A 72,089-nucleotide genomic window follows, 5' to 3' on the forward strand; every position below is an offset into this window, starting at 1 on the left:
CTTTTAGTTCGCATTGCCTCTTTTGCTATGATGGATGAATTTCTTTGTTCCATTAATGTCCAGTAGCTTTGTGCAATGTCCAGAAGTGTTAAGAATGATTATGTCACCTCTGAACATGTGAATTTTTATTATGCACTAACCCTCTAATGAGTTGTTTCAAGTTTGGTGTGGAGGAAGTTTTCAAGGATCAAGAGAGGAGGATGATACAATATGATCAAGGAGAGTGAAAGCTCTAAGCTTGGGGATGCCCCGGTGGTTCACCCCTGCATATTTTAAGAAGACTCAAGCGTCTAAGCTTGGGGATGCCCAAGGCATCCCCTTCTTCATCGACAACATTATCAGGTTCCTCCCCTGAAACTATATTTTTGTTCCATCACATCTTATGTGCTTTGCTTGGAGCGTCGGTTTGTTTTTTGTTTTTGTTTTTGTTTTTGTTTGAATAAAATGGATCCTAGCATTCATTGTGTGGGAGAGAGACACGCTCTTCTGTTGCATATGGACAAATATGTCCTTAGGCTTTACTCATAGTATTCATGGCGAAGGTTGAATCTTCTTCGTTAAATTGTTATATGGTTGGAATCGGGAAATGCTACATGTAGTAATTCTAAAATGTCTTGAATAATTTGATACTTGGCAATTGTTCTCATGTTTAAGCTCTTGCATCATATACTTTGAACCTATTAGTGAAGAAATACATAGAGCTTGCTAAAATTTGGTTTGCATATTTGGTCTCTCTAAAGTCTAGATAATTTCTAGTATTGAGTTTTGAACAACAAGGAAGACGGTGTAGAGTCTTATAATGTTTACAATATGTCTTTTATGTGAGTTTTGCTGCACCGGTTCATCCTTGTGTTTGTTTCAAATAACCTTGCTAGCCTAAAACCTTGTATCGAGAGGGAATACTTCTCATGCATCCAAAATCCTTGAGCCAACCACTATGCCATTTGTGTCCACCATACCTACCTACTACATGGTATTTCTCCGCCATTCCAAAGTAAATTGCTTGAGTGCTACCTTTAAAATTTCCATTCTTTACCTTTGCAATATATAGCTCATGGGACAAATATCTTAAAAACTATTATGGTATTGAATATGTACTTATGCACTTTATCTCTTATTAAGTTGCTTGTTGTGCGATAACCATGTTCCCTGGGGACGCCATCAACTACTCTTTGTTGAATATCATGTGAGTTGCTATGCATGTCCGTCTTGTCTGAAGTAAGGGAGATTTACCACTCATTTAATGGTTAGAGCATGCATATTGCTAGAGAAGAACATTGGGCCGCTAACTAAAGCCATGAATCATGGTGGAAGTTTCAGTTTTGGACATATATCCTCAATCTCATATGAGAACATTAATTATTGCTACATGCTTATGCATTAAAGAGGAGTCCATTATCTCGTTGTCTATGTTGTCCCGGTATAGATGTCTAAGTTGAGAATAATCAAAAGCGAGAAATCCAAATGCGAGCTTTCTCCTTAGACCTTTGTACAGGCGGCATAGAGGTACCCTTTGTGACACTTGGTTAAAACATGTGTATTGCGATAATCCCGGTAATCCGAGCTAATTAGGACAAGGTGCGGGCACTATTAGTATACTATGCATGAGGCTTGCAACTTGTAAGATATAATTTACATGATACATATGCTTTATTACTACCGTTGACAAAATTGTTTCTTGTTTTCAAAACCAAAGCTCTAGCACAAATATAGCAATCGGTGCTTCCATCTCGCGAAGGGCCTTTCTTTTACTTTTATGTTGAGTCAGCTCACCTATCTCTCTCCACCTCAAGAAGCAAACACTTGTGTGAACTGTGCATTGATTCCTACATACTTGCATATTGCACTTGTTATATTACTTTACATTGACAATATCCATGAGATATACATGTTATAAGTTGAAAGCAACCGCTGAAACTTAATCTTCCTTTGTGTTGCTTCAATACCTTTACTTTGATTTATTGCTTTATGAGTTAACTCTTATGCAAGACTTATTGATGCTTGTCTTGAAAGTACTATTCATGAAAAGTCTTTGCTTTATGATTCAGTTGTTTACTCATGTCATTACCATTGTTTTGATCGCTGCATTCATTACATATGTTTACAATAGTATGATCAAGGTTATGATGGCATGTCACTCCAGAAATTATCTTTGTTATCGTTTACTCGCTCGGGACGAGCAAGAACTAAGCTTGGGGATGCTGATACGTCTCCGACGTATCGATAATTTCTTATGTTCCATGCCACATTATTGATGATATCTACATGTTTTATGCATACTTTATGTCATATTTATGCATTTTCCGGCACTAACCTATTAACGAGATGCCGAAGAGCCAGCTTGCTATTTTCTCGCTGTTTTTGGTTTCGAAATCCTAGTAAGGAAATATTCTCGGAATTGGACGAAATCAACGCCCAGGGTCCTATTTTGCCACGAAGCTTCCATAAGACCGAGGGAGAGTCGAAGTGGGGCCACGAGGTGGCAACACACCAGGGCGGCGTGGCCCAAGCCCTGGCCGCGCCGGCCTGTTGTGTGGGCCCCTCGTGACGCCCCTTGACCTGCCCTTCCGCCTACTTAAAGCCTCCGTCGCGAAACCACCAGTACCGAGAGCCACGATACGGAAAACCTTCCAGAGACGCCGCCGCCGCCAATCCCATCTCGGGGGATTCAGGAGATCGCCTCCGGCACCTCGCCGGAGAGGGGAATCATCTCCCGGAGGACTCTTCACCGCCATGGTCGCCTCCGGAGTGATGAGTGAGTAGTTCACCCCTGGACTATGGGTCCATAGCAGTAGCTAGATGGTCGTCTTCTCCTCATGTGCTTCATTGTCGGATCTTGTGAGCTGCCTAACATGATCAAGATCATCTATCCGTAATGCTATATGTTGTGTTTGTCGGGATCCGATGGATAGAGAATACTATGTTATGTTGATTATCAATCTATTGCCTATGTGTTGTTTATGATCTTGCATGCTCTCTCGTTATTAGTAGAGGCTCGGCCAAGTTTTTGCTCTTAACTCCAAGAGGGAGTATTTATGCTCGATAGTGGGTTCATGCCTCCATTAAATGCGGGACGTGTGATAGAAAGTTCTAAGGTTGTGGATGTGTCTGTTGCCACTAGGGATAAAACATTGATGCTATGTCCGAGGATGTAGTTATTGATTACATTACGCACCATACTTAATGCAATTGTCTGTTGTTTGCAACTTAATACTCGGAAGGGGTTCGGATGATAACCTGAAGGTGAACTTTTTAGGCATAGATGCATGCTGGATAGCGGTCTATGTACTTTGTCGTAATGCCCAATTAAATCTCACAATACTCATCATATCATGTATGTGCATGGTCATGCCCTCTCTATTTGTCAATTGCCCGACTGTAATTTGTTCACCCAACATGCTATTTATCTTATGGGAGAGACACCTCTAGTGAACTGTGGACCCCGGTCCATTCTTTTACATCGAATACAATCTATCGCAATACTTGTTCTACTCGTTTTCTGCAAACAATCATCATCCACACTATACATCTAATCCTTTGTTACAGCAAGCCGGTGAGATTGACAACCTCACTGTTTCGTTCGGGCAAAGTACTTTGGTTGTGTTGTGCGGGTACCACGTTGGCGCCGGAATCCCTGGTGTTGCGCCGCACTACATCCCGCTGCCATCAACCTTCAACGTGCTTCTTGACTCCTACTGGTTCGATTAAACCTTGGTTTCTTACTGAGGGAAAACTTACTGTTGTGCGCATCACACCTTCCTCTTGGGGTTCCCAACGAACGTGTCATCTACGCGCATCACTGCCTCATCGGACAATGTCTTCGCTCCGACAGTCGCTGCTTGTCCACCGACCAGCTCTGCGTTGTATCCTAGAGTTCCAGATCCCTCTGGATGGCCTCCTGCAACAGCACGGTTCTCGGACCAGGCTTCCGCCCCTGCAACGGCGCATGCAGCGCCAGGAATACTTTTGTTGTCGGCCTCGCCTGAATCCTCGATCCCCGCCGCTGCGCCGAGGAAGGCGAGCTCGGGAGCAACGGCGATTGGCCCAAACGAGCCCACGCAGAAGCTGAAGCCTCCGCACCGAGGCGATTGAACTCCATCCTCGGCTTGCTCCCAGCGCGACGGCCTCTGCCTCGCCATTGCCGATCCAGCTTCCGCACCTGAAGCGCCTTCGCGAGGTCCCATCTCCTATTCCCCGCCTCCGGCACCGCACTCCCACCACCTCGACCGCTCCCCCGCCTCCTCTCCCTCCTCATCCGCGCAGATCGCCAACGTCAGCCTTCGATTCGCACTGGATTTCGGTAGGAACCTAGCTATCGGTGGTGAGCTCAAATTTGATGAGTTTGGTGTTGTGAAGGAGGCAAGTGGCAGAGAAGGATGCTCGCTCGACGCGTGGAGAGACGCCCTCCGCCCCCATGGCCCGCCATGCACCCGGATCGAGGTGACCCTGCCATGAACAGGACCTCGGGTCGGGCTCGGTGTGGAGTCGCCCCTGAGTCGCGAGAGCATCGCGTCCTCGCGTCATAGAGACATCGGTGGGTAGCGCTGTCATAGGGAAAAGAGCTCACCAGCCAAATTAGAGATGCCGGTCAACTTTAACTAAAAATCTTGCTCGTTTCCAAAGCATCATTAGAGCATCTCCAACAGGCGCGCTAAACCTCAGTTTTGACGCGCGGTAAACAAATAGCGCGCGTTGGGCGGTTTTTTCCCCGCCGGACGCGCCAATATGCAGCGTGTGCGCGGGCGGTAAAAATGGTCCTCCGCCTGGCGCGGCAAAATACAGCGCGCGCAGGCGCGGAAAACAATTTTCTACACTATTTTGCATCTCACAAGATCAAATACTCACACATAAATCATGAAACAAATGATGTACCATAATTTAAATGGAAACAAAGTGCAATACACATCACATAGTTCAACAACGACACACAAAACGACGTAGTTCAACAATGACACACGACATATGGTTCAAATGGACAAAGTGGAACACACAATTTGCATATCACAAATGCATATCACACTTCCGCATTTTCCAAGTCAACACCTTCTTCTTCTTTCTCATCATCTTGGGTTGAAGAAGGAATAGTAGCATTCATGGAAGACACGAAGCCTCCCGGTGGTACTCCCATACTCCCATACACACCACTCACCGAGCCTCCCATAGTCCCTCCAAACACTCCTCCATAGGTTGGTCCTCCCATGCCAGCCATGCCTCCATAGCCTCCCATGCCGGGCATGGGCATGCTTCCCATACCGGCCAAGCCTCCCATGGTGGGCATGGCCATGCTTCCCATGTCGGCCATGCCTCCCATGCCGGGCATGCCTCCCATGCCTCCTCCAATCATCGGCATGCCTCCTCCAAACATGCCGGTCGTGGAAGTGTTCATGTTGGCTACCAACAATCTCTTCTTGGCCAACACTTCATCGCGAAGAAGGTTGATGTACTCATTTTTCCTCTCATCCATATGGGAAGTATCCATCAAGAAAAGCTTCCTCTCCTCCTCCGCTAGGCGTGCATGCTCCTCGGTGGCTTGGCTCTTCTCCTCCAAAGCCAACTTCCTCTCCTCGTTGGCGGCAATCCTCTCCTCCAAAGCGGCTCTCCTAACTTCAATAGCATCCATAGCCTCTTTCTCCAAGTTTCTTTGCATCTTTCTATCTTCATTTGCTTGCAACCGTGCATTTGCAATCCTTTCCATAGCCATTGCAATGTCGTCATCTCCGGCCTTCTTTCCCTTCATATATTTGGCGGTCTTCCTACCATGCACATTCCTCCGCCCATTGTTGACGGAGTGAGGAGTGGAGCTTATCTTCTTGCCTTCATTACTTGAATCATCATCATCGATGATTGTTGCATCACCGGTAGCATTGGCCGCCATAGTTGCCGCATCCAACTTGCCGCGGGTCTTCCACTTTTCTTCATTCCCTAGAACTTCATAGCAATGATGCAAGGTGAATGGCTTGCGAAGAATCTTGTTGCCTTTCTTGTTCTTCTTTCCCACATCCCTAAACAATCCTTGAGCCATAGAGTTCTACACATATGCGGAAAAGAAAATAGATGAGCTATATGAACTAGAACCGTATTCTTCACATATGAGCCATATGGTGAACATAGTTGTAGAATGGCTTACCCTATCATTCTCATTTGTGCCACTTGGATTAAGAACATCGACCGTTGGCTTGCACGCCAGCCCATTTTTGGCAATCGGTGTTGATGTCGGACCAACGGGACCGAAGTGAGCGCATGGTTCGCCCGTTCCCACTTGTGTTGTGTGTGTTGAAGTACTCCGTCATCCTCATCCAATAGGTTTCTCTTGTTTGATCGGTACCGGTTGTTGGATCCATTCCAATTGTCAACCACGTCTTGCAAAGCAACTTGTCCTCCGCTATGGTGTAGTTGGCCGACCGACCGGGATGGCGAGGTTCAATCAACCCTTCTCCTTCCTCATCTACATCCTCATATTCCTCCTCTCCATCGGCGGCTTCATCATGCATGAACGAAGATCCAACATTCATTGTCTCCATGAATGTGTCATCATCGACTCTACATTGCAATGCAATTCATTATTATCCGGCTAGGTATGCATCTAAACTACACTTTGGACGAAAAGTAGTGTTTTTTACCTCTTGGGTATTTCATCATGCACCGTATGTGCGCCCGCGCGGTTGCCGGACGGAGGCGCCGGCTGGTTCGTCGTCGGAGGAGGTGGAGGAGTCATCTGGTTCGTCGGAGGAGGAGGAGGAGGAGGTGGCTGCGGCCGGCGGGAGGCGGGCACCTTCGCTTTCTTCGGCGGCGCGACGGACGCGGCACCGATGCACGGCCGTTTGGTCGACAGCGCCTTCCCCCTCCTCGGCGCGGGCCGCGCGTTGTCGGCGCCCTGCGCGTCTGCCATTTGCGGCGACGGCTGCACTTGCATGCAGCGCCCCGCGCAGTGGGACGAAGAGCGCGCGCGCAGCTGCCGTTGTGTTGCCGCCGTCGGCGCCGCCGCTAGGGTTTGGCGGCGGCGCGGCGGAGGGTGGGACGGAGTAGGGAGGGGTCGGTGGGTTGCCGGAGGGGCCGTCCATCGTCGGGATTGCGCCGGCGGCCGCGGGGAGACGACGGATTGGGCGCTCGGGAGGCGACGCGGAAGGGGAAGTTTCAGCGCGGGGTTTTTTCGCGCGTGGACGAGCGATGCCGCGCGCTGTAGCCGACACGTCACATATGGCGCTCCAGATTGTGCAAAACACCGCGCGCCCTAAAAAATTTGCAGCGCCGCGCCGCGCCCGTTTACCGCGCCTGCTGGAGCGCCTTCTTCCCTCCCGCGCACGGTATACCGGCCATTTTTTTTGCAGCGCGGTCTATATAGCGCGCCTGTTGGAGATGCTCTTAATCCGCGCACCGACCTCCTTGCTTGCATCGTCTATAAATAGACGCGATGGCACAGTCCGTCACCTACTTCTACCATTTTCCATAACGGCCAAGCACCTCCAATTCCCAGTTCTTTTGAATCCCGTTGCAATGGCGATAAACTGTCATCATGGAGGCACGGTCGCAAACGGCTTCGCGCCGTGGAACCTTATTGTCGACTGGGTGTGTGCCTTGTACCACAACAGGTACCTCGGGCGCACCTCTAGACATTAGGCTTCCGTTGGGCCAACGGCGGCTGCGGCGGGAAATAGTCGGAGCCACGGGCGTGGATGAGGAGGCTGAACATTTGTTCGGCAACCCTAATTTCCCAGAGGATGATGCAATCGACCGCCGCGTTGTTGGCACGGCAAGACCAAGAGGCCCCCGAGGGCCTCGAGGCGGAGCGCGTCGATGAGGACTGCATGGAGATGATCTGCTCGATATATCCACAGCATGTCGAGAAGTAGTGCCGAGCCTTTGAGCACTATAAGGCGTGGAAGAGCGACGGAGCCGGACCGGCTGGTGTGCCCGTCATCGACCTCACCTCCGATAGCAATGACTTGGCGAAGAAAGTGATAGTAACACCGACATCAAATTTAGTTCAGATTTAGGTTAGTGTAGTTTATCCGAGTAGTTTAAGCTGTCTCAGTGTACTAGTTTGAGTCAAATTTGTATGGATTTATTTTAAATTGATATGAATTCCAGTTTAAAGAATTAATTATAAGGATTCTATAAAAACAGCTTTTCTTATAGTAGCAAATATACTCATCTAAAGGATAAGGGGCTGGATACTTCTCTAAATTTTGAGGAATGGGCTTGAGATGCTCTTAGAACCCTGAGATGCTCGCATTGCAGTGAACTGTTTATATATATGCCACATGGTGTAGTTAGCAGTTAGTTTTCACAATTTCGTAAGGCTTTATAGCTGCAGAGCTTGCCCTTCGTAGGTCACGCTTCTTATCTCAGAAACTGCGGTTTCCACTGCAAAAAAAAAAGGGACTGTGATAATTTTTTGTCAATAGGGCATACGGCATTTATTACGACATTAGGTAGGTGACTTCCTCAGTTGCGGCCCAGATGAACTCTGTTTGAATCAGGAAGTACAAACTGCTGTTTCCTAATCTATCCTCACAGCCAAGATTAGAGCATCTCTAATAGCCTTTGTATAATTGATTAGGATTGTTAAAAACTACAAATATAGTAACTTGCTTTAAAATATTATTATTCCGACAACATTTGTATAGGTGGTCCCCCATGCAAAGTTATAGCAAGCTCGCTATCCTTGCACCTCCACTTTGTATATATACAATGTCTAAAAAAACTTGCTATATTTTCAAAACCTGCGTGGACCAACCACCTGCGATGGACTATTCCGCCCGTGATCCTTCCGCGCAGGCGTTGACCCGTGACCTCATCGCCGTCTTCTCCTGCCGCGCTGCAACGTCCATTGAGGGCACACCCAACCTCCCGCGCGTGTCCGCCGTACCCACGCGTTCTTCACCGCCTACGCACGTTCTCCGTCGTCCGTGCGCGTCTGCCACCCCAGGTGGCAAGCCGAGGAGGCCACCGCGCGATCCTTCCGCACTGGCTCCGTCAAAGCCTCCAGCCTGTGCCGCACGGGGTCGATTCCACCTCCATGGACGTTATGGTTGGATTGACGACCACCGGCACCAGAATCGGGCCGGATTTGACCCGTCTCATGGCCGCCAGTCTCGTTGCCATGCTCGCAGGAGGCTCATATTCATGGGGATGAAGACATATGAGAAAAGAACATGAAAAGTGATGACCATCTGATATGTGGGCCCTAATGTAGACTCATTTTAGTCTCTAGTGTTAGGATTGCTATTATCTGAAAGCTACAAAAGTAGTGTGGATACTCTTTCTTTCCTTTTTATATACTTCCTAGGATCCAGATTAATTGAACACAAGCTCACCCAAAACACACCCAGACACCACCCTAGAGAAGAGAACCCAAAAATACCATGGTAGTATAAGAATAGGCGTCGAGTGGCCATTGGCGTAATAGAATGAAGCAGCCTCTAAGGACACTTGCTTTTAGCCAGCTTTGAGGTTCAGAATAATGGCATAGATGGAATCATGGAAAGCATGACTATGCATACAAATTTCATAAGCAGTATACGATTAAATCATCTATATACAGATATATGGAACATGTAGTTGGCGGTATGTGATGTTTCTTAAGCAGTGAACACCATCCTTCGTTGTTTCTTACCAGACATTCAACTACATCGTTGAACTTTAAAAGTGTAATTTTAACTGGATGTTTCCACTAGAATGTTTATGAACTTTTCATCATGGGACCTTGGACATACTAAATTGAAAGTAGAGAGACTCGTCGTCACCTTCAAGTGGGCAACTCAAATTCAGAATTTCGAAAGTTTGAGGCTAGTCACTACGGGAAAAACAGGCGCTGCCGTGCGGCCTATCATTGCCGTGAGGCACCGCACGGCAAAGAAATCTTTGCCGTGTGCCGAAAGAGGCACTCACGGCAAACAATATACGCACGGTAAAGTTAGAGCGGGGCGCACGGCAAAGTTCATGTGCACGGCAAACTCACCAGTGCCGCACGGCAAAGTTAATGTGCACGGCAAAGTCCATCAAATGCGCACGGCAAAGAATCCTGGACGGCAAAGCCAATAAACGACGCACGGCAAAGAAAATCTGGTCGGCAAAGGGCCGGGACGTTGCCGTGGGCCACCCTTTGCCGTGCGGCCAGAGAAAGTGCACGGCAAAGCCGCCTTTGCCGTGCGACTTCTTCTTTGCCGTGCGCCATACTTCATTTTATTTGTTTTTCTTTCTATTTTATTTCATCTAATACTTTTTTTTTAGTTCTACTTTTTGATGAATATTTATTAGTGTTAATTAAGACAATGTGCAATACAAAATTACTCTCCATGTTCATCCCCCACATATATCAGGGTTTCAGAGCAATTAATACGTACGCGCTTCGGAAAATCTGCTAAGTGTTATCGCCCAAATGTGAGGAAGGTCACACACCGGGGAGCTACTTTTGCACCATTAGACCTTGCACCACACTTTGACACATATCTGTTATCACCAAGATTTGACTGAGTCAGAGGTGGGCCGCAGTCAAGATGGGCTTAAGGAAATATACGTGGAGAATTATATGAATCGGCCTGTTGGGCTTAATTGCCCGTGTATCTGTAACATATTAGACCTATTTTAGTTTAGAGATAGAATCTTACTCGTGCACGGTTTAGTGCACGCCCTCCTTAGAAAGTCCCCTGGACTATAAATATGTACCTAGGGTTTATGGAATAAACAACAACTCACGTTCAACCCCAAAAAACAAACCAATCTCGGCGCATCGCCAACTCCTTCGTCTCGAGGGTTTCTATCAGGTAAGCGACATGCTGCCTAGATCGCATCTTGCGATCTAGGCAGCACAAGCCCACGTTGTTCATGCGTTGCTCGTATCGAAGCGCTTTTGATGGCGAGCAACGTAGTTATCATTAGATGTGTTAGGGTTAGCATTGTTCTTCGTTTAAGCATGCTTACGTAGTGCAACCCTTGCATATCTAGCCGCCCTCACGCCTATCTCAGGTGTGGGGGCGGCACCCTGCTTGATCATTATTTAGTAGATCTGATCCGTTACGATTGCTCCTTGTTCTACAAGGATTAGTTTAATATCTGCAATAGTTTGGCCTTACAATGGGGGGGAGGATCCAGTGGCACGTAGGGTGGCGTTCGCAAGTCCTAAACGGGATGTTCCTAGAATCAGCTTCATGTTGGTTTTCTGGCCTTGTTTAGGATCGGCTTACGAGCACCGTGCGTGGCCGCAAGGCCCAACCTGGAGTAGGATGATCCGGTTATGCGGTGAAAACCCTAAATCGTCGTAGATCTCATTAGCTTTATCTTGATCAAGCAGGACCGCCAAGTATTCGTGCACCCCGTACGGATCATGGGTGGATCGGCTCTTTGAGCCGATTCACGGGATAACTCGAGAGCCGATCGAGGCTCGTATTTAATGTTTACATGTATGCCCTGCGAGAAACTAAGCGAGGCAACCTCATCACCTTCCCGACCGGTATAGGTCAGGTGGCACGCCCTGCACTTCGCAACGCCGCGTGTGACCGAGAAGAGCATTGCGGGCCGTCGCTCGGAGGGGTCTCGGCCAGCCGCAGCTCTAGGCTCCCCCGGCTCTACGGTGTTGACAAGGCCGCTGCCCGCCGGTGGGTTTTGGCAGTCAACACATTCACGGCACGCCGGTGGGACAATCGTCCGCATCAACCACATCGCCATCTACATCCGAGATGGCGGACGGCACGCCGATCACCTACGAGGATCCGCTCGACGACCTAAAGAAGCAATACAACGAGATCAAGGCTACCCTCGAAGCCGACCTCATCGGCTCTTTTCGGAGAACCCGTTACGGTGGCATCGGATGGAAGGGGTTCTCACCGGAAGGTGCACTCGATGGGATAGACCTCTCTTCCCCGTCGGAGGAACGCACCGGGGGTCGCGGCGAGGAGATCAACTACCCGGTGGCTCACTCGCTACACCGCCACTCGAGAACTTGGTCAACGTGCTTGGAGCGTGTCGCTCTGCGCGTGATCCGGAGATCATGAGCCACCGGTACTCGCCGTCGGGACCAGCTCTCGGGACTCATCAAGGAGAGTTGCCTTTCCGGTCCCGTCCACCGCTGCCGTTTGCGTTGGCAGCCCCGGCTGAAGTGCCGACTACACCGGCATTCCTCGTCTACGGAGTGGTGGCGACCCCGGTGACTACCGGTTCTTAATGGAGGCGCCTAAGGAGATCCCTCATGGATACGCGTGCATGTATGTGCCGGATTGTGGTGACCGGGCACTCACAAACCAGGCCACAACATCGGGGACTCCGGCGAAGACGGGAGGAACGTCGGCAACGAGCGGGCACGTGGCTAACTAAATACGCCACACCGACGAAACTCCCGAGCCCGGCTCCTGCAGGCGGCTCGGAGCTGGAAAAGCAAACATGGCAGGCCAAGTACGCCACCCCGGCAAATCTTCGGAGTACAACTCCTACGGCCAGCACGGCGGATCGGATCGAGTACCATGCGAGAGACCAGTTCGGCATGATGCCGAAAAGAAGGGCAGATCGGCTATTCCAAGCCGTGCCACGACGATTACGAGATGATCCCGCTGCCACCTAAATATCGGCTCCACGACTTCTCCAAATTCGGTGGATCGGATGGCTCCAGCTCCATCGAGCACGTCGGCCGATATTTGGCTCAACTAGGACCGGCTTCGGTGTCGGATCAGCTACGCGTGAGGCTCTTTTCACGGTCCCTCACGGGATCGGCTTTTGGGTGGTACACCTCTGCGCGGCGAATTCCATCCAATCTTGGAAGCAATTGGAAGAACAGTTCCATATGCAATACCATTCGAAGCTTCCGAGTCCGGCATTGCCGATCTAGCACAACTACGTCGAAGCGCGGGGAAACGGTGACAGAATACATCCAACGCTTCAGGAATCTTAGGAACCGATGTTATTCGGTTCGTATAACTGAAAAGGAAGCAGTCGAGTTGGCAATAGCAGGCCTTGCAACACAGCTCAAGGACATGGCCTCTCAAGCAGATTATCCCTCGCTGGCGCACATGGTTCAGAAACTATCAGCATATGAACAGCGCCACCCCGACCTGTACCAAGACAAGTTCAAACGTGCAGTAGTTATGGTCGATACGGAAGAGGATGAAGTGCCTGCGGGAGGCCAAGAGATAGCAGATGGCCGAGTGGACTCGGGGGGAACCCCGTGGCCTGCAAATGGGTAAAGCCACCAGGGCCGCCCAGGGGATTTGATTTTGACGTAACCAAGACTGAACAAATCTTCGACCTCCTGCTCAAGGAGAAACAGTTGACGATTCCTGAAGGTCTCAAGTTCCCCACGGCGAAGGAGCTAAACGGAAAGCCGTACTGCAAATTCCACAACTCGCTTTCCCATGCCACCAACGACCGCCGGGTGTGGCGTCGGCACATCCAAGCGGCGATAGAGAAGGGGCGACTAATTTTCAACCGAGTACGCCATGAAGGTCGACACCCAACCCTTCCCCGCCGTTAACATGGTAGAAATCATCTACCACGAAGGTTGCCGACCGGGTCCCTCGTTCAGCATCAACATGGTAGGACTTGGAAACCACTCGGCAAAGATGGAGATGAGGGCAGCTGCTCTCACGGCAAGGATACGGAAGAGGCCGCTCCACGCGATCGGCTCCGTCATGAAGACAAGCGCTATGTCACGGAGGGAGAGGTGAAGAATATAAGATATCGGCGACCCCTCTCTGATCACCTCCTCAACAAATATGTTAGTCAGTATGACCAACGCCGGCGACCCAATTACAATGATAGAGAAGATCGTTTGGCTAGAGAAGCCAGAAGATATCGTCGGCAGGATCGCGATGAGGAGAAGCACGAGCGCTATGCCACGGAAGCATCAAGGGAGCAAGACGACAACGCCAGGCATTGGGACTGCCCCTTCTTCAGACACTGCTGGGATTCAGGAATGAGCCGATTTCCCACAATCGGCAATTGCCCGAATGCAATCGAGAAAAGAAGGAGGCAGCCAACGTGTCTGTGTTCGAGCGCCTAGGGCCTCTCCCGTCACAAAGCAAACGCGCTGAGTCACCTCGTTGGGCAGATCTTGAGGATTCAGAAGACGAGGGAGAAGTGGAAGAAGACAGGTACCACCGGCCAAGGTGGTGCCCTGACGGACTCAGCCGTTCCCAAAAGCGCAGGGTTCAGCGATTGCGCGGCCCGGAGGAAGCCGAAAGGTTGTACCTGCATACGCTAAGGAAGGCACGGCCTGATCTGGCTGCAAAAGTTCAGCGAACCCTGGATGAAGAGGGTCGTCCACGGAAAATGGAGTGGCGCCCCAAACAGAGGAAAGCCGATGATGAGACATCGGCTGGCACAAACATGGTACTCGTCTTGCCGACGGAGCTTAGCCCTCCACGACTCTACGGAGCACTCAAGGTGGACGACAGCAAGCGCATCAAGTCAGAGGTTGGGTTGGTTTCATCCAGCCTGACCAAGTAGCAAGAATCAAACCAATGAGCAAACCAGGAGAGGCTGATCCTTGTGATCGGCCCCAAAAAAATTTACGAAGGGAACTTACAAGACCTTCAACGAGCAAGCAACGTGGAGGCCGATTCCAGCAATCGGCCAAAATTATCCTCACCTACCTTTCTGCTTGGGTTCAGCATGTTATCCAACAGAGCCGATACCATCAATTTTCTTGACAGAATCGGCTCGGGGGGGCACCCAGGTATATGAAAATACGAGGATATGCAACAGAAGCATCTCATCTTTTGTTGATGGGTATTGGAATATGGGGGCCGATGCACAGGTCGGCCGTAATAAAGTGAAAATTCGAAAATTTTCGAGCACAGCCGATGCAGCAGACATCGACTTCAGAATCAAGAAACAGCCGATGCGTAGCCATCGACTCTAGTTGTGCGAGGATTACCAAGCCTTCACCAAATCCAGGATTTCCAATCTGTGGGGCTGTCGGGAGGAAGAAAGAGGATCGGTCTGTGGCACATTCTCGCCTCGAGTAAGAGCTCGGGGGGCAGCTCACCTTGAAGGCTTTCCGCTCGGAGAAGCCGATTTATGTTCAAATCGGCTGACGCCGCATAAGGAGCTTCCCCACACACGATCGAGGCCCGAGTCTACACAGTTCATGCGCGTATCCTCGTCTCGTTTTGCGTTGGGTCGAGACTCGGGGGGCAACAGGCCTGGTAGATTGCTCTGTTGAAGGACCGGTGCGTTGTTATCGGCTCATTACGCATTGGCAAAGGGGACGAATCGGCAAGGTCAGTAGAAGAGAGAATCGGCTCAATTGAAAGGAATCGGCAAAATCAAGATTGGGGAAAAGTTCTTCATTGATTAAAAGGAGATTTCTTACATAAGGAGCTAATTGCTCTCGAAAGGGGAATACTAGGGGATCCACTGCCCCATCTACTACTACTGGCCCTATTCTAGAGGTCCTATCTATGGGCCATCACTTGCCCTCGTCGTCGGCCGGCATCGCCACTATCGGCGCTGCTCCCGGCGGGCTCGTCGTCGCTCCAATGGCCGCCGACCGGGCCCTCGTTGTCTTCATCTTCTTCGTCGGCGTCGTCCTCGTCGGCTGTCAAAGTCGCTCGGATTGCCCGGCCAAGGGCGAGACCGCTTGGCCGGCGGCTCGTCGGAGGAGCCCTCGTCGTCGTCCTCCTCCTCCTCTTCCTGCTCCTCCTCCTCCCCGGGAGAGGTGAAGTCGCAGGAGAAGCTGTCGTCGTCACTCCCCTCTTCCGTTTCCCCAACGGCGAGGAAGCGGAGGTCGCTCTCCCCATCCGTCAAGGACTGGTCGTCCTCGGACCAGACGGAGAAGTCGTGGTCTGATTCCTCCCCTGCCGCAATGGCGCGGCGGGTGTTGGCTGCATGGACCGCCGCCGCGTCGTACTCCGGCGTCGGCTCACGGGACGTGGAGGATTGGCTAGCAAGATCCGATGGAGCGAGAGGAGGAGGAAGACATGGTGGCTGGGAGGGTTTTTGGAGTGCTAATGCGGAGGAGATACAAAGGAGAACTGTTCAGAGCGGTTAAATCAAAGGAGGATATAGTGGAAATTTAATGCCACAGCAGTTTCCGAGGAAGTGGTGCCTAAAAAAAAAAAAAAAAAAAAACAACTGCCAGGTCACGCGGAGAAGTTGAGAAGGCAAGGCATCATCATGAGGGATACTGCGACGGTTACGCCACGACATGACCCGACGAAGGAAAGCGAGTGATTTTGGAATTACCAATTCCAAAACCGAGGGGGCATGTGTTATCACCAAGATTTGGCTGAGTCGAGAGGTGGGCCGCGGTCAAGATGGGCTTAAGGAAATATACGTGGAGAATTATATGAATCGGCCTGTTGGGCTTAATTGCCCGTGTATCTGTAACATATTAGACCTATTTTAGTTTAGAGATAGAATCTTACTCGTGCATGGTTTAGTGCACGCCCTCCTTAGAAAGTCCCCTGGACTATAAATATGTACCTAGGGTTTATGGAATAAACAACAACTCACGTTCAACCCCAAAAAACAAACCAATCTCGGCGCATCGCCAACTCCTTCGTCTCGAGGGTTTCTATCAGGTAAGCGACATGCTTGCCTAGATCGCATCTTGCGATCTAGGCAGCACAAGCCACGTTGTTCATGCGTTGCTCGTATCGAAGCGCTTTTGATGGCGAGCAACGTAGTTATCATTAGATGTGTTAGGGTTAGCATTGTTCTTCGTTTAAGCATGCTTACGTAGTGCAACCCTTGCATATCTAGCCGCCCTCACGCCTATCTCGGGTGTGGGGGCGGCACCCGCTTGATCATTATTTAGTAGATCCGATCCGTTACGATTGCTCCTTGTTCTACAAGGATTAGTTTAATATCTGCAATAGTTTGGCCTTACAATGGGGGGGAGGATCCAGTGGCACGTAGGGTGGCGTTCGCAAGTCCTAAACGGGATGTTCCTAGAATCGGCTTCATGTTGGTTTTCTGGCCTTGTTTAGGATCGGCTTACGAGCACCGTGCGTGGCCGCAAGGCCCAACCTGGAGTAGGATGATCCGGTTATGCGGTGAAAACCCTAAATCGTCGTAGATCTCATTAGCTTTATCTTGATCAAGCGGGACCGCCAAGTATTCGTGCACCCCGTACGGATCATGGGTGGATCGGCTCTTTGAGCCGATTCACGAGATAACTTGAGAGCCGATCGAGGCTCGTATTTAATGTTTACATGTATGCCACTGCGGGAAACTAAGCGAGGCAACCTCATCACCTTCCCGACCGGGTATAGGTCGGGTGGCACGCCCTTGCACCGCAGCGCCGCGTGTGACCGAGAAGAGCATTGCGGGCCGTCGCTCGGAGGGGTCTCAGCCAGCCGCAGCTCTAGGCTCCCCCCGGCTCTACAGTGTTGACAAGGCCGCTGCCCGCCGGTGGGTTTTGGCAGTCAACAATATCATAGGTCCACATGCAAGGTTTGGTGGGGTTCCGGTGCTCCGGCGGTCGTTATCCCCCTCCTCCCCCCCAAAACAGCGGAACGTGTGCCCCGGCGGGTCTACCCCCCTAGATTTCTCCGCGCGAGGGTGCACCAATGTAACTTTTCATTCTTTTAGGTTTGTTTAGTACATATACACATGGAGAACCAAATATTGGGAACCTTTGGCACATATACCCGCAGCTAGAGCCATTATCACACGATCGACGGTGTGCTCGATCTACTTGGTTAGGGTTAGGTGTAGGGTTAGGGCTAGGGTTTAGGGGCTAGGGCTAGGGTTTAGTTTAAAGGTAAGTATTTATGGTTAGGTATAGGTTTAGGGTTTAGGGTTAGGGTTAGGGTTTATGATGCATGGTTACGCAGCTCCGCGTCGTGGTTTAGGGATTTAGAGGGGTTTAGGGCTCGAAGCCTCCCGAGTTTAGGGTTTAGGGTTTAGGGGAGCTACTTTTGCACCATTAGACCTTGCACCACACTTTGACACATATCATAGGTCCACATGCAAGGTTTGGTGGGGTTCCGGTGCTCCGGCGGTCGTTATCCCCCTCCTCCCCCAAAACAGCGGAACGTGTGCCCGGCGGGTCTACCCCCTAGATTTCTCCGCGCGAGGTGCACCAATGTAAGTTTTCATTCTTTTAGGTTTGTTTAGTACATATACACATGGAGAACAAAGATTGGGACCCTTTGGCACATATATACCCGCAGCTAGAGCCATTATCACACGATCGACGGTGTGCCTGATCTACTGGTTAGGGTTAGGTGTAGGGTTAGGGCTAGGGTTTAGGGGCTAGGGCTAGGGTGGCCGCACGGCAAAGAATCTGCCGCACGGCAAAGAACAGCCGCACGGCAACGATGGCTCGCACGGCAAAGCGGCTGCCGCACGGCAACGCATCGCGCGCACGGAAAAGCCCTTTGCCGTGCATGTTGGTCATGCGCACGGCAATGTTGTCTTTGCCGTCGGAGACTATGCCGTGCAGACGTTGCCGTGCGTCGACGCACGGCAAAGCCTTTGCCGTGCAAAATAGGCTCTTTGCCGTGCGATCGGCCGCACGGCAGCGCCTGTCTTTCCCGTAGTGAGTGTAAGTGCACTAGGATTGCTAGCCATATTGGCATATCTGTACACCAGTGCATGCGCCGAAGTAAACCATGATTCGCATCATCCTAGAAGGTATAATCAGATTAGAAGTAGCACCCCAGCACAATGCGAGCAGCATATCATAAAATCAACCCCAGATCAACACAATTTAACAAGAAATTGAGTGATCTCAATAAGAGACCCAAGACACAGCATCGATCGAATTACATACCCTGACGACCTGGGATGCATGAGCACTTGGTCAGAGAGACAGAGATGGTGATGGTGCAGCATGAGAGGAAATGGATGTGTCCTGACTCCCGAGTGTATGCCTCCATCAATGTCAATGTCAACTAGCGACAGCGCTCCAGCTAAGGACCCGCTGCCATGGATGGGGCATGTCAAGGAGGGATGGGGATTCAGTGACTGGCTGTAGGCCACTGACGACGTAACTGGACTTCGTCTCAGCCGGACATTCTTCATCCAATGGTTCTAGTGATTCAAAAAATTTGTCAAATTTGTCTTTTTTGCTGCATCCAAAATATAAAGTATTTTTGATTGAAAAATTTTCGTACTTACAACATGATTCGTTGGCAATATGTAGTTTTATTTTGAATTTTTTGATGATTTTGAATTTTCGTTTTAAAAATCATCAAAAAATTCAAAATAAAAAATGTACATATTACCAACGAATCATGTTGTAAGTATGAAAAAATTTCAATCAAAAATACTTTATATTTTAGACGCAGGAAAAGAAAACAAATTTAACAAAAATTTTGAATCACTTGATTGGAGCCATTGGATGGAGAATGTCCGGCTGATGCTATGTCAGTCACTGAATCCCCATCCGTCAAGGAGTGCCCCCTCCACCGCAGAACGGCGTCTTGGCCAGAGAGCTGCCGCTAGTTGACATTGATGGAGGCAGGCATGGGGTACTGCTATTACTACAGCGCTGCTGGCACTTTGTGGCAGGTGTGTTCTCTCTGGTCCGGTGAGAAGCGAGTGTGTGTTTGGAGCATTGAACGAGAAAACTCTTCAGATCTATCTTAATTTTCAAAAACTAGCCTGTGCGAGAGGCGGTTCGAAGAGGCTGGGATATGGAACTCGGCAGACTGTGGATTATTTATCTGAGGTTTGAAGCAAGAATTAGATGGTGGTGGCTGCTTTTTCTGCTAGCAGGAAGAGGAAGATATATGCTCCCAACTATAGATTCCTTCCTTCCAGCCTTTCTTTTTTTGATGTGATGATTGAACCTGATGCCTCTTGCCTGAGCAAAGAGAGAAAGCAAAGCAGAGGATGGAATTGGATACCCAAACAACATAAGCTCCACAATTTTGAGCAACCAACGAAAAAACCAGCCATTCTTTTTTTGATGTGATGATTGAACCTGATGCATTGCCTGAGCAAAGCAAGAGCCAAGCAGAGGATGGAATTGGATACCCAAACAACATAAGCTCCACAATTTTGAGCAACCAACGAAAAAAACCAGCCATTCTTTTTTTGATGTGATGATTGAACCTGATGCATTGCCTGTGCAAAGCAAGAGCAAAGCAGAGGATGGAATTGGATACCCAAACAACATTCATCAAAATGCAAAACCTAAGACTACTATAAGACCACTAAGAAAATAAGAAAAAAAATTAGAACGATTAAATTACCGCTCCCAAATATTCAACTAACTGATTAGCTCAGCAGTTTGCAGCAGCCAGCAACAAAAACCAGTACCGAACAGAGCGAAACTATGGTGTCTGCCAAGGGAGGGCACATAATAACAGGGCCACAGATCTACGATCGGCGAGAAGAGATCAACAGTAGGAGATAGGAGATGCTCATAACCACAATTGCCAGTACAAATTCCCTAAAAGTAATCACGATTACACAGTTCTATGAAGAAGTCACTATCTTGCACGATCCATCACAGTTAATCCAAGCAATCAGGTAGGTTCAGCATGGGGCTAGAGATTAACTAGAGTGCACTTGCAAACAAAACTTCAGAGACATCGCACTAGCTATCTAGTAACTAGTCGTCCTTGATCCTCTTGAGCAGCCTGGCAGCCCACAGGCGCAGCCTTCTCTTCAGCGTGAAGCCCACCGCGACGCCCACCACGAAGCTGATGGCGCCGACCTTCGTGCAGGTAGACAGAGACACCACCCGGCTGCAGTACAGATCATCAATAAGCATCAACAGCGTGTTATAGGTTGTGAAAAAACTTCAGTTGCAGCATAAATGTAGAAAATATGACTAGAAAGTTGATGCCAGAGGTGGAAAGCGGAGCAGAATTCAACTCTTTAACACGGATGCATGAGTACATTGGCCTCTACAATGCCTCTGCACCTTCCCCATATTCAACTGGATGTTTGAACTTTCAGTTGAATTGTTTCACATTGTTTTGACTAGAGAATTTTGATAAAATTTCAAACTAGTGTGAATCAATAATTTCAAATCAGGAGTACAAATGTTCAGCCTCGAATTTTGTAAGAAAAAACCCAATATAAACCAAGCTTTTGCATAGGAAAGTAACTTTCAATCAACTAGGAGCCTCACAACAAGCAGATCATAGTTTCCACTATGATTAAAAAAAATGCTGAGTTAGTCCTACAGATGAGTGTGTGAGTTCCGAACATGGGACAGGTAAATTTTGCAGTAATCATGTATTATCTCTGTTCCACAATATAGGACGTTTTGGTAGGCTACATTTTATATTAGGAACGGAGGTAGTAGTAGATAGGGGAGGCATGATCTAGCGTGAATCGTGAAAAGATCCTACAGATCCCAGAGATTTGTCATGAAAATGCCAAAGAGAAGTCACTGTTCTAAAATACACATTATACTGAAGCAGTGGAGCTTTACCCATGTATTTTGTTTGTACATGTGTTGTATGGTTCCAACTTTAGCCTAGGAAGATCAACCAACTTCCAATCAACTACAAGCCTAATGAATTAATCGAACTTTGATTAGGATTAAAAAAAATAAAACTTCACACTAGGTAGATCAACCAACTTCCAATCAACTACAAGCCTAATGAATCAATCAAACTTCCAATTAGGATCCAAAATAATTCAACTATATCAGGTACCACAGATTTTGAGGTTGGGCGTGAGGCGGTGAGGGTAAAGGCATGGTGGGTATTGAAGCAGCCGACAAAACCTAGGGGTTCCTTTGGGGAGGCAACGGGAAAGTCAGAGACTACGACAGCAAATGTGGGATAGAGAAAATTTCGCAAGAATCATGCCGCACGCAGGGGTATCGTGATCAAGCATGAAACCAGGAGCTGCAATCATGTAACGTGTCATGGTTAAGGGTGTACCTGGCAACCGAATTGGCGAATATCTGTTATTTAAAGGTTCTGGGCTACATGTAAAATAAGACAGAACACATACCCACCCCAGTACAATTCTTGTTCTCATACTTACAACAAAGCACTCGTTCAGATACAGAAACCGTATAGCATAATGTGTAGCCAGAGAAATCATGGGCACCTAAGATAGGCGGCATAAAATTAAGAGAAGCAAATTGTCGTTGTGCTACCATAGACAATTTACTGAAGCACTGAAGCTTTACCACCCCTGCCTAATCTAACCATCATTGCAGACTACATCGCTTCAGCTCGGTTCATCAAACTTTCAGCTGTGGCGGAGAAACATGCAGCGCAGGTGTGCTATACGGAATTCCCTAAGCATTCATCGTCTACTGCTACCTTGTGCAGTATGAACAAATCAATCCCACAAACTGCTACTTCAAACGCTCGCAGCACAAGCAGCATACCGCGAAATCCGTGGCCCAAATCAGAGCAGTCTAGTGCAAGCGAGCTTGCTCAAACAGAGATTTGCGAGACAAAAATTAACAGAAGAAAACGAATTTGGTTGTGCTACCATATACAAATTATTGAAGCATTACTTTCAAAATATTAATTACAGACTACAACGCTTTGAACTCCTTTAGTCAAGCTTTCAGCTCTGCTGACAGAGCTGGAGAAATAAGTACGGGATTTCCCTAAGCGTTCTTACAAAGCACGACATAAACATCTCAATCCCAAACTACTAGCCGCAAGAACCGTAATAGGAGCAGCACGCCGCGAAACCCGCCCCAATCTGACCAAATCGAACCATCTACCGAGCGAGCGAGGTCAAACAGAGTGCGTCGGTCGAGTTATAGCAGGAAGAGGAGGGAAGGAGGTGGTCGAACATACCCTGCGGCCCGGGACACGAGGACCTGGTCGGGGAAGGCGGAGGTGCCGGAGTGAGACGAGGAGGAAGAGGAGGAGTTGGCGGCGTCCTGCGCCGCCTTCTGCAGCCACTCCACCGCCGACGAAGCGGACGGCATCTCGGCGGATCCTGAGCTCGCCGCGGTTGAGCTAGGGTTTAGAGCCGAACCTGTCCGGAGAGCAGATGAACTTTGTTTCTTCTGAATTTCGGGATGGGATGGTTTATAAGAGTGGGGATTTGTTTTGTTTTCTTCTCTTTCTTTTCTTGGCGGAGAAGAAGATGAAGAAGAAGAGGGCCAGGACGGCACAGCGAAGGAAGAGTGGGGAGATGGGCCAGACGTGGGCTTTTAGGTTCTGCACAGTCCGTGTCGAATTTCTCTGGTTTAAACTCAGACATCCTCGATTTGGAATTCCTTAGTTTAAGAGTTTTATTACAAGATATAAATTTTATCATCCCTAAGAAATTGAAATAGCTACTGACTGAGGTCTGAGGGGCGACTATGGTTCTCAGTCTACACAAAGGTTTTTGCGAAAAGTCCACCCGATCTATTAATCATCATCAAAAATAGTACAAAGAAAGTTATAGGTAATAAAAATTACAAATAGGTCTGTGGATCACTAGCGAAGATTACGAGCACTGGAGAGAGCTGAAGGGGCGCCGCCGTCCTCACCCCTCCATCACCGCAGCACGGCAAGCTTATCGAAGTACAACTTGTTATAGTAGACAGACGAGAAAATCGTCGTGTTAAAATCCCGAAGGACCAACGCAGGAGAGCAGCCACCAACGCCAAATATGAGAACCGTAGATCAGAAGAGCCAACCTATGATCACACTGATGAACACTAATTAAGACGGATCGGATCCCATGGGATCCACCGAACACAAAACTCCACACGTTCTCTATCAGTGATAGACGCACCACCGGAGCCAGGGTAGGGCGGGAAGGACCTTATTATGCTATCAGGATGTAGCTGCCGACTCACCATTCCAAAGAAGACACTTCAAAACCTAAAACAGAAAACGGGAACCGTTCCACCGGAGAGAGACGAGGGCCGCTACACCTCCAAAGCCTAAAAGGCCATCAGAAGCGAGGGCCGACAACTCTACCGGCGAAGGGAACGAGAACCCTAGCCGTCGCCTAGGGATCACGAGATCATGCTATCCTTGACCTCTCGTACTGTTTCACTCTACTTTCAGCCACGGGCGAACCGACGTTATGCTGAGTGGGGGCCTAGGCCCCCAGAAAATTTCCGTGCTTAGAGCATCTCCAGCCGCGTCCCCCAAAGCAATTTGGGGCGCGCCGGACCAAAAAACCGTTCCAGCCGCGTCCCCCAAACCCAAATTTTGTCCGGCGCGCCCCGATACGGTGTCCGGCGCCCCGAGCCCGTCCCCGTCCCACAGGGGACGCTCCGGGGACGCCGGACACACCGAAAAGCGAGGCGGGGAGTGGCGGGGCCAACCCGTCAGCGGCACAATAAATTTTAACCTAACCGTCGCCTACCTCGCGACGGAAGTTATTGGCTTTGCAGCGACGGTGCAGTTCCCGCAGAGGCGCAGCGATGCGTCCCGTCGCGCCTAGCTCTGCGTGTCGGCGTTAATGAGCGCCACCGCTCCTCCGCCTCCCTCCGGCCTATAAAAGGGCCGCCTCTCATCGTCCCTCTCACACACAAACCCTAGCGCCTCTCTCCCAAACCCTAGCCGCCACCATCTCAACAAGACTCGATGCTATGTCTGGTAGAGGCGGAGGCCGACCTCGCGGCCGTGGCCGTGGTCGTGGTCGTGGCCGCAGTAGAGCTGAACGCTCGCTGTCGCCTCCCACGTCGTCGGCTTCATCGTCGGAGATGGACGTGGAGCCGTACGTGCTGTTCGAGTTCGTCCTCGTCCTCAAGGGCGACCCGCGCGGCATCCAGAGGCTGACGGACTCCTTCGCCGACTACGTCGCCGGCGATGACCGCCCGCGCATGATGCATCTGCGGGAGGCTGCGTGCGGCTACTACCGGTGGATCGTCGACGTGATCTACGACGCGCGCGGCAAGATGTACGTCAACATCGGCTGGGAGAAGTTCGCGCGGCACCACAGCCTCGAGGCCGGCTTCATCCTCCTGTTCTCCTACTTCGGCGACAGGGACATGAGCGTCAAAGTCTTCGACGAGACGCGCTGCCGCCGGGACTACCACGGCGACAGCACCAACGAGGAGGACGACTAATGATGAAGAGTGTTGTTTCTTCGCAGCGAATACGTGCACGGAAGTTTCTGGATGTTCGCCTCATCGGTAGAACCAACAAGGGCACCATCCTCCCGCTGGATTTTCCAGTTTGGGTGACTGGATGTGCCCTCGAGTGTTCTTTCTTAGCAGCGAACACAGGAAACCTTCGATGCACGACCTAATTAGGTTTAGTTTTTTTGCAAAATTTTATAGTTGTGTCCACCATGATTCAAACAATGTATTAGTTTATGGAAAACCATGTTCCAAACTGTGTCTTTGTGTAAACCACGTTCCCAATTATGTATTAATTTGTGGAAATTGAAATAAAAATGCCAAAAAAAGTATTTTAAATATTTGGGGAAGGCATTTGGGGGACGCGGCTGGGGAGCGACGTCCCCCAAACACGGCACGAATAAAACACGTCCCCCAAACGGTCAATTCGGCGCGGTTTAGGGATGATTTGGGGGACGATGCCCCGCTCTATCCAGGCCGTTGGCCCCCAATCACGCGCAGGACTGGCCTGCTTGCAAAGAATTAAAAGCCCAGGCCAAGTCGTAGCAGAGCAAGGCACACACGAATCAATCACTCCCTCTCATCTGGCAGCAGTCTCGTCCGCACAAGGCAGACACATGGTGCACACATCACTAGAAAAACGTAGGCAGAACTATTTTGTTTACACTTCAAATCCTCGTAATTTTCAATATAAAATTGAAAAACTAACTATTTTATGAAACCGTCTCAAGGACTTGTGAGCTTATTCATTACTCCCCACTATTCCAAAAGTAATTAACGTTTTAGGTTTGTCCTAAGCTATTCTCCTAAAAAAATTATCGACATCTACGTGAAATATATAGTGTATGATAAATCTAAAGTAGTGAACCATGCAAAATTCAAACCTCCAAAATCTGTCAAATTTTGTCATTTTTCTTAAACCTAGAATATAATATTCCAATTAGAGAATTTGTATGTTGGTAATTACATCATTATGTGTATTTTTAATTTTTTAAAATTTTAAAATCATGTCTTAAAATTTTAAAATAAAGGGCTCCATGTTGCCTAAGCTCTAATACGAATTTTCGCTAGTACCTACTTCATATGGGTATAGATGGCGTTATGAGGTCATGTGGGGCCCACACAACAAGGCCCCCACTGCCTTTTTTGTCCTAGGTCCCCCACTGCTTTCAGCCTACAGAAAGTTGACGACTTTTTTTAATGCGTAGATGTAGTTTCTAGAATATACCTTTTGACCGTTGATTTATACTACTAGGCGAAATTCAGATATATAATGGTTTACATGTATGCAAAAATTCATGTATGCTACTTACATGTTTGTGTATTTGCGAGTTGCCTTTTATCAGTCTAGATCTATGTTTTCTTCTAACCATCACCCTAGCATGTTATTGTTAGTAATTTTATTTTATTAAGACATAAAATTCTATTTTTTATCACGCTGATATTACACTTCAACGGCCTGGTGCTTTTAATTATATGGACCCTAGCATGTTTGAGGCTTGGGTTTTCTTCCTCAGCTTCATCTCTTTTTCTTTTTCTTTAAAAACTCTCTTTGTTCCGCACGACTCTCCTTCCTTCCTGCATGACAAGCACATTCGCCATGTGAGTGAACTCGCCACGGATCCCCCCATCCCCCACTAGCCTAATGTTGGCAACCATAGCTTGGATCTGAAAGAGGCAAGAGCTTGATTAGAGAAAGAACCAATATAAAATACAACCTAGAGTTGAGATGTTGTCGATGAGATGAAGAACAGACCCACGGTGGGGGAGAGCTGAGGGAGGACTCCGGCGCAACTTGGGAGTGTGCCAGATGTGTTTGTATGACCAATCGAGAGGACATTTGTGTGGCTATATCCATCACTTTCGCGTGGACACGAGAATTACATGTAACCGATCGTGCCACCATGTAACATCAAAAAGTCCCTACAAACTTGTGTTCCCTACCGATAATGGAGGCTCTGTCATGGCCAATCCGAGCTCGCCGTCCACCAATCCGTAGCTCCCGCGACAAAATTCGTCTCGCCTACTACCGACGCTAGATCAGGCCACCTCAAATCCCTTCTGAGTATTCCCCACATCTCCCCTGAAGTTTGGTGGGCAAAACAATGGAGCTCATCACCTGCCCTCATGAAAACCACCACAGAGGAGGGTTGAACCTACTCGCCGGAGATAGAGGAAAGACAAGGGAGGGCCCAGCTCACCGGACAGGGGGAGGAGCAACAGCCGGCGTAGCTACGGGGGGGGGGGGAGAAGCCTGTGGCAGAGGCAGAGATGAATCAGCGGCGGTCTCGCGTGCGAGAGTGACCGCCACGACGGTGGGATGAGTAGTGGAGGATGAAGGAGATCCAAATCGAGGAAGGAGAGAGGAACACTGAGCTAACTAGAGTAGAAAAAGGGGAGGTACCATGGCGCTACGCAACGAAACTGTGGTGACCGCCATGGGGATGAGGGTCCCGAACAGGGCGTTTGAAACGGAGCGCTCAGAGCTCAATCTATGGTGATGGAGGAGCTTGAGTCGAGGCAATGGCTCACGACAAGGGACGCTGGAGGTGGGGCTCGTGGGATCTGTGGTGTGGGTGTGAGACAACGATGAAGAAAAAACGGTTGCGTCCCCTCCTAGACCGGCTGGAGGAATAGAGTCTCCGGCGTGCCGAAACCGCAGGCGCTGGAGTCTCCGGCGAGGTCCTTGTCCAACGGGTTTTTTCTAGTTTGTTTCTGGGTGAAACGACCTTTTTTGTTTCAATGCAGCAAAAGCGAGGTTTTTTTTCTACGAAGGAGCAAAGTCAGAATTTTTACAAAAGAATTGATACGTGTCACTGAGGGAGCTAGGAGGCTGGGAGGTTCCGTGCCTCCGATGGATTATCAGCAGTGCCATGACAAACGGTACAATTAGGTTGACTACAACTTACCACATGGATCATATTACAATCCATGCTGCATGTTCAACAAAATCAGGAAATTTTCCCTACTGATAATGGAGGCTCTGCCATGGCCAATGCTAGCTCGCTGGCCACCAATCCGTAGCTTCCGCGACAAAATTCGTCTCGCCTACTACCAACGCTAGATCAGGCCACCTCAAATCCCTTCCCAGTATTCCCCACATCTCCCCTGAAGTTTGGTGGGCAAAACAATGGAGCTCATCACCTGCCCCCATGAAAACCACCACAGAGGAGGGGTGAACCTGCTCACCGGAGATAGAGGAAATACAAGGGAGGGCACCGCTCGCCGGACAGGGGGAGGAGCAGCAGTCGGCGTAGCTACGGGGAGGAGAAGCCAGCGGCAGAGGCAGACATGAATCAGCGACGGTCACACGTGCTAGAATCAGCGCCACAGCGGTGGGATGAGTAGTGGAGGCCGAAGGAGATCCAAATCGAGGAAGGAGAGGAACACTGAGCTAACTAGAGAAGTACCATGGCGCTACACACCGAAACTGTGACGACAGCCATGGGGATGAGGGTCCCCGAACAGGGCGTTTTGAACGGAGCGCTCAGAGCTCGATCTACGGTGACGGAGGAGCTTGAGTCGAGGCAATGGCTCACGGCAGGGGACGCTGGAGGTGGGGCTCGTGGAGTCGTGGGAGCTGTGGTGCGGGTGTGAGACAACGATGAAGAAAAAACGGTTACGTCCCCTCCTAGACCGGCTGGAGGAATAGAGTTTTCCTAACTGTACTTGGAGATTTTAAAAAGGCAATAGCTCGGCTATAAAACCGTACAAAAAAATGACATGACAAACCGTGCAATTAGGTTTACGACAACAACTTAGCACATGGATCATATTATGTCCATTCGTACTCACTACTTGCTACAAAGGTGCATTCATGCATGTTCAACAAAATCAGGAAATTTTCTTAATTTGGATCTTCAGGTGCAGCTTTTTTGACGCCCCATCGCCATCAACACCGGCCAGCAGATACGTCGACGGTACAGACATAACCCAAGGCAGCTTCTCCACGGAGACCTCGCCGGGGCTGTCGGTGCTCGTCACCGTCTCCATTGGCATCCTGATTATGCTGCCCGTGGCCGCGCCTGGCAGCGGCGGGCCGCTGGCGCGCAGCTCGGCCATGTAACACGGCTGGGACGGGCCGCCGACCTTCCTGACGCACACCACCGACACGACGGTGACTGCGCCTAGCGCGCCGATGACCACAACGAACACACCGCCGTCCTCCTTGGCGTGCAGCAGGCGGCGCGGCTCCGACAGGGGCGCGCGGAGCCGGAGGACTTGGCCGTAGACGAGAGGGCGCGCGGGCCATAAGTGGTGGACGACGAGGTGCCGGAGGAGCGTGTCGGGCGGCGCCGCGAAGGTGCACCCAGGCTCGGCGCAGAAGCAGGGCGCGTGGAGGCACGCCTCGCGGTGGGCGCGCAGGTCGCGGAAGGGGAAGAAGCGGTGGCAGCCGGTGAAGGGGCACTTGAACTTGGACACGGAGATGATGTGCTCCACCACCTTGTTCCGGGTGTCGAATGTGCCGCCGCCGCCCTTGCACCTCTGGCACTTTCCGGCGCGGCAGCGGTCGCAGGCCAGGTGCCCCTCCTTGCACTGCATGACGAGATGGTGAAATCGGATCTGGTGATGTTGAAGAAGACCAACAAAAAAAGGGTGGTAGAGGATTTGTACCTGGAAGACGGGCGGGGTGAGGACGAAGGAGCAGTCGGGGCAGTGGAACCAGTTGATGTCCATCTCCACGATGGCTACATCCCTCTCTCTCGACGACGGCGAGCCGCCTTTTTCTCCCCCGGTCGCGGTTTCAAGGCCAAGGACGTCTTGCCTCCTCTGGCGGTTGATTGCATCCACCCTCGCCTTCTGCGCCGCGACCTGCATCTGCTCCTCTGGTCGCTACGAGGTGGAGGAAAAGTAGGGTTTGCAGGAGAGGAAAGCCCGGACGAGGCTTGCCTGTGCCGCGTCCGTGCGACCATCCGTGCGACGCGAGGCACGGACGGCATCCAGTGATTTGCCTCCCGCACCTCTTTATTTCCAGCTTTCCGTCACAAAAAAAGAAAAATTCCAGAAATATGGAACCGTCGGTAACTCCGTATCCATCTACCCGGTGTGCTTCTCTTTCCTTCCGTATGTCTCCCCTGTGTGAACTCAAGCTGGGAAGAAGAAGCATCGGAAGCTGAGACGTCCGGCGACGTCAAGACCTCTAGGTGCACTCCCATTCATCGGGCCTCCAGGCACATTCCGTCGACGGATCTCGTCGCTCCGTAGCCTTGGAGTTACAGCTGTGGAGCTTGGACCAAGATGAGGACGACCGAGCCTCTGTTCCTTCGTCGTCGGCCAGTTTCCGGCAACCGCGGCCCCTTGCAAATCAGGCCGGCGGTGGCCTCGGTGGTCTCGCGAGAAGGAAGGCCTCAATCGGAGTAAGCTCTGGTAACAGTCCCCGTGGCGACAACGAGGTGGATGAGGCCGGCCGCATCTCCGTTCCTCCGCCACGGACCATCCCACCATCCGTGTCTGCGGCGAGGTGGATGGGTGAAGGTGCTCGTACCGGCTCCAAGTCTCACTCCCCCAAGCGCGTCGCCTCGTCCATGGGCAGAAGCAGCAGTGGGCTGCTGTGGGCAATCTCGTGAGCGGCAGTCTGCAATCAGCAGCGTCGTCCGCAAGAAAGCTGTCAGGCAACAGCTCGTGGACTCAGCATCATGCCCGGACACAGGTAAATTTCTATTTCTTCTTGTGTTAATCTAGAGGACATGAATTCCCCATAGTTGTGTGAGCGCATGTCATTATCCAATTCTGCAAATTTTTATCTGTTTAAGGACTAGACAAAGCATGATGGATGCAAGTGTTCTGTGAGGATGAGATGTGGTTGTGGCCATATATACACACTGAATTTTTTACGACCGTAAATTGGGAGCATATTAGCTTACCTCATCAGTGCTGATTGGGAAATTGAGTTGCAGTTCAGGGTACATTCAACTTTCAGTTGTACTGTTGTTTCTTTGGGCACTTGTTAAAGCACAATTGTATAACAAACGGGAATTTGAGTGAGATTGTCACATACTGTACAGACTGGTCTTAGCTATTCTTGACATGGAAAACACTCTTCTCACTAAAACAAGTTCTAGTAGAGAGATTCTAATAAAAATTACTTCAGCTTCGAAGTTACATGAGATAAAACTCTGAAAAAAATATTATGTTGAAATAAAACTCTGCATACAAAAGCGGGCAAGTTCAATTTCATTTAAGTTTTAGTTTGGAACTAGCCTAGACAATTATAAGTACAAGATGTACCTTCTGTAGTACTGGAGTTGTTCAATTCTGGATCAGCTCTAATTTTTAAGCATTTCTCCACTCTTTGTGCTAATTGCTCTGCGGAGTTAGCAGCCTCATCATATGATTCATCAGATTCAGCGGCACGAGCAGCTATTTTCATATACATTTTGCACAAATCTAGTCAATACACGGATGTGACATTCTAAGTGATGTCTAATGTCAGTATGTACATATAGTACTAGAGCAGCCATTATTTCGACAGAACATAGTTTAATTTAGATCCACACGGCAACAGAAAGTTCACTGTCATGCGAACTCATAAATTTAGAATACCTATCCTCTATTTCCTAAAGTAATTATCATGTGCTCTTGTGAATGCAGATGTTCCTACAAATTTGCAAGGACTTCATTCTACATGTAGGCTGATCGCATGCCTGATGAAGGAAGGCAAAAGGAGTGGTAGGATTGGATCGGTTCAGAAAAATTGAAAATCTCGACTTTGATTCATCATGAAGAGTATGGCCAGATCTCTTACTGTCCGGTCGTGAGATTCATGGACATCATGCCCATGATTACTTGAAGTATCCATCGGCGACTGTTGCTGATTGCTGGGGAGGTCAATAGGAGTCTGTACAAAGTAAACTGTCAGTGTTATTTGGAATTTGCCTGTGTTGATTGATGCGTATCAGTCTCATGGTTCTCTTTGATTAGAGGGGATCGGATTTTGGCGCGCACCTGTATGTGTTCCCGCGCGATGTGATTATTTATTACCTATTTGATGTTTAATTTTAATGCTTTCGCGTGTATTATGGATGGGTATAGGTATAGGAGAGAAGGAATAGATTCAGAGATACGGCCGGCGTTGTATTTGGCCTTGCTCTTTTTTTTACCAGAAAAATCGGATCGGGGGAGTGGGAGGCAAATCACTGGATGCCGTCCGTGCCTCGCGTCGCATGGATGGTCGCACGTACGCGGCACAGGCAAGCCTCGTCCGGAAAGCCCGGCTATATGAAGCAGCCTGCAGCAGTAAACAATGCTTGATTGGCGGCGGCGTGAATGGAGAGGTGCCACAGGCTGGGGTAACACCCGACGCGTCGCATCGCGCGGCGCGCTACTATAACTGAACCGTGCTGGCCTAAAGAGAAATTTCCTGAAAAATCTCTATATCTACTCCCTCATTTAGTGTGCATTTTAAACCAAAATTTTATTATTCCATACTACTAATCGAGCACCTGCACAAGTACGTTGTCTATCTACACTACTTAAAAAGGAGGAATGTGTTCCCTATTCTGCCCACCTTCACACTACGACCAAGTTTTGGTCGTCAACCCGGACTCCCGTCGCTGTGCATTTTGAACTTCGGTCCCTTGCAAATTGGGAAATTAATCCACACAGCCCCCACCCCCCACCCCCGACGTTTTTCATCGCTTTGCAGTTCTCTGGATGCCGAGAGGCGAACAGAGCTAGGGTTTCGCCGCCTACCCCCATCCGCCGCCAGCAATCCCTTTCTCTTCCCCGGGCGGCAGCCACCGTTCTCCATCGCTACACCACGTGCGCTGGCGCCACCACCCGATACCGTGGTCGTCTCCCGCAGGGACTGGGGCGAGGAGTCTAGGCAGTGTTAAGAGATGGTTGGCTGGGAAAAGGTGATAGCCACCAGTCTCGCAACTCACATGTGCTACCACCTGCCACCGCCTCGTCTGTTCCTCCCCTCGTGCTTCCCCTCCTCACACGCAACCTCGCCGCCGCCGCCGCCGCTCCACCGGCCTCGCTCGTCTCCTCCCGGCACCATTCCACCTCTTTCCCCGTCGCCCTCACCTCGTCTATATCGTGCCTCGCCGTCATAGAGCGGGGAACTCGCCACCGGCCTCCCATGGTTGAAGGTCCAGCGGCTGAAGCGGCTGCGGGAGGGGGACGCAGAGGACCAGGCTCCTTCCTATTGGCGGCGGGGAGCAACATGGCCATCCGTGAGGCACCGGCCCTAGCAGGTTTGTGCCATGCCCACCATATGTTTGTTGAAATGCTCCCATGCAGGGATAGCTGCACAAAGAATTTAGCAATTAGGGCTAAAAATGAATTGCATATTATGGAAAAAGGGAAACACCGGTTCTGTGAAGGCAAAGCATTGACGCCGATCTGGTTGTCGGAGAATGGCTCCCTCCATCACAGCGATCACTTTTATCGGGCGCCGACGCTGTTATGAGTGGCAACATCTGTCTTGCGTGTGTAGTCACGACTCACGAGGTGCAAGCATGCAGCTGTGGCCATTCGGGGAGCTCGGCTCCTCACTTACGTGGAGATGCCTCATCTGCATCTCTGACCATGTCTGACACTGTAAGTCTTCATTTGCCTAATTAATATGTAGTCATGTATGTTAACCATGCAAATATTATCATGCATTCACATTAGAAATCAGAGGGTATAATTGTGCGTGAGGGGGAGACTACTTGTTTGGTTCATTTGGCTTGCTGAATTGCAAATTTAATCTACAACTCGTGTGAGAATCATGGCCTTCACGCATCCACAATTGACTTCTTTCTTGATTTGGTGAGGGACGATCTCATTTGTTGCTTCCCAGATTTCTTAAAACTCCAAAAGTTTGAGTTTTCATCGATTATCGATTATTGGTTTTATAAGAGGCACCACAGTAGGAGGCACCTGGTATGTTTACTCTTTTCTAGGTTCCCTGTCACACGATTATTTGGTATGCTACAAATATGGTCGGCTGGTTTAGTTGAATTAGCAGCGACATTCAGTTTTTTGCTTGTACAGTTGCCACAGTTGCAGTATAGCAGAACACTAAAAGAATTAGATTATTTGATATATTTTGTTCTGATTCATGTAGTATTGCAAGACAATAAACGAAAAGCTGAGTTTTACATATCCCCAACCAATTTAACTTTCAGCAGACTATAATATTTTTCCAGTGCAAGTTTACCATGTCATCCTATTGCCCCTGAAATTCATGATGGTTCTACTATTTTGAAATGTTTTCATCTTGCTTCTGCAGGTTATTGTTTCTTGCCAGAATGCCAGTAGGAAACTCTGAAACTGATGTCTTATTCTCAACCGAGAGGGTAACTTCCTTTCGTGAGCTAGAAATGATTGTGACTTCCGAGTATGCATATCTAAAGCTGACATTTGAATTGCATGACAGGTTACTGCAACTAGCAAGGAAAGTGTCATGTTCATACTATTTTGCTTTTTTTGTGATAATTGCAGCAGGTTATGTTCTTATGATGGTAATTTTAGATAACACGAAGATTGAGATAGTCCATTGATCTTTCAATTACACACTATAAATTTATAAAATGAAGTTACATGCTATTATGTACTTGTATCATTGAAGTGTTTGTTTAGTCAGTGTATAGGGACTGGATGATCCAACAAGGAGCAAATATAAACCTTTCTTATGTGGTTCGTTGATTCTTGTGATCCCTTCTGAACTGCTGATGCAGTTTTCTACAGCAGTTAATACATCTTCAATGACTTCAGATCTGACGTGCAATTTCTGCACAGAGCCATTTATAATGTCATCTGCTGGGAATGTTAGTAAACTAACCATATTATGTTCATGTTTCTTTGTGTGCAAACTCTTACAAATTCTCTTGTACATACCAGGTTGACATATTCTGCTGTGATAATACTGGGACATTCCATCAGACGATATGGTAAATATGTTTTTGTAAAAGGATCATTCAATTGAAGATTACTTAACAAAGATCTCTGTGTATGTTTGATGCACTTATATTTTCTTACATGCCTTTGATGAACCATAATAAGGACTACACTACAGACTCCTTACTCATGTTCTACCTTATAGTGAAATTATTTTTGTATTGCTTTTCTCTCAGTTGATTTGGTAATTTTAAATTTCTAGGACACCTTCAAAGAAAATTATGCGTACCAGGAACCCATCAAGAAGGGAGTGTAGTTCAATTTGGCATCTACCTCTGCCTCTGAACCATGGAGTGAATTTCGCACCCACCTCCTTCTGAAGCATCCATCGGCTGAAAAAAGTGGTACACCGGATGTGGCGGGGGAGGGTCAGTGCAAGATGGAAAGACATGAGGTTTTTCCTGTGATGGTCTTATGAAGTGTATGGAATTTTCAGTGACTTGGTGCCTGTGTTATGATTCTTTATTTTATGGTAGTCTTTATCTGATTTTATTTTTGTTCATTGATTATAATGACCTATGGGGAATTGTTCATGGATGTTCTGACTCCTTAGAGTTCAGCTCATTTTGTGTACAAGAAGTTTAATAATTTGCATCCTGCAGATCAAATGGTGACATGTGATCCTAGCATTCCGCACTGTAAGTCTGACAGAAATGGTTGAAGGTCAAACATTCACAATTGGTATGTACTGCAGTCTATGTATTGATGTATATGTTTCAAGTTCTATTTCCAAACAATTTCCCTTCTATTCCTTTAAAGTATGATATACTGGAATTCTCAGTGGTTTGACTATGATTGACAATGTGTCAATTTTCAGAAGTTAAAACATTGCTTTTTAAGGAAGTCTATATGTTTTGGTAATTAAGCTTTATATTTATATGTAGTCCTAGACGTTTTTTTTTTTACTTTTATCTTAAGTAGAAATGTACGTGTCTTAAAAGTTCAGATGAAGTTGACATTCTCTTTGGAATTTTTGCAAACCTATTACTTATAATGGACAAAGCAGAGTGTGTTAGATGGGAGAATGGATGGACTACTATCATTCGGATGGCACCTGGGCGACACAGTTTGAGCATATTGTGCTGGTCACTAGGATGGGCACAGAAATATTGACGGAGCCTTGAGTTTATATCATGCGGATTGTAGTAAAGAGTTTGCTGGGCCATCTCTTTTCAGAATGGGTTGTGCCAAGAGCTCTCTCATGTTTCTCCGGCCATTAGGCATTGGTGCATCGGTGTCGAAGTTGCTCTCATATGGGACTACTGCAGGACCCGTGATGATCAGACAACAATCAACCTCAATCTTGTGTTGGTTGACGATAAGGTGTTGTTCTCCTATATATACTGTGTGGTGTTGTGAACCCTTCAGAGCAAGTTGAGTTCAGTAATTTATCCTTTTCTGGGACGGTTTAAATTCGATTTTTCGGTTTGATTTTACCTCATATTATGATGCTTCGTCAACATATGTTTTGTCAACTTATGTTGCACATTAGAGTCTGTCATACTGCCAATTATGTTGTATTTCAGATAACCAGGTGTTCTTCTGTTCTGAGTTTATTTGCATCGATGCTTCTTATCAGTTTTGAGTAATAAAGTAGGACAGCCTTAAGCTGTGTGTACGGATTAGCTTTTATGTGTGTTTTCATTGTCGGTATTTAGTCGAACCTGCGAGGTTTTATCTGTTTCAAAAAAAAAATCCACATCTTGAATTCAGATATTTGGGGAGTACCGATCAGAATCAGAGTATCATTTTTTTCTTGTTGAACCTGAATATGATTAGATATCTTGGGAGTACCAGTCAGAATTAGATTATTATTTTGCATTGGCTTTACATCTTAGCCTAGCAAACAAAAAATTATCTAGATCTTTCTGTATTCTTGTCTCGTTGATATATTATCCCCATTAGTTTTTGTCCTTTGTGTGTTTATGAAAAAGAAGATTTCTACCATGCTTTAATACGTTGTGAGCATGCCAAACTCTTCTGGTAGCGGCAAGAAATTATTTTGGTCTGAATGTGCCTAACCTGCACCCTATTACATGGGTGAGGGATGTTCTAGACAGCCAGCATTGCAGTTTCAGTTCTGTGGTGCATCTAGAGAAACTAGAAAAAATTTCATCATGGACATGGAGAAGAGAAGTACCAGCCAAGGAGAGCGAATGAACTGATAAAATCTGAGTTTCCTGGCAAAGAGAAAGCTAATACAAGTACAATCGTGGAGAAGTGGAGGAAACCGGATGACAATTGTTTTAAAATTAACACTGATGGTGTTTGTTGATGAGGAACGTGTTTAGGGATGGACAGTTCGGGGCTGCTTGCTGCAGGAAGGTTGAACGTACGGAGGCCCCCGGCGACTCAATCCTTGCTTGCGGAGATGGATTAATGCTAGCAACGGAGAAATATTGAGCTGGAGACGGATTATCACGATGTTGTTAATCGACGGCAGTCTGGACAAGGAATGAGGTCAGCCAGTGGCCAAGTTTTCAAGGAGATGGAACATATATCATCTTAAATCTTCGGGGATTTAGATTTATTTTTGTTTGTACGGAGGCTAATAAGGCTGCACATGTGTGCGCCAAATTCTTTATCATTATATTCTTCAGTAGCTTCTTTAGAACTGATCCTGGAATTTTCTGATTGGGCATGTCCAATCAAATATGTTACGTATCATCTTCTGAATAAAGCTACAGGAGTCACTGGTGGAAAAAGGGGCTTTGGTCGCGGTTGGCAACTGCCATTAGTCGCGGTGGCCCAACCGCGACCAAAGTAGCGCGACTAAAGGCCCCCCCCCCTTTAGTCGCGGTTCCTTACGATCCGCGACTAAAGGCTCATCCACGTGGGCCGCAGGCGAGCGCCAGGGCGGAGGACCTTTAGTCGCGGTTCTTCTGGCCAACCGCGACTAAAGGCCTCCGCGAGGTTTAGGGTTTAGCCCCCTCCCCCTAAATCTGGTTTCTTTTTAATTTGTATTATTTTATTTCTTTTGGGTTTTAATTTTGAAGGAGTTTCACATATTCTACGGTATCGTATACATACATGCATATGAATGTACAATTTCAAACAAATTTGAAATTAGAACCAAAAAGAATTCAAGAGGAATATACAATATATATTCAATATCGGATGACCATATACAATATATATTCAATATCGGATGACCATATACAATTTTGAACAAGTTAGTTACAAATTCCGGTGCACATAAAGATCTACGTCATCGTAATAGTGTTCTCCTCTAGGATCGATGACTTCCTCGCCAACCATCCAGGCTAGTTCCTCTTGAAGTGGTCGGAAGCGAGCTTCGGACTAAGCGTCTTCCGGAGGTTATTCCTCGAGATGTTGTTCTCACACGTCCGGTCCCGCTCATTGCAGTATCTCCGGATCCTCTCACAAACATAGTATCCACATAGATTTGTCCCCGGTGGCTGAGTATCCCCAGATCGTCAGCACCGCCATTTTAAAATGTAGCTCTTTTTTGAATTCACCGATCTTGGTATCTACGAACCGTCTCCAAACCCTACGAGGCAAAGAAAATTAAATAAACAAGAGAGTTATTAATTAGTTACTTGATATTAGGAAATGATGAACGAAATAGGCCGATCGATATAGAGCGCAAATGAATGAAAATAATTACTTTTGCATCATTTTTCTCATGTCGCCCCAAAGCGCCGGATCCATATTCAGAGAGTCGTGGACGAGAACCGAGGAGGTCTGAACTTTAATTACCATAAGAATCCAGTGGAACCTGCGGACACGATACATGCACAGTCATGCATAACTCATCGATTAGCCACATACCATGCATGGAGTAAACAAAAGAGAATGTGCTCAAGACAGAAACACTCACCCAAAATGGTAAGGAAATAGAATATCACTTTTCTCTTGCTGTTTTCTAATAAACCGCCACAGGTCTTCCTCCACGTCGGTGGGGTGGTGTTCTAACACATATGAATTAACGATGTGTGGGTCAATGAACCCAACATCATGGTTGTTCCTTATTCGCATTTCCCGCTTCTTCATTCTGCATAATATATAGCGTACACAACAAGATAGTTAGGACAATATATATATATATATATAGTGGAGGCAATGAACGAGATGGGGTAGAAATTAATAAATCACTTACAGAACGTAGCAACTGATGATAGATTTGTCGAGGGCGCGCAGATTGAACAGCTGGAACAATTCACTCAGAGGAATTTGTACCCGTAACGTTTGAAGTGATGCACATATTTAACTTCCGCATAGATATAGTCTTTGGCGTTTTCATGTTTTATGTAACCCTTGTACCAATTTAGCAGACCTTTCATTTGTCGAGGTAGATCCTCTTCCTCGCGCAGGCTCGATGAGAGGGCCATTCTTCACATATGTAAATACTACGTCCTTCATTGGCGCCTCATCAAGGCCTAACGAGTGCACGAAGAGTGATACCTAACTCGGCCGCTTGTTCTCCGGCACTCGTTACAGTCAATCCATGTAGCTGCCGCAGCTGCTATGATATCGGGGGCATCCGGACCGGCGGCTTGCACTATGAGCGGGGCGATCGATTGTTTACTTTGTTCCCCGAGCTGGGCAACTTCTTTCCCCCTTTCTAATTTTTTCTCGGCCTCCAAGGCTTTCTTCTCCGCCAACTCTTTGTTCCTCTTGAACTCGAGTGCTTGCCTACGAAGTTCACGTAAATAGTCGTCAGCGGATTCTTCGCGGCTTGGGACGGTGTGTTCAAAAATGACTTAGCCCACTTCTTTTGCTCATCGGAAAATACCGGCTTGGGCTCGCCCTCTCTTTTCTTCTTGCACTCCTCCTTCCATTTCTCATGCCGAGCAGCCACGGCCGCTGCATTTTCCTCGACACTAAGTTCCCAAGGCCTCGGGATGAGAGGCTTCGATGATGGCTCTGGTATCTTTGTTTTCTTAGGTACATAAGGGTCCGGGTTAATAACCCAGGCCTGCTTCTGCTTCTTCGCCGGAGGTGGATTGGGGGGCGGTACCGGTGTCTGATCACCCGCCGGACAAGGACTGGGGGGCGGCGTCGTCGGCTGACGTGAATGAGGTGTATTAGGTGAAGCACCACCGCCACCGTCACCGCCACCGCCACCGTCACCGCCACCGTCACCGCCACCGCCATCGCCACCGTCACCGCCACCGCCACCACCACCACCGTACGGGGTGGACTTGTTGGCGCTCGCCCGGAAACTTGATAAATTTCTTCCGCCATAGAATGAACTCGGCGCTTGACATCTCCAAGTCTTTTCACCCCTTCGGTGTAGCAATGTCAATGTCCAGTGTCCTCAAACCCTTGGACTATCTCCTCCACCGTCACACGAGCATAGCCATCTTGAATGGGGTTGTTGTGGTGGAGTGCTCCAGTGGTAAAGCACCGCCGATGGCTACCTTCATGGACATGTTCCCGATAGGATAATACGGATGACATGCTTTCATCTCCTTTATATCGTCCACGGGGTAGCGAGGAGGCTCCGGTGCAGTAACCTCGACCACCAGCCGAGGCTCCGGTGCAGTAATTTCGATCGTCGGTGCACCAGCCGGTGAGGCCTCCGTGGAAGCCACGCCGCTTCTTCTCCGCTGCCGGCTTCCGAGATCCATTGGATGATCTTCATGCTCGCGCCCGAGCTGCATCTCTTTCGGCGACTAGTACACTCACGGTTTTCTTCATCACATCCATTTCCGTTTCCAACTTCGCCACAACATCCGCATCCCGATCCATCTTTCTCTTACGGCTTCGTAACCGTACGGGTCATCTTTCCGGGGAACCCTAGTTTCCACGGAATGTCCCCGGCATGCCTCGTACACGTCCTCCGTGTTCGGGATTCCCGAGGGCTTTTGTCGTGGCGTCGTTCTCTCCGTTGAACCTGATCCTCCCCTCTTGAGCATCCCTCATTGCCTCAATAAGGTTTTGGGTGGGTGTAATTATTTTGCCCCGGTAAACACACTCCCTCGTCTCCGGTTCGGCCGATCCCCCATGCCCGTACCACCAGCTTTTGGCCCTTGGGTCCCATCCCTCCGTACTCGGACGGATTCCTCGCGCCCTCGCCTCGTTCTCCATCTTCTCCCACTTAGGCTGCCAAAAGCGATACCCTCCCGGCCCCATTTTATGATTGTACTCCTTCTTGGCCGCATTTTCCTTATTTTTTTCGATAGTTCAAGGAACTGCTCCGATTTCTTTTGCTTCACAAATTCTGGCCAATCATGTTGCAGTTTCTCATATTGTCCTTTGAAATTCGGAGTCTTGCCCCGGTTGACAAAGTCATGGGCTAGATTTTGCTTGTATTTCCGGAATGCGTTGGCCATCCTAGAAAGAGCGAACTGTTTGACTAGCTTGCGCCTCTCCTTGTTTTCCGCAATCTTTTTACCCTCCTCATCGTATTTGCGGTATTCCGGAGGTAGAACGAAATGTTCCATAAGCTTGTTGAAGCAATCTTTTTTTCTCTCTTATCGACAAAAGTGAAACCAACACGTGCCTTCTTTGGCTCATTCCACTCCTGGCGGGTGATCGAGACGTTGTCTCTAACAACGGCTCCGCATTGGCCGACAAACTTGGTGGCGTTCTTGCTCGGGCTCCAGCTGCTCGCCGGTTGCTTCGTCGACAACATCGATGGTGCATGTTTCTCCCGCTTTCATCGTCTTGGTTGCGCCACGCTTTGACGACGTACTCCATTTTTCGACGATCCGGCCGAGGGCTAAAATAAGAAAGAGAGTCGCGCGCGTTAGTACACACACATTTATTCAAATCAGTTAGTTGTATCACCAGACGCTCAATATGTATATATATATACCTCGGCGCCGGAGGTGGTTGCTACTTCCAATTGAAGATCGTCGTTTATCGACGTTTCTTCGGCATCATCTTGCCGACGGCGCCCTTCATCTTCACCCTCAAGGTTCGAGATAAGAAGAGATATCATCTTCTTCTTCTCCGGTCGGCACAAATGGAATATCGCCATTTATGATGCCGAACATATGGTCTTCGGCGTCCGGATCATAGTTGTCCGGAATCGGGTCAGCTCTATCGTCCGCCATATGTCAGTCCTGAAAACATGTAGTCAAAACAAATTAATTAAGTGAAGAAGGGGCGGTGGCGGTGGCGAAAGGGCGGTGGCAAAAGGAGAGGGCGAGGAAGGGGTGGGAGAGGGTGTCGCGCGCGGCGGATTCATCGGACAAGTGCCGTGGCGAGGGGGAAGGGCGACGTGAACCGGTTGGGCAAACGGAGACGGCGCGGTCTCGTGCGCGCGGCGCGCGCGGCCGGCGTCGTCTCGTTGTGCATGCACGGGCGGCGACGACTTACGGCGGCGCCGGCGGAGGTGGCGGTTATAAGTTACAAAGTTTTAAGTTTTTTGTTATAAGAGTTACAAAGTTTTAAGTTTTTTTTGTTAAGTGTATAGTTAAAATTAAAAATAACAAACAATTCATTAAACAAAATTTAACAATTTTAGTTTACAATTTTAATTAACAAATTTGTGAGTTAATTAATAAAACAAAAAAAAAAATGGAGGCGCCGGCCACGGCCCGCCCGCTTCGTCGATCTCTCTCTCCCCTCTCCATCTCGATCGGCCCTCCTCTCTGTACACTAGCGGGCGGCCGCGCGCGTGGCCGGAGGCCGGCGGCGGGCCGGTGGAGAGCGGCGCGCGCGGCGACGGCGAGGGCGGCGCGCGCGGCGACGGTGAGGCGGCGGCGGGCGAGGGCGGCGCGCGCTCGGCGGCGGCGGCGAGGGCGCGTGGCGCATGCGCACACGTGCGCGGCGGTGACGTACACGAGGGCGAAGGCGACAGGCGACGGCCGGCGGCGAAGGCGAAGGCGACGGCGGCGAAGGCGACGGCGGCGAAGGCGTCGGGCGAGCAGCAGCCGGCGCGGCGTCGAGGGCGGCGGCGTCGAGGAGCGCAGCAGTCTGGATCGCGCGGAGAAGAAGAAGTGCCGTGGCGGTTCGCGCGGCGAGTTTTTATAGGACCCCCCCTTTAGTCGCGGTTGGGGTCCCCAACCGCGACTAAAGGTACCCCTTTAGTCGCGGTTGGTGACCCCAACCGCGACTAAAGGCTTTTTTTCGGCCCTTTTGCAGTTCCCGCGGAAAATGGCCTTTAGTCGCGGTTGGCCAGGCCAACCGCGACTAAAGGTATTTTTTCAAATTAGTTTTCTTTTTCAAATTAGTTTTCTTTTTCGAATTACTTTTCTTTTTCAAATTACAAATAATATATCAAAAAGTAAAGAAAAATAAAACTAATTCATTTCAAAATCTGAAAAATACATATAATATATCAATAAATTCAGAAAAATAAAACTAATTCAATTCAAAAACTTAAAAATACAAATATTATATCAAAAAATTCAGAAAATTAAAACTAATTCATTTCTAAATGTTAAAAATACAAATAATGTATGAAAAAATTCAGGAAAATAAAACTAATTCATTTCTAAATCTTAAAAATACAAATATTATATCAAAAAAATCAGAAAAATAAAACTAATTCAATTCAAAATTTTAAAAATACAAATAATATATCAAAAAAATCAGAAAAAAAAACTAATGCAATTCAAAATCTTAAAAATACAAATAATATATCAAAAAATTCAGAAAAATAAAACTAATTCAATTCAAAATCTTAAAAATACAAATAATATATCAAAAAATTCATAAAAATATAACTAATTCAAATCAAAATCTTAAAAATACATATAATATATCAAAAAATTCAGAAAAATAAAACTAATTCAATTCAAAATCTTAAAAATACATATAATATATCAAAAAATTCAGAAAAATAAAACTAATTCAATTCAAAATCTTAAAAATACAAATTATCAAAAATTCATAAAAATAAAATTAATTCAATTCAAAAGTTCGTTGGCCCCCTCTTCCCGCCTCTTTCCGCCGACCCCCTCTTCCCTCCTCGTCTTCCCGCCATTTCTTCCTCGTCTTCCCGCCTCTTTCTTCCCGCCAATTGCCGCCAATTTCTTCGGCCTCTTTCTTCCCGCCAATTTTTTCCCGCCAATTTCTTCCCGCCACTTTCTCCCCGCCTCTTTCTTCCCGCCTCATGTCTTCCCGCTCCCATTTTTCCCGCCATTTGTCACTACATATAGGTAGCTCCGGCTTGGCCAGCATCACATCTCTACAATCTCTCATCACTCTCTCATGGCTTCCACCGCACCCACTCTAACCTACCAGCAGGTGGAGGAGCTTTGCGCCTCGAACTACCCTTGCCCTCCGGCTACCGCGTCCCTCGCCGGGCCGGAGCCTAAGCGCCGGCGGCGTGCCGGTCCCTCCCGTCCCTCGTGGTACCTGCGCGCCGGGCGGCCATCACGAACCACTACTACCTCGACCTCACGCCGGAGCAGCGGATGAATCCCCGCCGGCATCCCGATAACCAAGCATACTTGGGACGCCTTCTTCATCAATCGGCGTGAGAGGGCGCTCGCCGGGTATGAGGAGGACGGTCTCGCCTCCTCGGAAACTTCCACGAGGCCGGCCGTCGGCCATGGTGGTATGGCCGGACTCTGCGAGCGTCATGGACTACATCACGGCCGGCGATATCCCTCGCCCGCGCTACCCTCGGTTCGAGCCACGAGCGCCGCCCGACGACAGCGGCGACGACAGCAGCGACGACGACGCCGGCAACTTAGAAGGCGACGACTACCGAGTACAACGGCGGCGGCTATGAAGACTACGAGTATGCATATTATACGCCTAGGCAGGAGTATGACTAAATCACTCCAAATTTCATGTATGCAGGAGTATGACTTAGTCACTCCAAATTTCCTATATGCAGGAGTATGACTTAGTCACTCCAAATTTCATGTATGCAGGAGTATGACTTAGTCACTCCAAATTTCATGTATCATCAGTGCTATCTCGAGTCTAATTGAATCATTCGAAAATGGACACCAAACACATCACGGGTAATATAATTCACATGATTCATTCAACAAAGTTTGGTACAATAAATTATTACACATCATTTCTTCCCTTGTGTCCCCGCTTGCTTACGATTGTGCCGTATCCATGGAGCATCCTCATCATTTAACTTAATGCTTGGGTCGGTGTTCACTTTGAAGGGCGGAATTTCAGCAAACATATTATAATCTTCCGACATGTCTGTCTTGTCCTCCACTCCCACGATGTTTCTTTTCCCCGAAAGAACAATGTGGCGCTTTGGATCATCGCATGATGTACCGATCGTTTTCTTATCTTTCCGTTTCCTCGGTTTGCTACTCATGTCCTTCACATAGAAAACCCGAGCGACATCTTTCGCTAGGACGAATGGTTCGTCAAGATAACCAAGATTGTTGAAATCCACCATTGTCATTCCGTATTGCTGGTCCACCTTTACCCCACCTCCTGTTAGCTTGAACCATTTGCACCGGAACAAAGGGACCCTAAAGGAGGGTCCATAGTCAAGTTCCCATATCTCCTCTATGTAACCATAATATGTGACCTTTTGCCCATTCTCGGTTGTCGCATCAAAGCGGACACCACTGTTTTGGTTGGTGCTCTTTTTATCTTGGGCGATCGTGTAAAATGTATTCCCATTTATCTCGTACCCTTGGAAAGTCGTTATAGTCGAAGATGGTGTCTTGGCCAACATGTACAACTGATCTACAACCTTATTGTCACTCATTAAATGTTTTCTCAACCAACTCGCCGAAAGTCTCCATGTGGGCCTTCCTAATCCAGGATTCAGAGCTTCCCGTGGTTGTCCGAGCGTAAAATATTCTTGTGTTTCTCAAAGTACGGAGCCACCAAGTCGGAATTGGTCGAACCGTGTGGTGTGCTTCGATCGGAGAATGGCCGTCCATACATATCATTGATTTCCTTCCGATCGTGCCTTTTCCAGCTTAGTCTCCCCTCGTGCCGCGATTGAGGAAGACCAATCGGCTTAAGGTCGGGAACAAAGTCAACACAAAACTCAATTACCTCCTCATTTCCATAGCCCTTGGCGATGCTTCCTTCCGGCCTAGCACGGTTACGAACATATTTCTTTAATACTCCCATGAACCTCTCGAAGGGGAACATATTGTGTAGAAATACGGGACCGAGAATGGAAATCTCATCGACTAGGTGAACCAGGAGGTGCGTCATAATATTGAAGAAGGATGGCGGGAACACCAACTCGAAACCGACAAGACATTGGATCACATCGTTCGTAACCGTGGTAGAACTTCCGGATTGATTACCTTCCGAGAGATTGCATTGAGGAATGCACATAGCTTCACAATGGCTACTCGAACATTTTTCCGCAGAGAGCCCCTCAAAGCAATCGGAAGCAATTGCGTCATAATCACGTGGCGCTCGTGAGACTTCGGGTTTTGGAACTTTTTCTCCGCCATGTTTATTATTCCCTTTATATTGGACGAGAATCCCGACGGGACCTTCATACTCTGCTCGGGCATTCAAAAAAGATGACCTTCTCTTCTTTGGTCGGAGCGTAGCCGGCACGACCTTGAAACCGTTCCGGATGCCGGTCATCGTGGTCTTTCAAACTTTCGTCGGTCCCGCCGTGCTTCCTTTGTATCATTTGACTTCCCATACACGCCCAAGAAGCTTAGGATGTTCACGCAAATATTCTTCGTAACGTGCATCACGTCGATTGCGAGAGCGGACTTCTAGGACTTTCCAATATTCTAGCTCCCGAATATAGATTTCTTCTTCCACATGGCTACGTGCTCCGTCGCCTCCTTCGGAACCGATTGTCCGCCGAGACCCTTTCCAAAGATGACTTTCAAACCCTTGACCATATCAAATACCTCAGCACCAGTGTGTTCCGCAGGCTTCGGCCGGTGATCCGCCTTGCCGTTGTAATGCTTGCCTTTCTTTCTTACTCGGATGACCTTTCGGAAGAAATCGACGATGCCCAAGGTACACGTTCTTCTTACAATTTGGCAAATGTACACTTTCGGGCCTCATGTAAGCAAGTGCGTGCATGCATTGTATCCCTTATTTGACTGAGTCCCGAAAGGTTACTAAGAGCAGGCCAATCGTTGATGGTTACGAAAAGCAACGCTCGTAGGTCAAATTCCTCTTCTTTGTGCTCATCCCACACACGGACACCAGGTCTGCCCCACAGCTGTAAAAGTTCATCAACTAATGGCCTTAGGTACACATCGATGTCGTTGCCGGGTTGCTTCGGACCTTGGATGAGCACTCGGCATCATAATGAACTTCCGCTTCATGCACAACCAAGGAGGAAGGTTGTAGATGCATAGAGTCACGGGCCAGGTACTATGGCTGGAGCTCGCTCGCCAAAAGGATTCATGCCATCCGTACTTAGACCAAATCTTATGTTCCTTGCGTCACCTGCAAAATCTTTGAACTCTCCGTCGATCTTTCTCCATTGCGTTCCATCCGCGGGGTGTCTCAACTCCCCGTCCGACTTACGGTCCTCTTTGTGCCATCGCAACAACTTGGCATGCTCTTTGTTCCCGAACGGACGTTTCAACCGTGGTATTATAGGAGCATACCACATCACCTTGGCGGGAACCCTCTTCCCGGGTTTCTGGCCCTCAACATCGTCACCAGGGTCATCGCCTCGATCTTATAACGCAATGCGAGTGCATACCGGGCATTCATTCAAATTCTCGTATTCACCGCGGTAGAGGATGCGATCGTTGATGCATGCATGTATCTTCGTAACCTCTAAACCTAGAGGGCAGACAACCTTCTTTGCTTCGTACGTAGTGGCGGGCAACTCGTTATTCTTTGGAAACATATTCTTCAACATTTTCAGCAAGTTTTCAAATGCCGAGTCAGCTACACCTGCCCGTGCCTTCCATCTCAGCAAATCCAGATGTGCAGCCCGACTTTTTCAGACCATCATCGCATCCGGGTACAGCCGCCTTCCCGTGATCCTCTAACATGCGATCCAAATTCTCCCTCTCTTTTTCAGTTTCGCAGCGTCTCCGTGCATCAGCAATGGTCCGACCAAGATCATCAACGGGATCATCACGTGCCTCTCCTTCACCTTCCCCTTCACCTTCAGCATCCTCCATGAAAGTATCACCGAAATGAGAAAGATAGCTTTCATCATTGAAATCATCCCCTTCTTCATCTTCTTCCATTATAACCCCTCTTTCTCCATGCTTGGTCCAACAATTATAGCTTGGCATGAAACCGTGCCGAAGCTGTGCATGTGAACATCTCTTGAGGAAGAGTAACCCTTCGATTCTTACACTTAACACATGGACAGATAACAAAACCCCCGCTTGTTCGCATTAGCCACTACGAGGAAATCTTTCAAACCCGTACCGAACTCGCTCGGAGAGTCGGTTACCGTACATCCATTGCCGATTCATCCGCATTATTATAATATAAAATATATAATTAACCATCATGCATTTGTTAAACTAACTAGCTACAAACAATATAAATTAAACAATGAACTACACACACATGCATATTTTATCAATGACACATCAAAGGTTCAAGTTGCTAACCGCGATCGAGGAGGAAAAAATAAATGAGAAAGCTCAAGTGTGACTCCAACACTTCATATCATGTTTGTTTCATGCTCTTGGGGCATTTCATCAAATACCTTATGTGCATAAGAGGAACCAAAAGCAAACCTAACACTCACTTGTGAAGTTTGTGAAGAGAATGGCTCCAAATGGCTAAGTGTTGGCTGCTGGATGGGTATATATAGGGGAGGGGCTTTAGTCCCGGTTGGCCTGGCCAACCGCGACTAAAGGCCTTCGGGCACCTTTAGTCGCGGTTGGGCTGGCCAACCGCGACTAAAGCCCCCCACGTGCACCAGCTGGCCACCGTGCGCCCTGGGCCCAGGCCTTTGGTCGCGGTTCGCCACACGAATCGCGACTAAAGATCCCATTAGTCGCGGTTCCTTTACCTTCGCGACTTATGGGGCTTCCCGGAAGCCTGTTTTTCCACCAGTGCTAGTCCATAACGTGCGCATCACCGTGCCTTGAGAACGAACTCATTGCATGCGTATACCACTAGGCATCGTGCATGTCAAATCGTCAGTGCCATGCACGAGGAATCGGTTTGAGAGGGAATTAACGAGAGCGATCTTCGTGTGCAAGTCATAAGTTTGCATGAAAAGGGGTGTTTGTTGCTAAGGAGCTACTAAAATGTGCATATGCATCCACTCGGAAAGAACGCTTTTCTTTTAGAGTTAAAAAATGGAATAAGTTCCCTTTTTTTGCTTGGTATCTGTTTGCTTCGACAGTTGGTTTAGTTGGAGGTGTTTCCCTTTAGTTGGTTATGTCTAAGTGTCAGCCTAGCCGGCCCTTGATGGATGTTTCTTAGGAGATCTGTTTTCTGTGAAGCTGGTTGTCGTTTTGTCATGAGGTTGTAGGTGGTAACAGGTTTTCGCCCCATGGCGATGTTCCGATTTCGGAATATCGCAGTGGACTTACTTCTCTTTTCTCCTACACCTTTCTTATTAGATCTGTGTAAGTGTTGAACATTGTACTTCCGTTTTAGCAATGAAATGGAAAGGGGTGAGAAGACCGGTTGAAAAAAAATGGAATAAGGGTTTCTTACTCTCTCGGGCCTCACTCGGTTATTTTCATCCCGGGAACGATCGGTCGGGTTTCACGGGGGTAAACAACGCCAAGAAATAGCACCAGTCCACCAGAATTATCGCATTCAGTTAGCCCCGGCGGGGCCGAAACTCTAGCCCAAACCTCGCCAACCCGGTCAATCCAATGAAAAAAAAACAATCGTCTCTCTTGCAGTAGAAACAATCCCGACAGACATAGAGAGAGACTGTTGAGCGGCGAGCTAGCCAGAGGTCGGCGCCAGCGACACATAGTGGCAGAGATTTGGTCCGCAAAGGGATTTGCTTGGAGGGAAGAGGATAACCCAATTCATCTGTGGATTAAATTCAGTAGAGGAGTAGATGCACTACAACCGAACAAGGGATGAGTTTGATTCCCTCAAGTGCCGAATTGGTCTCTTGCCTCAGACGTAAATGAACGGTATTGACGATAACCAAGTGTAAGAAATACGAGTTTTGACAATAAATAAGTTAACCCATACAAGAAACCAGAATTGATCTATTTTTACTTAAGCATGTCGCTGATTTACTTCCCTATTTCGACGTAAACAGGTGAGATGCATTGCAATCTATGGGGTATATGCCTCCAACCATCGCTATTTTGATGTTTAGGTTCACCGCATGAAATTTAAAAAATAGTTAAGAGTGCCTTATTCAATGTTTTTAAAATATCAACGAGGTGCCGAGATGACCACTGAAGGTATTAAACAAATTGTTGCACAATTGGTCTAGATGTGGTGTGGAAGATCATGCCACCAGAACCAAGAATTATTTATACAGCTTTGTTATTTGTATAGATAGCAATTGAATATATATCTATATGCATATGTACATACATATTACAATGTACAATCAAATAGAATTGAGTTTTGCTACTGGTATTTGCATTCCAATGTTGAGTTAGGGGTTTGTACAACTGGGTATACATCTGCTACATGGTTATGTTGGTACTACTTGTTGTTGCATAGCTAAAATGTGTGTCGTTCTTGCAATAAACATATTGCTGGTTGAAACAAATGGTGTGCCACTTGACTTGAACACATAAAATTGGTCTGATAATTATCATTTGCGATCTTCAAATCCGATGACGATTGAGTATAACCAATTGGTTGTGAAGACCCCCTATCGCAAATGATTTATAAAAATTAACCGTGTACACAAGTTCACCCTTTCGCACATGGTTTATTTAACCGTGTGCTATGTGGAGGCAAATTGCCCATGTATGCATACTGATGATTCGCTAAATCACGTGTAACGGCCCATTTCTGCCATATATGAAAGCATGTTCTTAAATAGTGAAAAAGGAACAAAATCCAGTGTGAAGCTCACACCACAAACTAATGAACACCCTAAAACATTTAAAAAATCATATCTTAGCTAGAGGGATAATATCAAGGTACCAAGTAGAACAAATACATGTCACTTAAAAAAGGTATTGAACCCGTACAAAACTACAAGCGCGGGAAAATATCCAGTGATGCCACGCTTGATGTGATACCATGATACCAACATTTATAATTTAAACTTATACATGTCGAAAAAACTAAAATAAAACTATGGGTGTTCACAATTTATGTGTTTAAATTGTCTAGAATTTTCAGAGTCAAAGTCGAATAGCACAGACAGAAACAAAAATGATTTTGCTATGTGAATAGTGCCACTTTTCTGTTTTTTTTTTACACTACTCATGTTGGACTTATCTATTTTATTTCTCTGCATCTATTTTGAATTTTGTTCTCAAAGTTCTATGGATGGTAAAACACACATCTCGTGAATATTCATAATTATTTCGAACTATTTTTTAAACTTACATATGTAAATTTTAGAGGCTGGTATCATTGTATCATATAATCTGTTGGATCACTAGATATGCTCTCCTAGAAGCGCAAGTTATTTCAAAAGACATATACTTAATTGCTATATGTATAACATATTTGGTCAAAGAGGTCAATGATTCAGTGCCAAATTCCTCTTAGACATCATGTATACTCTAGATTTTTCTATTTGAATGTATCAAATTCGAAACTAGAAACCTCTGCCAAAATATTGTTATAACAAATAATACATAGATCTCAATCAACATGGTTAAGTCTAAGTTCACAGACGTATACACAATATTCATGCAATTGACATATTTGATCCAAAAATAAATGTAACCTTATATTTTCTTATTTTTTTCACAACTGGGATGATATGGTTTAAATATCTTTGTAAGGCGCAATGTAATTAATGTAAATTTTATTTAAAATTATGCTTCAATTTGGCACAACACATTAGATATGAGCATGAATTGAAAAAAAGAGTTATAAAAAAATTATAATTTTTCATTATAAATATACGGAAATGAGTTTGTACACGCACACATGGGTACACGAGCTATCTCAACCACCCATTACTTCGTGATTCGGATAAGTAGCACATATGGGTTAAATTTTTGCATTTGCCTAAATCTGAATTTTGGAAAGAGAATCTCTGAAAAGGTAGCAGACAAGACGTGCCCGTCATGTTTGTGTGTAGCTACTTGCTGGTGTACGTCTCCCTATCTTTCTCTTCAACCAGACGAAGCATAGTCTCCCATGTCTTCCTCTTCGTTCTCCCGATCTTTTCTGCGGTGTCTATGGCAAGCTCCGACCTGGGAGCGGCAGCTCCAGTCTTCGGCCTTGACACCGTGCAGCTCGGAGGCCATGCCTCCCCGCCCCGGCTGTGCCCATCGCCGCCCAGCAGCTCCCGTGACTCCCTGCCCCGGTCGCGCACGTCACCTCCATGGCCACGCCCGTGCCTCCCCGCCCCGGTCGCGCTCGTCGCCTACCCTGTCCGCGCCCGTGCCTCCCCACCCCGGTCGCGCTCGTCGCCGCTCCGGTCTAGCCGCGTCCGTCGTCTCCTCGTCCTGAGTTCGTGGGAGTTGCAGCGCAAGCCCGGCGACCTGCCGAGTTCGCGGGAGCTACAGGATAAGCCCGAGGGATGCGTGCTCACTGGCATGCAGAGGAGGCATGTGGTGAGGATGGCGGCTAACGCGGTGGGCCGGGAGGGCACGGCGCGGCTGGAGCGGTGCGAGTTCTTCGATGGAGGCAGGCACACGCGCCTGAGCTGTCGAGCTCGAGCTCGCCCTACGGCAGGGTATGGACGAGCGCGTTGTCGGTCATCTAATGTCAAAGTGTCATGTTCTCTGTCCCCCGTGGCATTTCTGGTAGCGGGTGGACGCGCAGGGTGGCTGCTGAACTGGCCATCGTCAATTCGTCATGGTCGACCGGCGGTGGCGTGTGTAGGCGGCAGCCTTCCGGAAGGAAGCCACCATTGTGCACAAGTTAACCAACATAATTTTTTTAGCTGAAACTAGCATCAATACATCGTCTCTGCGCGAGGAGTTTGAAGAGAAGATTCAGCGCTTGGATTTGAGATTGGCCTATGGGAGTAGTGTGATATGGCAGAAGGGCGAGGATAGAGGACGTGCTGGCCTGCGCGCTGCGGCGACTGTCGGGCGTTCGCTGGCCGCGACAAGCTGCCCGACAGGCGACAGCGGGGCTCCATGCGCTCGCCGCGGACCCGCGCACGTGGTGCGCGCTCTGCCTCGGCCCAACCCGAGTTCCTCGCCGCGTCTTCGCCGACGCGTCCCTTTCCCTTGCGCACACGCCGCCGACCAGGTCGGCCTCTTCCCTGAGAAGCTCATATTTGCGGTTGCGGTGGATGTGCCGGCTTTCCCGCGTGGTCGAGACGAACACGTGCTCCTCGCCGTTGTTCCACAGCTCGCCGCCGTCTAGGCCGTGGACTGCAAGAAGTTCGCCGCCGTTGTTCCACAGCTGAGCTGGCTGGTCGTCGATCGACTCCGCCCGCGGCAGAACGATAAGAGGACGTGCACGCGGACATGTTGGCCTGCGCGCTGCGCCGCCTGTCGGGCGTTCGCTGGCCGCGGCAAGCTGCGCGACAACGGGGACTTGTCGCTGACCCGGACACGTGGTGCGCGCTCTGGCTCGCCTAGTGGCTCATCCCGAGCTCCTCGCCGCGGTCCCGTGGTGCTGCGTCGCCGTGCGCGGATGCCGCTGACCAGGTCGGCCTCCTCCCCGGGAAGCTCATCTCCGCCGTGGAGGCGTTCTGCAGGGGCGCCCCCCTGCTGTCCCGCGTGGCCGAGACAACTGCGTCCTCCTCTTCGTGGTTCCGCAGCTCACCATTCCAAGTCAAGGCCGCAACCTTCTCTCGAGCGAAGCTCGAGCTGAGATTAGCATGTCATGGACCCTACCCGCGGCCGGACAATGACCGTGTCGAGCAGGTGAGTGGTGTCCTTCGGCCGGCACCGGTGCCGCTTGCCCGGGTAATTTCGTGAGCCTGTGGTACGGCCTACAGACGTAGCGAATTGACACAAAATGCTATACCTATACACAACGCGAGATTGAGGAGAACCAACCTGTGGTTGGATGGTTAGAGGGAGCATGACACCCCAGACCTCACCGCAGTTCAAATACCGTATTCGACACTTTGGTGTCTCATAAGCGCGAATATTCTTCAGTGGGAGGCGACGTACCCGTCGATAGCGAGGCGCCTGTGGTGACTTCGTCAATCTCAAGACCCGCCGAATCAATTCTTCAACGCAGTCTCTTGGAGGTGCTCATAGGGGTAGGGTGTGCGTGTCTGCGTTCATAGGGGTGAGTGTGTACGCGTATGTATGAGCGTCTTTGATTGTACTGTGTTTCGCAAAAAAAAATACACAACGCGAGATTCTTGGGGCCCCAGGTCAAAGGTACATGATGGGTTTGACCATTACTAGCTAACGATGGGACATAATGTGAAAGAGGCGCTGAGAGTGGAACATATTGCACGAATCTCGAAGAGGAACATGCGGACAGGATAGCTTCCATACCCATACCTGCGTGTACAAAATCCATTCTCTATAAATATAATGTAAATAATATCATTCTACAATGACGGAGATGACCCTGATCATTGTCTATCTAGTAGTAAGATATATTTCAAAGCTCATAATAGACTCGTCAAATATGGAACACCTAGCGCAAGCTTTGCATACACCACATGTGCAAGCTTCACATAACATATATCCATACACACACCACACGGCGGCCATGCGTGCGGACGCATATAACCTTCGCATACAAGCATACATGCACACACGTGCACACCCGGAGCTCGATCAGCACCGGCCACATACAAAGCATATCCAACCAATTTCATGCTTACCTATTACATAAAGTTATCGATATGAGACCTAGAGAGGGTGTTGGGGATCTGAAAGAAAATTAAGATTAAGTCACTTGAGAGAGCTTCACGACTAGATCCAGAAATCTAGGTTTAAGAACTTAAATTGGTGAATCAAGAAATCTAGATTTGACAACTTAAATTGGTGAATCAAGGGTGGAAATGAGGGTGAGAAGGAGGAGCAACACGACTAGATCCAGATTTGGTGGGAGGTGGAAGAGTGTGGGGGTTGAGGGGAAGTGTGTGTGGTAGCATGTGGGGGATGGAAAAAAGGAGGAATGGTCCTAGGTTACGAGTGGTGCACCACTGTCTGGTGCGCCACTATGGATAACAGTGGCGCACCATACAGTGGTGCGCCATTGCTAGGCAACATACGAATAGCCCTTTTTCTAGTAGTGAAAACCTGACTTTTTTAAGTTGCCAAAAGTTGCGCTTTCCCCCAATCTGGTTAGATTTGTTATAAAGTCTCACATGTTCCCAAATGTTCTAAACATTGTTATATGAACCAACTAATTGAAAAAAGGGTTCACCCATTACCAATAAATTCACCCCGTGGTTTTCTTTCATGTTACTTGAATGAGAATTAAGCTGATTCCTAGTCGATTTTTTTCTACCAGCTCAAGTTGTTTTTACTCGTATTTTTTAATTCCTCAACTTGTCTTCATTGGTTTTTCTTGATTTCCCAAAGAAATTAATAATTCATGTTTCCTTTTTATGGTCTTCCCAATTAAATAAAACCTACTACCTCCATCCCAAATCTTAAGGTTTATTTTTTTTAGAAAGTCAAACTATGTAAAATTTGATCAAGTTTTTATCAAAAATCATTAACATGTAAAATTAAAAAATAATATTATTAGATAGATAATGAAATATATTTTCAAATGGTATCTATATAGAATATATTATTTGTTGATAGATTTTTATAAAAGTTTGGTCAAACGAGTTACTTGGTTTGACTTAAAAAAATTAAGCATTAAACCTTGGGGTGGAGGTAGTATTTGGGTTACTACCAGTATGTAGTCCCAGATAGGTGGGAGGCGGCGTTTTGGCTCATAGGAGTAAATGCTTCTATTATACAAAATAATTTTAAAAATGTCAACTTTTTTTTTGTAGAAACAACATTTTATGTGGCGAGTACAAAAAAGACAAAAAAAAAAATGTCATGTACGTAGACGTGTTATAGCATCAAAATTTGTCTTTTTTTTTACAAGAGCCACATAATTTTTTACTTGTTTTTGAAAACTTATGTACGAATATAAAATATAGATGTAAATGGAAAATTTTATTTTAAAATATTTTGACACTTCAAAATGTAGATTCACACAATAGGACAAATGCTTCTATGAGCCAAAGTGAATATCCCCAGATAGATGCGCCTTCTGAAGAAAATAAATAAGGAAAGAAGCATGGACGGAAAGATGAGAGGAACTCCGACCTAGTAAACTCTCAAGCGGACACGCACGCCTAGCCTCATTTGCCTCGCTCCCTTGTCCTCATCGAAATTCTGTATTCCGACAACACTATCACGTAGTAATTCGAGGAAGTGCCAGAAAGCTATGTTTTGGACGGTCCGCACACGGGGGCCTCTCCTCTCTCGATCCCGTCTGTGCTCACACACGTACGTCTCCCGGCCCCGAAAGAGCATCGGATTTTTTATCCGTCTTGAGATTCTCCGGTTTACGTGCAATGCACTGCAGAATCGCGTTTCAGATGGATGTAGCAGTCTCCAAAAGTTGGATATATGGATTTTTCCTTCTAGTTCCCATCTCAAGTTGGGCTGCTTGCGCGAGCGTGCTGGTGTCTGTGCGTGCGATTTTAAATGGCTGCGAAATGATCCTTCCATCCAGCTTTTCGTCGATGGCTTATTCGATTCTTTAGAAAATACAAGGAAATCACACTACTCGTCATAAGTCATAACACACTACATGGATGAACATGATTATATGTTCGGATCTTCCTCCATGACGGCTGGCGGCGGGGCGATCCACGGAGGCGCCTGCCCCGATCCATATGCGCGTGTGCCGATCTAGGGTCATCCCTAGGGCTCGATCTGGGCTAGTAGGGTTTGGACCGCTCCTTCCGTTCGCCGGAAGCCGGGCGGCGGCGAGGGGGCTGCTAGTCCGGCCTCATAAAGGTGGTTGTCCTATGGTTCCAATTCGTGCGAAGATGTTGATCCGTCGGTTGCGTGTCTTCAATGATCTGGCTGGACTGTCGTGTTCCGGAAGGCTCCGCCGGGGAACTCCAAATGGACGACATGTCTGGAGATTGCTGGATAATACTACTGCAACTAAGATAATATTTTTGCTAAGGGAAAACAACCTTCTGTACATCCTTCTGTGCCATTTTAACTGATGTATTGGTTGCAGTAGTATTATCCAAGGGATGAAATGCCGTAGTAACATCTTATATTTTTGGACGGGAAGAATACAAATTAGGGCATGCACAGAAGGATGCACAATAGGGAGACGTTAGCTTTCCTGAAGTTGCCACGTTAGATTTTTGCTTAGTTGATAGAGGAAAAATGAAAAATAGAAGGTTGTTTTCTCTTAGCAAAAATATTCTCTTTTAGAAATAAGGAAATGTTCTACCATATGTCCTCCCTTAGCAACATAATTTTCTATTAAAAAATAATTAATTGATAATAATTGTTAGGGATGACAATGAAATATAATACATTATGCCACTCATAACAATTGATTTTGTTTCTCTAGATGATGTAGAAGGCTAAGTGCAAACCCTACTTCTCTAGCATTGTACATCACCGTATGATCTCTGAATTCACACATGAGGACCAGGTGCACGAGATACCAAGTTGGTCAAACCAGGAAATGGAGGGTGTTGAATTGGATCGGTGTTTCTGAAATTCGGCTCCATTTGTTGCACGTCAGTTTCCACGATCGAAGACGTTGGTGGCCGTAGCTTTCTGAACCGCAGACATAAGCAATTTGACAGAACCTCGCCAGGATAATCGTTGGCGGCCTCATGGGCACACATGGAACATATGGCGCTGTTTTTATATGCATGCATGATGCATGTACTCATGCATGTTCTCGAAGTGCAAACGATCGATGATGTCTGCGCATCGCCGTGTGTGTACCATGAATTTGGCATTCAGGATGCTATTTGACGAGACGAGCGAAGGGGCATGGTTCAGTGGTCGACTTCCATGAGCAGAAAGCGAGGTACATTGATCCAAGAAGCGAAGATGAAAGGCGAGATGGACGGAAGAACCCAAAGCCGTCAAACTCAGCTCACCGTCACAACAGCTTGAAACAGCACGGTCGCCAAGTGCACGGTCGGCAAGAGTACACACACAATTACACAAACCCGATTGATTTCCTCCAAGCACTGCACGCGCACAAACAGAGGAGGGAAGAACCTTGGCACGCCGATTGGTCCATCCGTCAAAGCAAGCAAGACCACACCAGTCAAAGCAAGTCCCTGTCTGTCTCGTTCTCTGGTGACCCTTAGAATACATATACGGCTCAGAGCATCTCCAGCCGCGTCCCCCAAACCGTCCCCCAAACCGCGCCGGATTGAGCGTTTGGGGGACGTGTTTTGTTCGTGCCGCGTTTGGGGGACGTCGCTCCCCAGCCGCGTCCCCCAAACGCCGCCCCCAAATATTAAAAGTATTTTTTTTGGCTAGAAAGAAACTATTTAATAATATTCAAATCGGTTGAACATAAACAAATTATATATAAAACTTCGAAAAAATATAATTAAATACATATAAACTATCTACTTCTTCTTCTTCGCCGATGGCCCCGCCTCGTCGTCGTCATCGCGGTGGCGCTTCCTCGCCGTCACCTCTTCCGAAGAGGCGGTGTCGGCGCTCGACGCGTCGTCGTCGCCGGTGCTCGTCGGCTGCGCCTTGGCCTTGGCCTTGGCCTTGGCCTTGGCCTTGGCCTTGGCGGCCTTCGCCTTGGAAGCCTTCGCCTTGGCCGCCTTCGCCTTCGCACGGGCCGCCGCCGCCGCCGCCCGCTCTCTTCTTCCTCCTCCTCCCAGCCCCAGCCATTCCTCTCGCTCGTCAACCGGCGGCGGGGAATCGTCGCGCCGCTCGGCGTCCCGGCTTTGTCCCACCAATGGCGCCAGCCAGCGAGCTTTCCTCGCCGGAGGTGTCGGACGGGAGCCGGGAGATGTAGCTCATCGTCGCCGGAGGTGTCGGATGGAAGCTTGGATGAATGACGGCGTACGTACGGGTCTTATTGAGCGCGGATGAACGGCGGCGCAGAGTCGAAGAGAGCGGCTGGTTGCTCTTCCGAGGAGTCGGCGCTCCATTCCGGCGGGGTTGGCGCGTCGTCGACGCGCTTGCCAATGCGACGGTTCCGCTTCCCCGTCAACCGCACCGTCGCTACGTATGTGGCGGCTGAGCGTCCGAGCCGCCGACGGGTCGGCCCCGCGCCCTCCTCGCCTCTCATTTCGTTGTGTCCGGCGTGCCCGGTGCGTCCCCCGTGGGACGGGGACGGGCTCGGGACGCCGGACACCGTATCGGGGCGCGCCGGACAAAAAAGGGCTTTGAGGGACGCGGCTGGAACGCTTTTTTTGTCCGGCGCGCCCCAAATCCCTTTGGGGGACGGTTTGGGGGACGCGACTGGAGATGCTCTCAAATTAGACAAGAAGGAAGGGGATTTCATGCACCTGAGCACCAGTGCTCCCGCCATGTGTCTGTGTGTGATTCGTTGCTGTCAGCCTTGATATTGTGCCAGATGAATTTTCATGGAATAAGAGCAGCTGAAATATACAAATACAAGAGGATACGTAGGGCAAAACAGTAGATACTGCAGAATGTAGGTGGGAATGTGGGGTCCCCAATTCAGATGTGCCAGCATGCAGGGAACTGCTGTTATTTTTTATTATAGTGATCGCTGGACGCACTGATACTTGACTGCCAGTAGTAAATGTAAAAGCGAGTGGGTCAGGCTAGTGCATTTAGAAGAGGGGCGATTAGAGCTGTGGAAACAAACAAGACAGCGTCTTGATTTATTTATCATTACAAATGGCTGCTACAACTGCTGATACTGACGCACGTATTGACACTAGATGACTAAGACTACTTATAGTGGAAGTAACTTCACTAGTAACTAAGTGTCCAACTTAGAGCAAGTACAATAGAGTCCAGTCAGCTGACTATAAGACATTAAATAATATATTTTAGATGAGTTGGAGGAGAGAGAAGAGAGAGAGAGTGAGGCGCATTACTTGCACAATAGCTACCAGCACGCGTCTCCTAGACACCTTGTGAGAGTGAAAGATGGGCCATATATTAGTAAAGTACTACATTTTTATAGCCAACTATTGTACATGTTAGCTATATGATGACTACAAATGATATGACATCTTGTTATAGCCAACAGTTTGGCTATACTATTGGAATTGCTCTTAGTAAATTTGGTTATGTGGCAGTGAGTTAATGAGGAGAGAGATGAGGATGGAGTAACATAGCTACTCCCTCCGGACCAGATTAACCGGCGCCCTTGCCAAACCATGCAGTTTCTTTTTCTCTGGCTGATTTAGGGCGCGTCCGTTTCTTTCGGCTTCTGTGCGCCTCGCGTGAATGTGATTTGCATGCAAGTGTGATTTGATCTTTGCATATGCAAGTGGGAACGGGAGATGGTGTGAACGCGTAGCTGTAAGTGACGGGAGTGCATGCAAAACTATGAAAGGTGGGGCCTGTGCATGATCCTTAGCATTCGGTAATTACTTCCACATCGCTCCACGCGATAAAACCCCAATCAGAAAACACCTAGGTCCCAGAGATTTCTCAAGCGCGCCGGTTAATCCGATCCGGAGGTAGTAGTTACTGTAACATCATACTTCTCAAGATACAATGAGTCTATAAGCTAATTAATGAAGACTTATATGATACTACTTTGATGTTACTAACCACTATGAAGGTAGTAACATAGAGTAGTAATATGTGCATGCTACTACTCTATATTACTTCCCACTATAACTAGTCTAACTGACAAAAGAATGCGACCAACGTAAACTCTGGAAACTAGACCTAACCTAAACACTAGTGGACTCATGCTAACCACACGGCCGATGCTTCATTATTGCCTTCCAAAGGCGCTCCAGTTCATCTGATGATTTTTGGTTATTAACTTATTATACATAAATGTAAAAATTGTGGCTGTAAAAATGAAAAAAAATGTTTTTTATTCCCATGTTTACCCCTTTTTGTCTAGATTACGAATGATAACATATTTAGACAAAACCTGTATGATGCACCATAGATTTGTAGAATTTTCTTAGAATTTCTTAAGACTTTGTTTTGCGGGGGAGAGTTTCTTAAGATTCGAAAATGTTTATTTTATATTTTAATTAATGCCTCAATGGAGCTGGGAATGGGCCGGGGACCTAATACCACTTTTTGCTTAGCAAAAAAGGCATGATCTAAGGAGAGTTTCTGATATTTAATTCTATGTTGGAGCGCTCTGTATGACACAGCTATGAACAGGCCGTTGAGAAGACTACACTCTACAAATGGTTGCAAGCGATAGCATGCTGCCAAGGCGCTGACACGGTTGCTGTGGCACAACATTAAATGAGCACCTTAAGAAAATACAGCCTCCCCCCAGTTCTCTGGACAAAATACCTGGACATATACACCGAAGAAACTGCAGATGTACAGTGAACAGGTTGAGCAGAGGAGTGGTCGAGAATACTCCACGTTGGCGAGATCACTGATGCTCGTGTGCTAAAAGCACTTTTCGAGAATTATATCTTTTTATATTTCAGGTCTTCTTCCTTCATTTTACCTCTATATATACTCCCAAGGGTAAAATCAATACAACATAGGAATTAGAGTTTTACAATTTTCTATATAGTATCGGAGTTAAGAGATTTCAAGTTCAAAATCCTGCTCACGTAGTATTAAAAAAAAAAAAAAAGATTGTGTGCCCTACACCAAACCTACGTAAGGACTAAAACTAATAGATGTAAGGAGAATGTTCAATATAAGTATGGTGCATAACAGTATTTGTTTTAAATATTACTTTGTCTAAGATTTGAAAACAGGATTTTATAGGTCTGATACCATGCAAAGTTGCATACGCTCGCTAGTTCAACCAATAAACCGATCTATTGAAGGAGACTAGACAATTATATTCCGCAGTGATCACACAAATAACAAGTCTCGCAAGTTTTGCAGAGTGTTCACACATCAACCTGTAGGTGATGTGCCGGCAACGTCAGATCTCAGAGTATATGCACAGCGCCACATCAGCAGATTCTCAGACATCAAATACCTATCAATTCCATCCAGCATCGGTTAAATGGTCACTGTGATGATTCATCAAGTTCAACTGTTGGAGTACAAAAATGAATGATGAATTGATTGATACAGTGGGAGCGCTCATGACCGTGAACTACCGCTGTCTAGCCATGCCGTGATTCTGATCATAGCTGATCATAACTGATCATAGATACCTGCCTAGAGAGTTAAGCTAACGGTTCACTTTATACTTTAGAAGTTTCCGTAAATTTGATTGATGGCACACTCGAAAATTCTCTTAGGATATATGTTACAATGTATCAATATGTCTACCAAATTATTAAATATATTTAACATTAATGCAAATGCAAAAAAAAATAGGCAGCATAGGATTTTATCATGTTTTCATCTAATGTCTATAAAATAGAAAATTAACATTGGCTTTGTTACAAAATACATTTGTTTAGCACACAATAAGTGTACTTTTAATGCATAACAAAATTTAATGTTAGTGACATATCATATTTAGTTAATTGTTCTCACTGTGTAATAGGAAAGATGCACTCATTCAGATAATATTATAATGAAAATAAGTTATTAGGAAAACTATAAAATTTAGTGTAAATTATACTATATTTATGTAACTTGTTGGGTCCAAAATTTGTTTTTCCAAGACCTAACCGAACTGTGATAGAAGTTCATCTCAATTCTAAATCTCTCATCATTGTATATTCAAGGCTCATATTCATGTAATGTCCCTCTTGAGCCCATAGTACTAACGAGCAGTTATAGTTTACTGGAGAAATTGACCTACATCTAGGAGAACCATGATCAAACTCGCTCGCACGGAACTTCAGTTAGGTAGGATCTTTTTTATATGTTACCGTCTCTCTCGATAAAGCGATTCAAATGCTAGAGCTAACCGAGTAGCCAATGGCGCAAGAGTCTGGGTATGAAAATTAGAGGTGCATTTGTGTTAGTCCATTATCCCAATCGAAATTCTGATATTCCAGCCACATTTTCACGTAGTGATTTGAGCAAGTAAGTCAGAAGGATCATAAAATTATCTTTGTTCTGCTAAATTTTTGAATACTACTACTTTACCACGTGCGACACAATGTGACATCCATAATGCATTTTTTTTTGCAATGTACATTAAACTGAAATTAAACCCTTATAGCCATTCTGACAAGTTGGACCTGAATACAGACACGAGGTGCCACTAGTAGAGGTCTAATGTTCGAAACTACTCCAAGCATTAGTTTCGGTTGCGTTTAAAACCAGGATTAATGTGAGTATTAGTTCCGGTTCCAATGGCTAGAACGTTGTACGGTGTTAGTCCCGGTTGGAAAGGGACCTTTAGTCTAGGTTGGAGACACCAACCAAGACTAAAGAGGTTGCGGCGGGCTGTAGCCGATGCGAGCCTTTTTAGTCGTGGTTGGTGTCCTTAACCGGAACTAAAGATCTACCCTTTAGTTTCTGTTGGAGATACCAACCCGGACTTTAAAAAAATCTTCTAGGATTTTTTTTGCTCCATCCTCCCTTGTGGATCGCCTTTTTATCTTTGTAAAATACAAAAAAATGATAGAAAACTCAAAATTAAGAATCCTTTTAAATGTACGTTGGTTACCTCATCTAGTTATTAGGGCATCTCCAACGGGGCGACGAAAATGAACGTTGAGCGACCGTTTGCATTCACGCGATCGAAAAATGTGTCTCGGACCAGCCTAGCGGCCCGACGCATAGTGATCGGGTTGTCCGCGAAACGCAAACACGCCCAAATATGCGCCTCGGGCGCGTCTCCGCGAACGCTGCACGGACAGGCCACGTGACCCCTGCGTGTGGGTGGAGGTTTCGTCGGGCCCGCCTGGCAGCGACCCTGCTCGCTGCGTTTTCTCAGCCGCACCAGTACTCACGACGAGGCATCGCTTCGGCAGTCTGCGACACGTCAATGACGATGTCTCGCCTGCAGAGCGGCCGCCACCCACCTCTACCAAAAAAGTTATGGCGATGCCACACGTCCGCGCCTCTCGGCTGCCACTGATGTATATAAAGATGGGTGTGCGCTCGTCTTTGTCATCCTCTACTCCATACGAACCCTATCCGCCACAACCATCATCGTAGCGCCATCTCGCTCTTCCTACGATGCAACTAGCCCCGCGAGGTACTCCATGGCAGGTCCAGGTGGCCGGCGAGGTGGTCGAGGTCGTGGGCTTGACCGCAGAGGTGGAGAAGCTACGTTCCACGCTTGCTGTCGCCTGCACCGTCATCGCAGGAGGACTGGTGCTTCGAGTTCCTCCTCTGCATCGACCAGGATCCCCTCGGCATCAAGCAGCTCCTGGAAAAATTCGCCGAGTTCATCAACGGCGTCGAGCCGGCCGAGTTGCAGCTATGGGAGGCCAGCTGAAAAAAAATTCGGTGGTGTGTCGAGGTATTGTTTGACTGGCAGTGCAAGATGTACCTGCACACCGGGTGGGACAAGTTCGTTGGCGACATCGATCTCGAGCCCGGCTACCAGCTCACCTTCGTCTACGAGGGAGATGGTGAGATGATCGTCAAGGTGTTCGACGACACATCCTACTGCAGGCACTACCACACCGGCGATTCCGTTTCTTTGCAGCAAAGATGGCCACGGGACAATTGAATCCACTAGTGGAGGTTTCTGTATGTTCTTCCTTGGTAGAAACAACGGGCTATCATTATCAGGTGGATTTTCCATTTTGGGTAATTGAGAGTGCCCGAGAGTGTTCGTTCTTGGCAGTGAACATAAGAAACTTGCGTGGCCAACACTGTTTCCTCATTTTGCAATGTTTTAACCATGTCGCAAACTATGTATTAGTTTGTGTAATGTTTGTATCTATGTTTAATGAAAAATAGAAAAAATAGTAGAAAAAATTGCGTCGGGCTGCTCGAGGCACCCAGGCACAAACGGACGGACGGACAAAACGGTCATTTTCGCGTCCGCGAGGTGACACAAATAGACGCGCGGGACAATTTAGGTGTCAGAAATGCTTCGCGCCACTGGAGATGCCCTTATAAAAATAACAAGCATGAATTTTGACTTATTTTTCAAAAAAAGAATATTTTTTGGTAAAATGACAATATCTTTTGCATACCAACTCGAAAAAATATTTAATAAATTAAATTTATCTACGCGAATAGTTATATCGGATTTCAGTCGGGTTACCAGGTTAGCCAATTTTTAGGTTCTCAAAGTGCCAAGGGGAAATATGAAAATGTTTAATATATGAAAAAATGTTTTTTTTATTTACTCAAAATTATTATTACTTTATTACTTTTCTTTATTAAAGTAATTATTTGGAAATCATGTAGGATAACGTTGCATAGAAAACAAAAATTTTCCTACCGCGAACACGCAATCCAAGCCAAGATGCAATCTAGAAGACGGTAGCAACGAGGGGTATCGAGTCTCACCCTTGAAGAGATTCCAAAGCCTACAAGATGAGGCTCTTGTTGCTGCGGTAGACGTTCACTTGCCGCTTGCAAAAGCGCGTAGAAGATCTTGATCACGATCGGTTCCGACGCCACGAACGGGCAGCACCTCCGTACTCGGTCACACGTACGGTTGTTGATGAAGACGACGTCCACCTCCCGTTCCAGCGGGCAGCGGAAGTAGTAGCTCCTCTTGAATCCGACAGCACGACGGCGTGGTGTCGGTGGCGGTGGAGAACTCCGGCGGAGCTTCGCTAAAGCACGCGGGAGCTATGGAGGAGAGGGGGCGGCTAGGGTTTGGGAGGGGGTGGCCGGCCACTCAGGGGGCGGCCAGGTTGTGGTCTTGGGGTGGCCGGCCCTCCCTTGGCCCCTCATTATATAGGTGGATCCCCAAGAGTTGGTCTCCAAGTCTTCGAATAAGACCCGAACCAAAACCTTCCAAAAGAGAGGGAAACCTAGCCAAGCTAGGACTCCCACCAAAGGTGGGAGTTCCACCTCCCATATGGGGGTGGCCGGCCCCCTAAGGGGAGTCCACTTGGGACTCCTCCCCCACTAGGGTTGGCCGGCCATGGAGGTGGAGTCCCATGTGGACTCCACCTTCCTTGGTGGTTTCTTCCGGACTTTTCTAGAACCTTCTAGAACCTTCCATAGAACCTTCCGCGACATTTTAATTCACATAAAATGACATCCTATATATGAATCTTATTCTCCGGACCATTCCGGAACTCCTCGTGATGTCCGGGATCTCATCCGGGACTCCGAACAAATATTCGAACTCCATTCCATATTCAAGTACTACCATTTCAACATCCAACTTTAAGTGTGTCACCCTACGGTTCGTGAACTATGCGGACATGGTTGAGTACTCACTCCGACCAATAACCAATAGCGGGATCCGGAGATCCATAATGGCTCCCACATATTCAACGATGACTTTAGTGATCGAATGAACCATTCACATACAATACCAATTCCCTTTGTCTCGCGATATTTTACTTGTCCGAGGTTTGATCTTCGGTATCACTCTATACCTTGTTCAACCTCGTCTCCGACAAGTACTCTTTACTCGTACCGTGGTATGTGGTCTCTTATGAACTTATTCATATGCTTGCAAGACATTAGACGACATTCCACCGAGAGGGCCCGGAGTATATCTATCCGTCATCGGGATGGACAAATCCCACTGTTGATCCATATGCCTCAACTCATACTTTCCGGATACTTAATCCCACCTTTATAGCCACCCATTTACGCAGTGGTGTTTGATGTAATCAAAGTACCTTTCCGGTCTAAGTGATTTATATGATCTCATGGTCATAAGGACTAGGTAACTATGTATCGAAAGCTTATAGCAAATAACTTAATGACGAGATCTTATGCTACGCTTAATTGGGTGTATCCATTACATCATTCATATAATGATATAACCTTGTTATTAATAACATCCAATGTTCATGATTATGAAACTAATCATCCAGTAATCAACAAGCTAGTTAAGAGGCATACTAGGGACTCTTTGTTGTTTACATATCACACATGTATCAATGTTTCGGTTAATACAATTATAGCATGGTATATAAACATTTATCATAAACATAAAGATATATAATAACCACTTTTATTATTGCCTCTTGGGCATATCTCCAACGAGTCTCCCACTTGCACTAGAGTCAATAATCTAGATTACATTGTAAGGAACCTAACACCCATGGCATTCAGGTGTTGGTCATGTTTTGCCCTAGGGAGAGCTTTAGTCAACGGATCTGCTACATTCAGATCGGTGTGTACTTTGCAAATCTTTACTTCTCCATCTTCGATGTACTCGCGAATCGAGTGGTAACGCAGACTTGATATGCTTCGGCCTCTTGTGTGACCTTGGTTCTTGTGCATTGGCGATGGCACCCATGTTGTCACGATATATGACTAGTGGGTCCAATGCACTAGGAACCACACCGAGCTCTACAATGAACCTCTTCATCCATACCGCTTCCGATGAAGCCTCCGAAGCCGCTATGTACTCCGATTCCGTTGAAGACTTCGCCACCGTGCACTCTGCTCGAGCTTTCCCGACTTACTGCAGCACCATTCAATATAAACACGTACCCGGATCGTGACTTAGAGTCATCGGGATCGGTGTTCCAACTTGCATCGGTGTAACTTGTTACAACGAGCTCTTGGTCACCTCCATAACAAAGAAACATATCCTTAGTTCTTTTCAAGTACTTCAGGATATTCTTGACCGTTGTCCAGGTGTTCCATTCTCGGATCACTTTGATATCTGCTAGTCAAACTAACGACATGCGCTATATCCGGTCTTGTACATAGCATGGCATACATAATAGAGCCTACTGCCGAAGCATAGGGGATCTGATTCATCCTTTCTCTTTCTTCTGCCGTAGCCGGTCCTTGAGTCTTACTCAATACCTTGCCTGGTAACATAGGTAAAAAATCTTTCTTACTTTCGTCCATTCTAAACTTCTTTAGAATCTTGTCCAGGTATGTACTCTGCGATAGCCCTATTAGGCGTCTTGATCTATCTCTATAAATCTTGATGCCTAATATATACGATGCTTCACCAAGGTCTTTCATTGAAAAACTATTATTCAAATAACCTTTTACATTGCTTAATAGTTCTATATCATTCCCAATCAATAATATGTCATCTACATATAATATCAGGAATGCTACAGAGCTCCCACTCACTTTCTTGTAAATACAGGCCTCTCCATGACACTGTATAAACCCGAAGTCTTTGATCACCTTATCAAAGCGTCGGTTCCAACTTCTTGATGCTTGCTTCGATCCATAGATTGAACGCTGAAGTTTGCATACTTTGTCGAGCATTTTTAGGATCGACAAAACCTTTGGGTTGTACCATATACAACTCTTCCTCAATGTCTCCATTAAGGAACGCCGTTTTGACATCCATACGCCAAATCTCATAATCGAAAAATGCAGCTATTGCTAACAAAATCCTCACAGATTTTAGCTTCGCTACGGGTGAGAAAGTCTCATCGTAGTCAACTCCTTGAATTTGTCGGAAACCCTTTGCGACAAGTCGAGCTTTATAGACGATAATATTACCATCAGCATCTGTTTTTCTCTTGAAGATCCATTTATTCTCGACGGCCTTTCGGCTATCGGGTAAGTCTACCAAAGTCCATACTTTGTTATTATACATGGATCCCATTTCGGATTTCATGGCTTCTTGCCATTTGTTGGAATCCGGGCTCATCATCGCTTCTTCATACGTCGCAGGGTCCTCATCATTGTTATCCACAATCATGACATTTAGACAAGGATCATACCAATCAGGAGTGGCACGTTCCCTTGTCGATCTGCGAGGTTCGATAGTTTCCTCGTTCGAAGTTTCATGATCATTATCATTAGCTTCCTCTCGTTGCCGGTGTAGGCGGTACAGGTACAACTTCCGGTACTGCGCTACTCTGATCAACGAGTATAGATTCATTAATCTCATCGAGTTCTACTTTTCTTCCAGTCACTTCTTTAGTGAGAAATTCTTTCTCAAGAAAGGTTCCGTTCTTACCAACAAAGATTTTGCCTTCGGATCTGTGATAGAAAGTGTACCCTATAGTTTCCTTAGGGTATCCTATGAAGACGCATTTCTCCGCTTTGGGTTCTAGCTTGTCCGGTTGTAACTTTTTACATAGGCTTCGCAACCCCAAACTTTAAGGAACGACTGACTTAGGTTTCTTATTAAACCATAATTCATACGGTGTCGTTTCTACGGATTTTGATGGTGCTCTATTTAAAGTGAATGCGGTCTGTCTCTAATGCATAACTCCAAAATGATAACGGCAAATCGGTAAGAGACATCATAGAACGAACCATATCTAAGAGAGTTCGATTACGACGTTCGGACACACCGTTTCGTTGTGGTGTTCCCGGCGGTGTCAATTGTGAAAGTATTCCGCATTTCTTTAAATGCATGCCAAACTCATAACTCGAGATATTCACCTCCGCGATCGGATCATAGAAATTTAATCTTCTTGTTACGTTGATTTTCTACTTCACTTTGGAATTCCTTAAACTTCTCAAAAGTTTCGGATTTATGTTTCATGAAATAGATATACCCATATCTACTCAGATCATCTGTGAAGGTTAGAACATAACGATAACCACCGCGCGATGCTACACTCATTGGTCCGCACACATCGGTATGTATGATTTCCAATAAGTCGGTAGCTCGCTCCATCATTCCGTAAAATGGAGTCTTAGTCATTTTTCCCATTAGACATGCTTCGCATCTATCAAGTGACTCAAAGTCAAGTGATTCAAGTAATCCATCGGTATGGAGTTTCTTCATGCGCTTCACTCCAATATGACCAAGACGACAGTGCCACATATAAGTAGAATTATCATTCAATTTAATTCGCTTAGCATCAATGTTATGTATATGCGTATCACTACTATCGAGATCTAACGAAAATAAGCCATTCTTTTCAGGTGCTCGACCATAAAAGATATTATTCATAAAAATAGAACAACCATTATTCTCAGACTTGAATGAATAACCGTCTTGCATTAAACAAGATCCAGATATAATGTTCATGCTAAATAACAATTATTTAGGCTTAAAACTAATCTCGAAGGTAGATGTAGAGGAAGTGTGCCGACAGCGATCACATCGACTTTGGATCCATTTCCAACGCGCATCGTCACTTCATCTTTCAGTAGTCTTCGTTTATTCTTTAGTTCCTATTTCGAGTTACAAATATGAGCAACCGAACCGGTATCAAATACCCGAGTACTAGAACGAGAACCGGTGAGATAAACATCTATAACATGTATATCGGATATACCTTCTTTCTTCTTCTTGACAAGGCCGCTCTTCGGATCCGCCAAATACTTGGAGCAATTACGCTTCCGGTGTCCCTTCTCCTTGCGGTAATAACACTCGGCATCGGGCTTAGGGCCGTTCTTAGGTTTCATAGGAGGCGTGGCAGCTTTCTTGCCACCCTTCTTGAATTTTCCCTTAGACTTGCCCTGTTTCTTGAAGCTCGGTGGTCTTGTTGACCATCAACACTTGGTGCTCTTTCTTGATCTCAATCTCAGCAGCTTTTAGCATGCCAAAGAGTTCAGGTAACTCCTTGTTCATGTTCCGCATATTGTAGTTCATCACAAAGTTCTTGTAACTTGGTGGCGGTGATTGAAGGACACGATTAATCCCCGATCCGTTAGGAATCACTATTCCCAAGTCATCGAGTTTCTTCGCATGCCCGGTCATGGCGAGCATGTGCTCACTAATGGAGCTGCCTTCTTCCATCATACAAGCTGAAGAAATGTTTCGATGCTTCATAGCATTCCACGGCCGCATGAGTCTCAAAAATAGCTTTCAGCTCATTCATCAACTCATGAGGATCGTGGTGCTCAAAACGTTTTTGAAGATCGGATTCCGGACCGCACAGGATGGCACACCGAACTTGAGAGTACCGAGTTTTCCGAGTCTCGTAAACAGCTTTTACTTCATCGGTTTCGGTTTCTGCAGGAGGGTCACCTAGCGGTGCATCAAGCACATATTGCAGATTTCCGCCGGAGAGGAAGATCCTCACATGACGGAACCGATCGGTGAAGTTGCTACCGTTGCTCTTAAGCTTTTCTTTCTCTAGGAACTGGTTAAAATTGATTGGGGACGCCATCTCTACAATATATATTTGCAATAGTTTAGACTAAGTTTATGACAAATTGAGTTCAAATTTTAATTCAACATAATTAAAAATCTAGGTGAACTCCCACTCAAAACAATATCCCTCGCATTGTCTTAGTGATCACACGAACCAAATCCACCACACCATAGTCCGATCATCACGAGACAAGGTGTAATTTCAATGGCGAACACTCAAAGTGTTCATCATATCAATCATATGATTCATGCTCTACCTTTCGGTATCACGTGTTCCGAGACCATGTCCGTACATGCTAGGCTCGTCAAGGCCACCTTAGTATCCGCATGTGCAAAAGCGGCTTGCACCCGTTGTATGCACTTGTTGATTCTATCACACCCGATCATCACGAGATGCTTCGAAACGACAAGTCTTGGCAACGGTGCTACTAAGGATGAACACTTTATTATCTTGAGATTTTAGTGAGGGATCATCTTATAATGCTACCGTCGCGATCTAAGCAAAATAAGATGCATAAAAGGATTAACATCACATGCAGTTCATATGTGATATGATATGGCCTTTTTGTCTTTGCGCCTTTGATCTTCATCTCCAAAGCACGGACATGATCTCCATCATCTTCGGGCATGATCTCCATCATCGTCGGCGTAGCGTCAAGGTCAATGGCGCCGTCTTCATGATTGTCCTCCATGTAGCAACTATTACAACTACCTTGAAATACCTCTCAACATGAAATTTAAAGACAACCATAAGGCTCCTGCCGGTTGCCACAATACAATAATGATCATCTCATACATATTCATCATCACATTATGGCCATATCACATCACCAAACCCTGCAAAAACAAGTTAGACGCTCTCTAATTTGGTTTGCATATTTTACGTGGTTTAGGGTTTTCGATATAGATCTAATCTACCTACGAACATGAACCACAACGTTGATACTAATGTTGTCAATAGAAGAGTAAATTGAATCTTTACTATAGTAGGAGAGACAGACACCCGCAAAGCCTCTTATGCAATACAAGTTGCATGTCGAACGAGGAACAAGTCTCATGAACGCGGTCATGTAAAGTTAGTCCGAGCCGCTTCATCCCACTATGCCATAAAGATGCAAAGTACTCAACTAAAGATAACAAGAGCATCAACGCCCACAAAACCATTGTGTTCTACTTGTGCAACCATCTATGCATAGACACGGCTCGATACCACCGTAGGATAACGTTGCATAGAAAACAAAAATTTTCCTACCGCGAACACGCAATCCAAGCCAAG

General features: G+C 47.1%; 2 protein-coding genes across 2 annotated transcripts; one reads left to right on the plus strand and one right to left on the minus strand.

Moving 5' to 3' along the window:
- Positions 1-20,280: 20,280 nt before the first annotated feature.
- On the minus strand, positions 20,281-22,887 carry LOC124680355. Its single transcript, XM_047215426.1, has 2 exons — positions 22,671-22,887; positions 20,281-20,636 (listed from the first exon to the last, which is right to left on the minus strand). The coding sequence occupies exons 1-2, from the start codon at positions 22,802-22,804 to the stop codon at positions 20,501-20,503; spliced, it is 270 nt and encodes an 89-aa protein (XP_047071382.1). The 5' UTR covers positions 22,805-22,887; the 3' UTR covers positions 20,281-20,500.
- Positions 22,888-29,987: 7,100 nt separating this feature from the next.
- On the plus strand, positions 29,988-31,910 carry LOC124680356. The gene is made up of 2 exons (XM_047215427.1): positions 29,988-30,554; positions 31,496-31,910. The coding sequence occupies exons 1-2, from the start codon at positions 30,302-30,304 to the stop codon at positions 31,600-31,602; spliced, it is 360 nt and encodes a 119-aa protein (XP_047071383.1). The 5' UTR covers positions 29,988-30,301; the 3' UTR covers positions 31,603-31,910.
- Positions 31,911-72,089: the final 40,179 nt, after the last annotated feature.

Source organism: Lolium rigidum, unplaced genomic scaffold (genome assembly GCF_022539505.1).
Source record: "Lolium rigidum isolate FL_2022 unplaced genomic scaffold, APGP_CSIRO_Lrig_0.1 contig_13398_1, whole genome shotgun sequence".
Lineage (NCBI taxonomy): Eukaryota > Viridiplantae > Streptophyta > Magnoliopsida > Poales > Poaceae > Lolium > Lolium rigidum.

Bases quoted from the DNA above. Each gene is read 5' to 3' on its own strand.
- LOC124680356 (XM_047215427.1), top strand. From the start codon at position 30,302: ATGAGGCCGGCCGCATCTCCGTTCCTCCGCCACGGACCATCCCACCAT. The intron at 30,555-31,495 runs GTAAATTTCTAT...TTGTGAATGCAG, and splicing joins AGCATCATGCCCGGACACAG to ATGTTCCTACAAATTTGCAA.
- LOC124680355 (XM_047215426.1), bottom strand. From the start codon at position 22,804: ATGCCGTCCGCTTCGTCGGCGGTGGAGTGGCTGCAGAAGGCGGCGCAG. The intron at 20,637-22,670 runs GTATGTTCGACC...TCTGTACTGCAG, and splicing joins CTCGTGTCCCGGGCCGCAGG to CCGGGTGGTGTCTCTGTCTA.